The sequence below is a fragment of the Schistocerca americana genome, chromosome 11 (assembly GCF_021461395.2).
Source record: "Schistocerca americana isolate TAMUIC-IGC-003095 chromosome 11, iqSchAmer2.1, whole genome shotgun sequence".
Lineage (NCBI taxonomy): Eukaryota > Metazoa > Arthropoda > Insecta > Orthoptera > Acrididae > Schistocerca > Schistocerca americana.
In genome coordinates this window covers 21,281,243-21,353,331 of record NC_060129.1, presented here as the reverse complement: position 1 = coordinate 21,353,331, position 72,089 = coordinate 21,281,243, and the positions used below count along the sequence as shown (strand labels likewise).

The following is a 72,089-nucleotide window of genomic DNA, read 5'->3' as shown; positions in this document are numbered from 1 at the left end:
TGAGTGGCTTTCATTAGAGCAAATATTAGCAATCTACTCTGTCAATTATATTGCTTGTAATTAGTGACAGCAAAAATTATTTAATAATCCTTGTGATTTTGCAGACACAGTTCTGGTTGCTGTACGTATCTATCCATATCAAGGCTGTTGAGAGAGACTCGTGAAGATTCAAGACAGCTCTTAGAAGATTTTGCAGTTTAAAAGTGACATAATTGTGAAATAAGTGTGCAGATGAGTGATTAAACTGTGTTTTATTGAAGTTGTGCGATTTTAAAGGAATAATAAATGTTAAATACAATGAGTGAATAATGAAAATCTCATAAGCCGTCCTATACCCGTAATTTTCCGCCACTTATTTACTGGTAAACACTAGTTGGAGAATGACATTCCCCCCCCCCCCTTCTCCACAATCTTGGTACGACACTGGCCCGTAACATATCCTAAAGTCTACAATATGCATTTTGAGGCTGTTGATATGAAAGTGGGAAGTACATCTACATCTACATTTACATCTACATTTATACTCCGCAAGCCACCCAACGGTGTGTGGCGGAGGGCACTTTACGTGCCACTGTCATTACCTCCCTTTCCTGTCCCCGTCGCGTATGGTTCGCGGGAAGAACGACTGTCTGAAAGCCTCCGTTCGCGCTCTAATCTCTCTAATTTTACATTCGTGATCTCCTCGGGAGGTATAAGTAGGGGGAAGCAATATATTCGATACCTCATCCGGAAACGCACCCTCTCGGAACCTGGCGAGCAAGCTACACCGCGATGCAGAGCGCCTCTCTTGCAGAGTCTGCCACTTGAGTTTATTAAACATCTCCGTAACGCTATCACGGTTACCAAATAAGCCTGTGACGAAACGCGCCGCTCTTCTCAATCTCCTCCGTCAGACCGATCTGGTACGGATCCCACACTGATGAGCAATACTCAAGTATAGGTCGAACGAGTGTTTTGTAAGCCACCTCCTTTGTTGATGGCCTACATTTCCTAAGCACTCTCCCAATGAATCTCAACCTGGTACCCGCCTTACCAACAATTAATTTTGTATGATCATTCCACTTCAAATCGTTCCGCACACATACTCCCAGATATTTTACAGAAGTAACTGCTACCAGTGTTTGTTCCGCTATCATATAATCATACAATAAAGGATCCTTCTTTCTATGTATTCGCAATACATTACATTTGTCTATGTTAAGGGTCAGTTGCCACTCCCTGCACCAAGTGCCTATCCGCTGCAGATCTTCCTGCATTTCGCTACAATTTTCTAATGCTGCAACTTCTCTGTATACTACAGCATCCTCTGCGAAAAGCCGCATGGAATTTCCGACACTATCTACTAGGTCATTTATATATATTGTGAAAAGCAGTGGTCCCATAACACTCCCCTGTGGCACGCCAGAGGTTACCTTAACGTCTGTAGACGTCTCTCCATTGATAACAACATGCTGTGTTCTGTTTGCTAAAAACTCTTCAATCCAGCCACACAGCTGGTCTGATATTCCGTAGGCTCTTACTTTGTTTATCAGGCGACAGTGCGGAACTGTATCGAACGCCTTCCAGAAGTCAAGAAAAATAGCATCTACCTGGGAGCCTGTATCTAATATTTTCTGGGTCTCATGAACAAATAAAGCGAGTTGGGTCTCACACGATCGCTGTTTCCGGAATCCATGTTGATTCCTACATAGTAGATTCTGGGTTTCCAAAAACGACATGATACTCGAGCAAAAAACATGTTCTAAAATTCTACAAGAGATCGACGTCAGAGATATAGGGCTATAGTTTTGCGCATCTGCTCGACGACCCTTCTTGAAGACTGGGACTATCTGTGCTCTTTTCCAATCATTTGGAACCTTCTGTTCCTCTAGAGACTTGCGGTACACGGCTGTTAGAAGGGGGGCAAGTTCTTTCGCGTACTCTGTGTAGAATCGAATTGGTATCTCGTCAGGTCCAGTGGACTTTCCTCTATTGAGTGATTCCAGTTGTTTTTCTATTGCTTGGACACTTATTTCGATGTCAGCCATTTTTTCGTTTGTGCGAGGATTTAGAGAAGGAACTGCAGTGCGGTCTTCCTCTGTGAAACAGCTTTGGAAAAAGGTGTTTAGTATTTCAGCTTTACGCGTGTCATCCTCTGTTTCAATGCCATCATCATCCCGTAGTGTCTGGATATGCTGTTTCGAGCCACTTACTGATTTAACGTAAGACCAGAACTTCCTAGGATTTTCTGTCAAGTCGGTACATAGAATTTTACTTTCGAATTCACTGAACGCTTCACGCATAGCCCTCCTTACGCTAACTTTGACATCGTTTAGCTTCTGTTTGTCTGAGAGGTTTTTGCTGCGTTTAAACTTGGAGTGGAGCTCTCTTTGCTTTCGCAGTAGTTTCCTAACTTTGTTGTTGTACCACGGTGGGTTTTTCCCGTCCCTCACAGTTTTACTCGGCACGTACCTGTCTAAAACGCATTTTACGATTGCCTTGAACTTTTTCCATAAACACTCAACATTGTCAGTGTCGGAACAGAAATTTTCGTTTTGATCTGTTAGGTAGTCTGAAATCTGCCTTCTATTACTCTTGCTAAGCAGATAAACCTTCCTCCCTTTTTATTATACTCCTATTAACTTCCATATTCAGGGATGCTGCAACGGCTTTATGATCACTGATTCCCTGTTCTGTACATACAGAGTATAAAAGTTCGGGTCTGTTTGTTATCAGTAGGTCCAAGATGTTATCTCCACGAGTCGGTTCTCTGTTTAATTGCTCGAGGTAATTTTCGGATAGTGCACTCATTATAATGTCACTCGATGCTCTGTCCCTACCACCCGTCCTAAACATCTGAGTGTCCCAGTCTATATCTGGTAAATTGAAATCTCCACCTAAGACTATAACATGCTGAGAAAATTTATGTGAAATTTATTCCAAATTTTCTCTCAGTTGTTCTGCCACTAATGCTGCTGAGTCGGGAGGTCGGTAAAAGGAGCCAATTATTAACCTAGTTCGGTTGTTGAGTGTAACCTCCACCCATAATAATTCACAGGAACTATCCACTTCTACTTCACTACAGGATAAACTACTACTAACAGCGACGAACACTCCACCACCGGTTGCATGCAATCTATCCTTTCTAAACACCGTCTGTACCTTTGTAAAAATTTCGGCAGAATTTATCTCTGGCTTAAGCCAGCTTTCTGTACCTATAACGATTTCAGCTTCGGTGCTTTCTATCAGCGCTTGAAGTTCTGGTACTTTACCAACGTAGCTTCGACAGTTGACAATTACAATACCGATTGCTGCTTGGTCCCCGCATGTCCTGACTTTGCTCCGCACCCGTTGAGACTGTTGCCCTTTCTGTACTTGCCCAAGGCCATCTAACCTAAAAAACCGCCCAGCCCACGCCACACAACCCCTGCTACCCGTGTAGCCGCTTGTTGCGTGTAGTGGACTCCTGACCTTTCCAGCGGAACCCGAAACCCCACCACCCTATGGCGCAAGTCGAGGAATCTGCAGCCCACACGGTCGCAGAACCGTCTCAGCCTCTCAGACCCTCCACTCGGCTCTGTACCAAAGGTCCGCAGTCAGTCCTGTCGACGATGCTGCAGATGGTGAGCTCTGCTTTCATCCCGCTAGCGAGACTGGCAGTCTTCACCAAATCAGATAGCCGCTGGAAGCCAGAGAGGATTTCCTCCGATCCATAGCGACACACATCATTGGTGCCGACATGAGCGACCACCTGCAGATGGGTGCACCCTATACCCTTCATGGCATCCGGAAGGACCCTTTCCACATCTGGAATGACTCCCCCTGGTATGAACACGGAGTGCACATTGGTTTTCTACCCCTCTCTTGCTGCCATTTCCCTAAGGGGCCCCATTACGCGCCTGACGTTGGAGCTCCCAACTACCAGTAAGCCCACCCTCTGCGACTGCAACCTCTGGAACAGGACAAGCAGCCATGTCAGGCCGAAGATCAGTATCAGCCTGAGACAGAGCCTGAAACCGGTTCGTCAGACAAACTGGAGAGGCCTTCCGTTCAGCCCTCCGGAATGTCTTTCGCCCCCTGCCACACCTTGAGACGACCTCCCACTCTACCACAGGTGAGGGATCAGCCTCAATGCGGGCAGTATCCCGGACAACCACAGTCTTAGTCCGATCAGGGGATGCATGGGACGAGCTGGCCGTCCCCGACAAACCGCCATTCGGACACCCACAGTGATGCCCATTGGCAACAGCCTCAAGCTGTGTGACCGAAGCCAACACTGCCTGAAGCTGGGAGCGAAGGGATGCCAACTCAGCCTGCATCCAAACACAGCAGTTGCAGTCCCTATACATGCTGAAAACTGTTGTGCAAAGAACGTCTGAACTAATCTACAGAGAGCGCAAACAAATCGACACAAAATTTAAACGGTTATTAAAATACAAGATTGCCTAGTAAATGCAGTAATGCTGCTACTTGCGCACTGCTGACACTGCTCGGCGGCGGAAGGAGACTACGCGAATTTACACTATTCAGGTACTAAAACGCGATGCTACACTCTCAAATACTATAATCTTCTTCTTCAGTAGCTCTACAGCCCTTGGTGAGCCTTGGCTTCTTCAACAATCTTCCTCCACACTTCTCGGTTATTTGCTGCTCTTTTCCACCCCTGGACTCCCATATTGGTGATATCCATTATTACCTCATCGATCCATCTTCTTCTAGGTCTCCCTTTTCGCCTAACTGAATGGATCATACCTTTCATCATTTTCTTTGGAATTCTATCCTCTGCCATTCTCTCCAAGTGTCCTAGCCATCGTATTCGCTGTGATTTCACAAATTTTACTATGTCCCTGCCTTGTATTAACTCTTGTAATTCGGCATTGTAGCGTATTCTCCAGCCTTCTTCTTCCCTTATTGGCCCATAGATTTTGCGTAGTATTTTCCGCTCAATGCTTCTTAGAGCATTTTTATCGTGTTCTGTCAACGTCCATACCTCTGAGCCGTATGTGATAACTGGGCGGACTAGGGAATTATATATTAGCAGTTTAGTTTTTCTTGTAACAAGGCTATTTTTGAAAAACTGCATATTTGCAAAGTAAGCTCTGTTTCCTGCTTGTATTCTTTCTCTTACAGCCTTTCCAATACTGTTATTTGTTATTAGGGCTCCCAAGTAATTAAAAGAGGACACTCCATTGAAGCATTTCCCATTGATGTTTAGGTTTTTAGGGGTTCTTCTGGCCTCAGATTGTGACATTACCATATATTTTGTTTTGTTTTCATTTACTATGAGGCCAATTTTTAGGGCTTCTGTTTCCATTGCCCGGTATGTTTCTAGGAGTGTATTGGTATTTCTTCCTACTAAAGCAATGTCATCAGCGTATGCACATATCTGGCTAGTTTTCATAATTATGGTGCCTCTTTTGTTGATTTTATTTACTGCACTATGCAGGGCTATGTTGAATAGGACAGTGGAGAGACTATCCCCTTGCTTCACACCTTTATTAAAGTCAAAGCTATCACTTGTTCTGCTAACGACCTTTACTTTTGCTCTTGTCTCTGTCATTGTCATTCTGATTAGTCTTATTAATTTAGCACATATTCCAACTTCTTTCAGTACTCTGTATAGTTCTTGCCGATTTATGCTATCAAAGGCTTGTTTGAAATCGATGAATAAGAAATGCAGATCTATATCATATTCATAGAACTTTTCCATCATTTGCCTTATCACAAATATTTGATCAGTTGTTCCTCTGCCTGGTCGAAAGCCACACTGATATTCCCCTAGTATGCCTTCTGCACACTTCTGTATCCTTTCGTTTAATATACTTGTGAAGATCTTATAAGCTGTACTTAGGAGTGTTACACCTCTATAGTTTTCACATGCTGTTCTGTCCCCTTTCTTATAAATGGGGACTATTATTCCAATTTTCCAATTATCTGGCATAGTTTCTGTTTCCCATATATCTGATATTAGTGTGTGCAGTTCCTTTATTACAGCCTCACCACCAGTTTTTATTAATTCAGCAATTATACTGTCTTCCCCAGGGGCTCGATTGTTTTTTGACTTGTGCACAGCCTGGGAGACCTCTTGCAGTGTTGGCTTTCTTGCCTCATTGGTTTCACTGTCTACTTCCAGCTCCACTCTTCCCTCCTGTGCAGAGGTCTCTTCATCTTCTAGGCTGCTGCTTAGTGTATCTTTGAAATACTCTGACCATCTTCCCACTATCTGTTCTTCCTCCCTTATCATTTTCCCATCTTTACTGGAGCAGGCCGTTGTTTTTGGTTGGAATCTATTCTTCATTTTGCCTATGGCATGATAGAACTTTCTTATTTCACTCTGTTCCTTTAGTTCTTCTAGTTCTTGAAATTTCTTCTTATTCCATTCTCTTTTCTTTCTCTTGCACAGTCTGTTAGCTCTTCTCCTTAATTCTCTATATTGTTCCACATTATTTCTGGTTTCTCTCTGTAGCACTTTTGTTCTTGCCCTGTTCTTTTCCTCTATTGCTGACCTGCAGTCTTCATCAAACCACTCCTGGGTTCTTCTGTTCCTTCTTATGCCTATTATTTCCTCTGCAGCATCCTTAATGGCTTTTTCAAACCTGTTCCACCTTTCATCTACTCCTACTGTGGTCTCTTCATTGCTCAACTTTCTGCTTAGTGTTACTTGGTATTTTTTTACTTCATCAGGGATGTTCAGTTTGTCTGTATTCCATTTCATCATCTTCCCCATTCTGTTGCCCTTTATTAGTGACAGTTTCTCTCTCAAGACTGATTTTATCAAAAAGTGGTCTGAATCACAGTTTGGTCCTCTGCAGCTCCATACATCCGTAACTGACGTGGAGTGGCGTGCAATCACTAAAATATGGTCAATCTGATTGACTACTCCATTGGCTGCAGACTTCCAAGTACCGAGATGGATCCTTTTATGTGGAAAGCAGGTACTTTTAATAATCATATTATTCCTTGCTGCGAATTGGCATAGTAAGTCTCCATTCTCATTGTTTTCTTCATGTAGTGAATATTTTCCAGAAACTCCATACGGATGTTCATTCCTCCCTATTTTTGCATTAAAATCTCCTATTACTAGCATCAGGTCATATTTAGGTACTACACAGCATACTTTTTCCAAGTCTTCGTAGAACTGTTCTTTAATTATATCCTCTTTTTCCTCTGTTGGTGCATGTGCATTAACTATTGATATATTCCTAAATTTACCTTTTAGTCTGAGTCTGCACATCCTTTCATTTATAGGTTCAAATTCTAGAAGGCTTTTCCTAACTTCCCTAGTTATTATAAACCCTGTTCCAAGTTGGCCTGTTCTTTCTTCTGGTCCACTATATACCAATGAGTACTCAGGTTTATCTATCTGCCCATTCCCCTGCCATCTTATTTCCTGTAGCCCTACAATATCATATTTGAATTTTAAAATTTCATTGGCTATTTCTTTCATTTTTCCAGGCTGAAGCATTGTCCTCACATTCCACGATGCTACTGTTAGATCCTTTATCCGTTTCCTTTGCCGGGGTCGTGATACATGTTTTCCATCCAGTTTCCGAGGCTTCTGTTGAATTTCCATAATATTCTTTTTTTACAGTATGGGGTTATTAGCCCCATGCCCAACCCCCAACCTGGGGGACCAGGATTTGTATGAGGTTTACTCCTCTAGGGAAGCTGGCTTCACTACGCCTCTAGAGCCCTCCCTGCCCTATGTTGTGGGACACACTTTGTCTGGCTCCTCTGTCGAGACCAGTCCGGCTTGGGAGACCCTGCCAGTAGCTATGCTACCACCGGTATAGCTCTCGACTTCACCGAAGCACGCAAACCCTCCCGCCCGGCACTGAAGGTGCCTACTATAAGGCGGTGTCCCCTGGGAGGGTCAAATACTATAATACGCCTGTAATTTATGAATTAAACAAAGCAAGTACCAAAAACACGCAAAGAAATTAAGATTTAAACTATGTAACAACTGAGTGAGCTAGGAGTATACGACTTGCTTCTGCAGCTGCTTATCCAACGGCGGCAGGGAGCACATCTTCCAGTTAAATCAGGAATAGCTTAAGTGCATTACTTGAAAGTAACACAGGAAAAGCTTACTTATGTAGGTGGTAGTAGTTACGGCAAAAAGTTCTTGTGTGTGAAGTTGCCATGTAGAACATCAGGTGTAAAACTGTTATCCCGAATTTTGAACTGTGTCGGAACAAAAGTGAGGCATTCATATGACTCAATAATACTGTTTTCATTTCACTACACTTATACAGATGTCTGAGTTCTGCTATGTTAACATTGCAAAGTGCTGTAGGCATGTGGAGTATTAAGCAAAACTGTCATATCGGAAGCAGAATCAAACACATTTGTTACATTACTTGATATTTTCAGGAGAAAAAGGCAATGTTGCTTCTTATTAATATAATACATTCAGAGTCACAGCTGTGTTTGACCAACCATAACTGGTGCTGAATGTGCATGTCGTCATATGATATGAAGGGCTTACTTCAATAGTGGTACAAGTCCATTACCTCCACTTTTCTGTCTATAATGCTTCTGAAATTAATGATCCAAACAAACATAAATAAAGGTTCATCTCTAGCAAGAAGCCATATGCTTGAATATTTCTGGTATCTCAACTGCACATTTTTCAGTTGCTCATTTAACTTTACGACTCTGTATCTCAAAATGAAATGGAAATGCCGTGTGGCTAGGGCCTCCCGTCGGGTAGACCGTTCGCCTGGTGGAAGTCTTCCGAGTTGACGCCACTTCGGCGACTTGCGTGTCGATGGGGATGAAATGATGTAACACCCAGTCATCACGAGGCAGAGAAAATCTCTGACCCCACCGGGAATCGAACCCGGGACCCCGTGCGCGGGAAGCGAGAACGCTACTGCAAGAGCACGAGCTGCGGACATCTCAAAATGAACAAAAATGGACTTGTACCACTATTGAAATAAGCCCTTCATATGCACACACAGCACATCGATCTCGAGAGGCACAAGGCTCTCATAACGAAGTACGTACGTCGGTCAACAGATGGCACTAGGAGAAGAATGTTAACTGCGCTTCTTAGTTGCTACTTGTGACTCTCAGTTGCGACTTGTCACGGAAATCGCAGTTGGACTCGATAGCGTGTCGCAGAGATGAGTGTAGTACGTACGTTGGCCAACAGATGGCACTATTAACTGCGCGTTTTAGTTGCTACTTGCGACTCTCAGTTGCGACTTGTCACGGAAATCGCAGTTGGACTCGATAGTGTCTCGCAGAGATGAGCGTATTACGAACGTTGGCCAACAGATGGCACTGTTATCTGCGCTTTTTAGCTGCTACTTGCGACTTCTAGCCGCGACTTGTCACTGAAATCGCAGAAAGCAGTACAGAATTCGGCCAACAAATGGCTCACGGCGTTGAATGTGAAATGCTACTTGCGACTGCTAACTGCGACTGAAATCGAAGTTAGATTTTGTAAAGTTGTTATTGTGATATCTGTGACCTCTCAATCACTGTGATTTCTAACAGATACGCCATTTCCTGCCCACCACTAGCCGGAGCAGTCCGAGCAGCGGTGGGCGGGGGAAGGTACTGCTCGCAGGCGAGTCAACTGCGCATGCGCATCAGCCCGCTGGCGACTTCCGAGATGAACCTGACGTAAGCAGCTGTGACGTCACGCTCACAGAAAGGAGTGTATTGTTACGAAGTATCACGTCGTCTTCGCTCTAACGCCTTTGACGTATTTTTAGCTGTATTTTCTTGTTGTAAATGGCGCATTTCCTTTGCAACTAAAGATTTATTTTTTCCTCTCGTTTTTGTTTCATTGCTGCAGTATTATTTTCCAGTAGCGGGATACAGTAGCATTCTTTGCCAGAAAATCAGTTCCTGGCAGCCAAAATTACAAAAATTTATCTGAAAACTAAAACAATGAAAAATTCCCGGGTTCTTCCCAGATTTCCGATTGTCCTGGGTCGTATACAGCCTGTAATTTTTCAACACCCGTTCTTTGTACAAATATTTACTCCTTCTCTTCCGAACGCTTTTTTACGCGCAAGACCCCCATTTGGTACGAAATCTCCGTACATGTTTCTGAATGTAGCCACGACTGCGAAGAAAGCAATAAACACACCGTAACTTCCCACCCGAGACTACTACACTTAACTATTTCCTGTACGATGTTAATGAGCCGACGCACTGCAATCCCTCCTGATTGTTCTTCGTGCGTCTCTCGCTGATATGGCCACTTGGGCAGTTCTTGCAGCAGAAAGGATAGCTATTTATATGCAAGCAGGCGATCTGTGTGTCTAATTTGGTGGTGAGAGTAGCTAAACCATTTGCAATATATTCCAAGACACCATCAGAGTACATTTATTAAAGAATGCAGTAAAACAGTCAGCATTTAAATAGGCGAAACGGTTCACCACATGAAGTTACAAAAATCGGGACGTGTGTGTGTGTGTGTGTGTGTGTGTGTGTGTGTGTGTGTGTGTGTGTGTCGGAGGAGTTTAAAGTTTGGCATGTGCCGAGATGAAATCTTTATCAGAGCCAAAAGGCGACACTGCAGTTGCGAAAATAACTTTTACAGTCAACGGCGAATATATACATATATTATTGAAAACAGGTTCCCGTTTATGCTGAAACACTAATTTCTCTTGTTACCCAAACATGTTTCGGCACCCCTGTGCCATCCAGAGTGAGATCTGGTTATTGTAAGCTGTAGACAGTGAACGTATTTTATGTTTTAATTGATCTAACACAGTGAGGCATAAAGAAAGTTTTTGTTCACTTTTCTCCTTACCGAAATTTTCACATTACACAGTTCTGCACGACTATCTGTATGGTGTCCTGCAATGATTGCTTGGCATCTGCAAACCAAACGCTGGAAATGTGAAATTTATCAGCAAGTTAACACATCTCTTGATTATTAAACGACTTGATTTTGGCGTATAAAAATATTTTGCTTACATATTTGTTATTAGTCAGGTTTTGTTGCGACATTCTTCTTTTGCGTTCTGAGGGCACTACACACACACACACACACACACACACACACACATTGTTGTATTTGCTAACACCATTGGCGTTCATTTGTTGTCGAGAGTATTTGGCGACGAATTTGACTTTTGTTTACACTATCTCTCTCTCTCTCTCTCTCTCTCTCTCTCTCTCTCTCTCTCCCTCCCTCTCCCTGTGTGTGTTCCTTTTATCTCTACTAATTTGCTGGTTTAATTTCTTGATCATATGAGACTTGCCACTATTTTCCTCAGGTATATGTTATTGTGTGTAGCTGCTTTGTGTGATGGTGTTTGCTTACGGATGTTCTGTTCAGTCTGTACAGTCAGAATCTGAAGCTTGTGCGCCACCGGGTGACTCGACAGTTTGTGAACGGCGATGCTTCGTGGCTGTCGGTTTCCCGAATATTGTGAAGCCATGTGTGGCGTTTCTCTTTCGGACGGCGAGATTCAGAAAATTTTGTGTGTTTTCTGATTCCGATCATAGCCTGGTGTGAATGTGTGGGTGTAAGTTGTTTGTTTCGCCGTGTAGCGGTTACACACGTGACCGCCTGCTGCGCCACAGGTAGGCCCTGGCGGCCGATGCTGACTGAGGGGAAGTTCCAGGTCCGTCTCGCAGCCGAGTACTGGAAGCTGGCGGGCGCGACTCTCTCTCGCGGCCCCACGGCTGGCTCACGAGCCTCACTCCAGCCACTCACCATCACGCCGCGTGGCGAATCCGTAGCCGGCGCATGCGCGGGGAACGCCTTCTCGCTCGCCACCGCCGCTTTATTCTGCACTGTTCCCTTAGCTGCAGCGTCACATTGAAACCTGAAACCTGGAAAAATAAGTTGGTGTCGATAGGGAAAGGAACCTCACACACTCAATCCAGCCAGATCATTTTCGACATCAACATTTTAGGAGTCTTTCACATCGCTTGACACTTTATACAAACCTCTTCTGTGCACACTGGACATGTATCTCTTCCCTCTGTGTAGCCACCAGCGATTCGCTTCAGTGTAGCACTGTTGTCACAGGAAACATCTTTTGAAAGTTAGTTGTCGTAGTGCGTTTTGTTTTTGACATCCCCACTACTCGTTCCGTCGCAGACTCAGGTGACAAAAGTTACGAAATAATGACACGCTCATATACAGATGGCGACAGTGTGGCAAACTGTATAATTTATATCGACAGTCACGTCTACATTTGAATTAACGTAACAGCAAGTCTCTCATTAGAATCTCACCAGCAGTTGGAAGCAGTTACTCGATTTGTGGGCTAAAGAGAGAATTTTATTTATTTTACTTTTCGTCATAGCGTGACCTCTACGAATCTGCCTGATGTGTGACTCATTCCGTGTGCAGTGTTGCCAAGTATGTGGTGTAACTCTTGCTACCAATGTGCGGTTGCAATTAAAGGCGGCAAGTATTTGCGAACTGCAGATACGCAGGTACACTCGGCGTGAGATCGGAACTGATGACACATTCTGACTGAACGACTTGTGTGCCAGTAATTTGAGTATGGTGCAGTTTATGCTGGTGTAACATAGCACCACTTGCTGCCAGCATGTAGTTTCCAGTAATGGGGTAATGCAGTGGACTGGTTCGAACAACTAACGTTAACGCAGCTGCATGATGTGGTAGACAACCAACAATATTGCGCCATTCGTGTCTTTAAAAGAGTTTGATTGGTGAAGTTTTGAAATGCAGGCGGTCATGATAGATGTCGGCTGTATTCTTGTAAGTTGCTTGCATATGTTGTACACCATGAGGAAGACAAGTGGTGTTTGTTAATACTGGAGTGTTTGAGTTGTTGTTTTGAGCTTTTGCAAAAACTGATCGTGTAGTATTTTACAGACTAAATCGTCAAAAGAAGGGCTCCTCACGTTAGTTTACAGGTATCTCTCGTCGTTGCAGTTGTCACAGTGTTACCAGAGTTGTCATACACAGCACAAAATGGTGTGTACAAATAAATGAACAGAGGATTCATTTTTGTGTTCTTTATTTGAAAGACCAACAGATATGATGTAACTGATTGTGCTTCCTGAATGCCGTACGTCAGCCTTGTCTCAGCATATCCACCAGCTCCTGCTTTCTGTTCTGCCTGGCGAGGTCCAGGGGGGTCCTGCCGTTGCCATCCTGGGCCCCCCTGTCCGCCCCCGCCAGCAGGAGCTCAGCCGCCGCCTCTGAGTGGCCCCACAGTGCCGCCCAGTGCAGCGGCGTCCGCCCCCACAGAGCCCTGGTGTTGGGGTCAGCAGAGGCGCCGACCAGCAGCCGCACCACACCAGCGTGGCCATTGTATGCAGCCCAGTGCAGGGGCGTCCACTGCTCACAGCTGTCCCTGGCGTCGACCTCCGCGCCGGCGCCGACGAGGCAGCTGGCCGCCGCCACGTGACCCCCGCGTGCTGCCACGTGCAGGGCGGTCCGCTTGATGCTAGACTCCCTCGCCCCCACGCCCGCCCCCGCCGCCAGCAACTCGCGCAGCTGCTCCGCCGCGCCCTGCCTGGCCGCCTGTATCAGCCTCCTCCCTCTCTCCTGTTGAGAGAGGCTCCTGCAAAAAACATCGACACTCTCTCACTCTACTACACACACACAAACACACACACACACACACACACACACACACACACACACACACACACACACCGAATGAAAGAAATCGTCACAGACGCCAAACTGCGAGCAGCCCTCAATACACTTCCGCCCAGCCACGAGTTACAAATCTAGAAATCTTCCCTCTAGGATACAGATCAACCAGCGTATGACAGACACATACCAGTATCCCATTATCGAAATCTGCTGCCGCTTCCCGTTAAAAATTGGTGCACTGCATCTCATTACCAGCTGTTTTAACTTTTTCTCCTAATTCACTCTGAGGAGTCACCTCCTGTGACCTCAGCATCCTGTTGGTAACCAATCTTTGAGCTTAAGAGAAACACACGTCTAACAGTTACTTGTGTGTGGAGCAATCCCTTCAGAGACTCGAGAAGAAAACACAGGCAAGTAATCAGATGTGTAAGTACAGAAATACAACTTCCTCGTCTGTTAACAAAACGTAGGTCGCCACACGGACAATATTAGTGAAAGCGAGAGCGGTGAATATTGGATCCATTGCTGGGTTTATGTATACTGTATACCAATGTTGTCTTCATCAAAATATTTTCCACTATACGTGAATACATTTATTCCAGTGTTTGTTCCGCTGTGTCAAACAATTCTGCAAGTTTTGTTATGATACCCTGTAGTTCTCTCAGCGGTGCACTTCAAATCTCATCTGTGTATGAAAAAGACAGCCCTTTACGGTTGGTCGTAATTTTTAGGAACAAAATTTCACATCGGGTGATCGTACAGCCAAGGGCGTCACCACAGTATCGTTTGTAGCCAAACACTCACGAACACGCAACGAATTCTAAGCAGATGCGTTATCGCAGTGCAGAAATCATCAACTGTTCCGCCACAAATCTATAGTCCGCGAGACGAGTGACTGGTAGTGACAGTTCCGGCGGGCAGACGGCGCTGTTGCCGAACGTGGCTCACAGCACGCGGCGCCCTGTCTGCTACACGCATTCTTTAGCAGCAGAAATAAAAGCGAGACAAAATACAAGTCGTATTGGTACGCGTGAATTTATTTAAATTTGATGCTTGAAATATATTAACTCGAAAACTGATAAGAGCTATTTAGTACAAGTATCTAAGATGCTGAAACATAATAAAGTTATTTGTTAAACTTCACAACTGAAATGAAAACTATTTTCGCAAGTTGTTGAACATTAGCAGTTTTGGTTTCCATTGTTAAGTATTAGCATTATTAATTTGTTCTACTACAAGTTACAAAATAATTGGTCAGTGTATTAAGAGCTATAACCTGAAGGAAGTACTCACAATATGATGATCTGGTTGTAGATCGATAGCAAACTCCCTCCTTACATTCCTGAGTACGTTGTAGTTACTGTAATGGAAAAACACCACTCACATCACTGTCAGAATCCGATTTGACATTGTCTTCCTCAGCACTACTCCAACTATCACTGCTCTCTCCCAGATGTATAATTAAATTTTCGATGCATTCTTCCACAACCCCTTCGGTTTTGGCCGCCTCTCTGATGGCACTTGCAGTGCTGTTTACAATTTTAGCCCACGTCTCGTTTGTCACTTTATTGATAGCTGCTGGAAGGAGAGTTTCCACTTCAGAGATCGTGAATTTTTTATTGTTAGCAGCAATGTAATTTTTTATCTGCGCCCACACTCCTTCAATTGCATTGAAGTGACAGTGGTATGGAGAAAGCCGAACGATTTCATGCCTGTGCCTTTTAGCAATCTCGTCAATTACATATGTTGGAAATTGGGGTTTCTTTTGTGCCACAATTTCGAGCAGTTTCGCCTTCCTTAAATCGTCTCTGAAATGTACTTTTCGCCGGTTCAACCACTGAATGATATCGTCTTTTTTTTGTTGCCAAGGTTGGTGCCTTATCGTTAACAACGGAATGATAAGGCGCATTGTCCATAACAATCACTGATGGACTTGTCAGATTCGTCATAAGCGATGTCTCGAACCACTCTTGAAATACTACACTGTTCATTTCTTCATGGTAATCTCCTGTCTTTTTTGACCGAAACATTTTCAAGCAGTTTGGCACAAAACCTTTCGATGTTCCTGCATGTAAGACAATAATACGCCCTCCTTTGCCAACAGGCACTGCCATTATCCCCTCGGGCGTTCCATCATTCCAGCCTCTACGTAAAGAATGGCTGGCATTGACCCAAGTTTCATCTAACCACTTTCGAATTCCACACCCATGATCCTACGCAGAAATCTGCACCGCCATGCAACTACATCTGTCCTTTCCATTAATATTTTGAGTCCGTTAAACAGTGAATAGCTGAAGCCTATGTCTTTCAACACTGTACGCAATGAAAATTTGCTCCCTTTAAAAAGATCGTCTTTCTGAAGCGACACCAGTAATTTAGATAGAGTGGGATGTTCCCTTCTCTTATAATAGCTGTATATATGACGACGAATAGCGTCTTTCTGAAAATCGTCCAAAGCTGTCACCTGCTTATTTCTCTGTCGCTTCTTTCCTGGTGTGTGCAGCTTTGTTGTGCCACTCTCGTCACAATCTACACTATACTGTTCTTTCCCTATCTTTACAACAGTGTTCTTACTTATTTTCAATGCTGCTGCAGTTCTCTTCACAACCTGAACAACAGGAATTAAGGGCCCACCTTTGTCCTTTTCTTTCTCAAAGTAATGCCTCACAGAGCACACGAATTCACGGGCCTGGGTGTGTAGCACACTTTTCTTCCTCCGTTTCACTTCTTGTGTTGGGCTGGTGCTACCCGCCGCACTAGACATTGTTTACAACGAAACATAAACAAAGAAACACTAGAAACAACAAAAACGAAATAAACTGCGAATTCAACTTCAGACAAACGACGAACGACCGCACCGCCTGCACGCGAGAGACACTGGTGAGTTTCATGAGCGAGCGCGACTGGGTTTCAGGGCGGCAACGTGGCCCTTGCTACCCGCTCAGTCTCTGGCTGCCTGCCTGCGGTCGCTAGGCAACGGAAAGACGCTACCGAGCTGTCAGTACCAAAGACTCGTCTCCCAGACTATAGAGGTTTTTCTTTTTTCGGATTGCGTCATGCCGCTGGCGTTGAGCTTGTAGGTTTTACTGCTTGCTGACCGTTTCACTGTGTGACAGGAATTTGTGCTGCACCAAACCGTTGACATCGAAGAAATATTTACACCAGTCGTAAACACTTCCCGTATTGATAGTAGATTCGCGAAAAGCAAAATGTAATGTCTCTAAAGGTTGATGAATTTGACTCCGTTCGCACAGCCAAATTTAATACAAACGCGATAATCCGATTTTACATTAAACAAATAATCGCCAATTCTACTAACACACCAATAACTTTTCCAAGATGTGACAACAGACAAAATATCCCATTTTCCTGATGTACACATACTTTTCCCGCACGTTTACCATCACAACGACAAAAAAGTCGTGCGAATCTCAGTTATAAAAAAAGCAAAATGGCGAGTTCGCCGTTACTTTTGAGCACTACTCGTGTAGCAAGAATTGTTGCGTTTAAGCGGACTGCATCAAAGGAAAGGCTTAAATTCTCCAGTACAGCTGCACTATGTGTTGTTTAAAAACCGTATCGGACGGAATGTATGCGCCAATTGTGGATGAAGTTGCAGACGAACACGCATTCAGACAAACAGGAATCCGCTTTTATATTTCTGAGAGATACGGGAACGCTGACATTTGATTCCTGTTCCCGCGTTAGTCCAATTTACTCCATAATGTCGTGTTTTTGTGGACAGGGCAGTCGCTGAGCTGGGAGTGAGCGGCGCCAGGCTGTGTGGCCAGACTGGGTCGCCGGGACAGCACTGTGGAGCGGAGAGGGCGCACGACTTGACGGACACACTGTACCGCGTCCAGGGCAGAGGGCGGCCAGGGCAGGCGACCCTCACAAGCGACGCCCCCTACCGCCTGTCGGCGACTGTCGAACACATTTCAGTATGTGCTCCAAGTATTTAAATAAAGTGTATTCCGTCTACGTACAATTGCGACTAGTTTCTAATTTCGACTTGAGACCAGGTGTTTCACCGTCAGGAAGCAAACGCGTGCCTTCAAAGAGAGACCAGGTCGAATGTTAGACTGAGCCGACAGCCGTGTCTGCACACGCAGGCGGCTGCGGCGTGGCGCACGCGAGCTGCAGGAAGGGCCTAGCGTCGGCCGAGCTGCCCCCTGTACTCGGCTGACTCGCCTGCAAGGGCTGCCGCCGTCTTCTCTAATGGCCGCACGGCCGCAATTGACAGACTTCGGCTGCGGAACGGCAGTCGGCGCTACATCAGGGTATTTTTAATAATGTGGCATCCAATAGATCGATATTTACTAAAATGTTGATACCGACTCTCGACATCTTGAAAAAAATGTGTGTCGGTGGACAAAATATCCAGACACTCCTGCGTATAAAAATAGCAGCTGCACATTATAAATATACTGCTGGTTGTAGAGTTGTAGAACTATCGACTTATCATTACATGTTCTGTACATCAACAACCTAACAGGGCGTGTACATGGACAAGGAAAAAAATTCACGCATTTTTCCTCGGCTTCTCGGTTAAAAATAGACTTTCTCCCGGGTCAAAATACACTTTTTCCGTGTTAAGCGACAATATACTCTTCCTCCCCACTGTAAAACTCATCACTTCTTTGATTGTTGTACCGACGTAGAATTCCCAGCACTTTAGGAAACTAAATTCAGCGCGGAAAGAAAAAAAAACGTTTTGCAAGACCTTTGATGTCGTGCATATGTTCCTATTATGGAGGTATACATTCGGATTCCCTCAAACACCGCATGTTACTTTCCGATGCATTGAAATCGAGATTGCGAAGAGCTTTTGTAAGCCAGCCATAGCTCATGTCACGTGATCTCGGCAGGTATTGACAGCACAGGACACGCGATATAGTCAGCCAATAGCAACATCACTCTTAAGTAGCGCCAAGACACAAATAATAAAAGCTCATGGTTTAAATTAATAAACACATACAATATTGGTCTCAAAGATTAATAAGCTGAAAGAGAAGCTAAGGCTGCACATACAATATTGATGATCTGTGCGCGTTTTACACTTTAATACACGTCACACTAACGTGATTGTAAAACTTTTAGTAACGACCCAAATGTCTCATCTTCTGGACTCTAAATTCCTCTAAATAGCTCGTCACCGAAGAGTTGATTTTTAAATGAGAGTCAAACGCTCTGTGATTCAATAAATTCATTGTACGTTCTCGCACATAGTTCATCTTGCGTAAAAGGAAATTTACGCTGTACGTTTTTGAAACCACCATTCTCAATATTTTCCCGCGACCTGTTAGAAATATGAGGTTCGTTTCAGCAGCTGACAGAGAGCGCCAGGTGGAAGGAGTCAGCGCGCTTGCGCAGCTACGATGACGCAGGAGGCCCTCATGTTCCTACGTGTGGAACTAAGGATCTTACATTATGTCACGAAAGAAACAAGACATCACATCTTAAGTGTGCCTTTCAGCATTTCATAGTCCTCGTAATTCGGCACATTGTTGTATCTATCTGCTGAAAGAATCTTACACTCGCATACGAGCTCTAGGTATGTTTTATATCAATTTATTGTATTTACGTGCTAGCATTTGTAATTTTGTACAAATGTCGTCCTTAGTAGCCAAGTCTTATAACCCACTGGCGAGATTATAGGATTAGATGAACAGAATGCTCTCTGGTTCGAGGCCAACAATGTATGTGATGTATGTTATGTTCTCGAGTATGCAAATTCTAGACACGCCTTGAAAGATAATGTTAGAGAAAAAGATACCTCACAGTAAAAAAAAATTGTAGTGTAGCTGTAAGCGGCAAATTTTGTCAATGAAACCGGACTACATGTTAGTGCTAAACTCAACAATGCCTCTCACTGTTAAATTTAGTGATTGGGTGTTTGACGAAGTCTTGCTTTCCATTAGGGCGGGCGCCCAAGGGAGGACTTTTGTCGTGCAACTGTCTCGCCTTTTGCACAGAGTCTGTACAATCATATGTAAGAGCGCGCACACACACAGCGACTCCCCAGAGACAACTTTTCAGTTGCTCCGGCCGCCGACAGAAGGGCGAACCAACAAATTGGTATTCAGCATCGACCCATGCCATCAATACCACAGGAGAGATTTTTTTATAATTAAAAAAAATCTGAGCCAGAACTTTGAAGTTGTATTATTCGAATACGTTTTCCACCTGTATCTTGTTGCAGAAATGGTTTTTTTATAGAACTGTTCAGCCAACAACTCTTCCTCACATTTCTCTGGCATAACCACACATAGCAAAACATTTCATATTTCAGTGGATGTTGCTTTCACTATTTTGCAGACTGTGCTAGCACAAATAAAGTACTTGTATGGAAGATCATTTAAACTTGATCCAGTCGCTGCATACCTGAAAAGTTATGTAACTGAATAATAGTTTTCATTTATATTTCACGAAAATAAATTAACATCTACAACAATGTCAAACATTTCAATTTATTGTCTGTTTCCTAGGAACACTGGTACAACAAAGACGGAAAAATCGAAGGACATGCTCTGCAAGAGAATTGTGTGAGCAAAAATTTGCCAAGTCGGGACAAGCAGCCACGGTAAGTGTGAAAGTACAAATCAACTTGTTTCTTCTACCAACCGTAGAACTACGTGATGCAAGTGGAAATGCTGACACAGTAATAAGCAATGAGGAACCTGAGGAAACAGAACCTTCAAAGACCACGAACCTTCAAAGGCCACCCATTGTTCTATCTCCACATACCTTCTACAATCCAAAGAAGTTAGGAAGAAACTTTACTCGATATACTTCGAGAGAAGAAAGAAACTGCTTCATCAATGGAAGACCCTGCAACACAATTTGCATTGTCTCTTGTAGCTACGCTGAAACCAATACCCACACACCAAATGATTGATGCACAAATTGAGGTTCTTCAGGTAATGAGACTTTTACAGATCACGTGTGTACCAAATGACACATGTGACGGTTTCAGTCGTGGCGTTCGGTGTTCTAGCTTCTTCACCCCTGCATGTGTGTTTACTGGAACATCTACGTCTGACAATTAACCTACTGCCGGAAACAGCTCCTAAACCATCCTTACTACTCCTCATGATTGAGACAGTGTAAACTCATACCCGACAAATTTTTCTGGGCCTCCACATGGATCAGAAACTATGTACGATGTCACTACATGCAACAGTGTTTATACCTGCATTCATTTTCTGCCATTTCCATCAGTTGCTTTGGACATCTTTTATACAAAATGTAATGATTCCTGTTACTAACTGGATTGCTGGAATTAATAAATATCAAGCTAAATAAAAATGTGTAATTTCATGCAACCTACCGTAACGTAACACTGAGCCTCTCTTCGGGTGGAATCACCTGTCGCATTTGTATTTCGGTAGGAGGCGCGCATTTGTATTTCGGTAGGCGATGGCAGGCCCCAGAACTGCGACTAGCTCGTCACGTGACGTTACACTCGTGCGGAACTGAAGGATTTCTCTGGGTAACATCTTAGCTGTTGAAATATTAAAGTGACTTTCCCTTCATTTAGTCTTTCAGACTTAAGTTGGCGAATCCAGTAATTCCTTTCCCGTTTTGTCCTTTGTCGAATGATAACAGCACAAACCACTGCAGTCTCAAAACAATCCCTGTCAGGAAACAGTTGCTCATCTCGTGCGAGCTCTCGAAAGCAGAAGCAACAATAAAGCAACAAAGACGAAATGGTTGCGTGACAGTAAGTCTTCCGTGTACGTCTGCCCTTAGAAAACACGGTTTGGTGAAGAGCACGTTCAAAATTTACATCAATTACTACCTCATCTTGTCCCTAAAAATGAAAATTTGAAACATGTTCCTACTCTCGAAATTATTTGACGATTACTGCGATTACACTTACCGTGTCATCAGAGTGTAGAGAAGAAATTTGCAAAAGCATCACAGTCAGACACCCAAATAGAGAAGAAATGCCGAGGCTCGAGTACAATCCAAATTCGATAAATCTGAACCAAAGAATGAAGGAAAACTTGAGCACCGACTACCACGTGAACTATTTCAATATCGATGATGATGACTACACCCGAGACGAACTGGTTAACGATATCAAATATCTCCGTGAGGCTAAGTTGTTAGCATAATTTTTTTAATGGGTCCAGATCTGTTAAAATTGTTGAAAAAATTTCAGAACCTTCGGTGCCACCTGAAGGAAACCCTGGAGGGATTTTTTCTCATCTTCCACCTTCCAGCGTTTTCTCTCTCTCTCTCTCTCTCTCGATAATCCGCGACATGATGGGAGCTGCTCCTTCTTGCATCTGTCGCCCGTCTTTAACTGAGGCGGCAGAACACAGGAACAGTGGCGACTCGCTAGCCTGAGGCAGACCAGGGAGCGAGGTCAAGCATTTGCAACTTGTACATACGGTTGGTGCGGCAATGAAGCACTTTCTGAAAGCACCTACAGTCACCTTATTTCTCGCACGAAATGTAAGGTTTTTGCCAGATAGGTGCAGCTCGTCTGAAGAGACCAAACGCAAACTTCAGTTCTCTCTAATTTTCAGCTGGCATGACCGTCCCATCTGTATTTCCGTAACGAGTAAAGCAAAACACGTACTGCAGTAATCTACACGGCGGAAACCTCGGCGACATCTGTTGACGGAAGAGAGCAGCTGCTGACAACGCCGCCACATCCTGCTTCTCTTAGTGTGCCACAGATTACAATAGGGAATGCTTCGCAGCGGTTCGTGCGCACAAACAGTGTTACGAAAACTGAATTAGCAGAAACACGGATTAAAAAAATATATATTGTGTAAGAAAATTCTCAACAATACTATTAAACATGGAAGGAGCAACACTTGGTAACCATTTGGTAGAGTATTACAGTGGTTTTAGAAAGTGCAGATTTTGCTCAGAACACATTTTCAACCTACAGTCCGTAATTCATCACAGATTTACAAAGTCCAAAGATATAGTTGTAACATTTCTATATTTTAAAAATGCATTTGACTCGGTTGATAGGGAAACACTTGATAAAGTGAACAGAGAATTTTTTTTTTTTTTTTTTTTTTTTTTTTGTTTGGATTTGGGGCGCAAAACTGCTATGGTCATTAGCGCCCGGTCCGTGACTTAGGAAACAAAAAAAAGCCGGAAATGGAAACCAGCAGCAATGGGAACGAAAGTCATAAAATTTGAGAAACTAAAAGCAGAAGGAAGGCTTAAAAATCCACTACAGAAAGGGGTTGGTTGTCCCCAAAAAAAGCTTCAAATGACTGACGTCATTTCACTGGCGCTAATAAACTGGAGAACGCGGTCGGCTGAGCGCGTGTCGTCTGCTAAAATCGACGATATATCAGGCGTTAGCTGTAGACGGGAGCGTAACGGATTAAAATAGGGGCATTCAATTAAAAGGTGTCTTACCGTCCACAGCTGAGAGCAGTGGGGACAGAGTGGGGGAGGATCGCTGCTTAAAAGATGTCGATGGCTAAAAAGACAGTGCCCTATCCGAAGTCTAGTTAAAATTATCTCCTCCCGACGACGCGTTCGGCAGGAAGAGGTCCAAGCACAAGGAAGAGCTTTCACGTCCCGCAATTTATTATGGGGAAGTGTCGACCAATGCGCGTGCCATAAATGAACAACTCTGCGACATAAAACGCTCCGTAGATCGGTGAAGGGAATCGACTGAATAGCTGGCCGAGGAAGAGAGACTGCAGCCTTGGCCACTATATCGGCCGCCTCATTCCCACAGATACCAGCGTGTCCCGGGAGCCAGAGGAACGCCACCGAGACGCCCCCCCAGGTGGAGCAAGCGCAGACAGTCCTGAATCCGGTGGACCAGAGGGTGCACAGGGTAAAGAGCTTGGAGACTGAGGAGAGAGCTGAGAGAATCTGAGCAGATTACGTACTGTATTCGCTGATGGCGGCGGATGTAGTGGACAGCCTGGAGAACAGCGTAAAGCTCCGCAGTATAAACCGAACACTGGTCGGGAAGCCGAAAGTGATTTGGGGTGTCGCCAACAATATAGGCACTCCCTACATCTAACGATGTTTTCGAGCCGTCGGTGTAAATAAATGTGGCGTCCGTCATTTGTGCACATAGAGCAGCAAATACCCGACGATAAACAAGTGAAGGGGTACCATCCTTGGGAAATCGACAAAGGTCTCTGAGCAGGCAGATCCGGTGACGGAGCCATGGTGGTGCTGTACCCCAAGTTGTCAAGAAGTTTTTAGGAAAGCGGAAGGAAAGAATGGAGCAGTTGACGGAAGTGGACTCCCGGTGGTAGTATGGAGGAGGGGCGGCCTGCATACCCTACATCAAAGGAGGCGTCGAAAAAAATGTCATGGGCTGGATTAGCAGGCATAGAAGACAGATGGCTAGCATAACGACTCAGAAGGACTGCTCGCCGATTGGACAGCAGAGGTTCAGCAGTCTCAGCATAAAGGCTTTCCACAGGGCTGGTGTAAAAGGCTCCAGACACTAAACGTAATCCACGGTGGTGGATAGAGTCGAGACGCCGAAGAATAGACGGCCGAGCAGAGGAGTAGACTATGCTTCCATAGTCCAATTTCGAGTGCAGTAAGGCGCGATAGAGGCGGAGAAGGACCACTCGGTCCGCTCACCAGGAAGTAACATTCAGGACACGGAGGGTGTTGAGGGATCGCAGACAGCGAGCCGAAAGATAGGAAACGTGGGAGGACCAGCACAGTTTTCTGTCAAACATAAGACCCAAGAATTTAGCGACATCTGAAAACGGAAGGTTGACAGGTCCTAGATGTAAGGAGGGTGGAAGAAACTCCTTTCGTCGCCAAAAATTAACACAAACGGTCTTACTGGGAGAAAAACGGAAGCCGGTTTCGATGCTCCAAGAGTGGAAGAGATCGAGACATCCTTGAAGACGTTCAAGAAGGCTTGTCCGTTGAGAGCTGTAGTAGATCGCAAAATCGTCCACAAAGAGGGAGCCCGAGACATCAGGAAGGAGACAATCCATAATTGGATTTATGGCGATGGCAAACAGTACAACACTCAGCACGGAGCCCTGGGGTACCCCGTTTCCTTGGGAGAAGGTACGGGAGAGAGTAGTGTTCACCCGCACCCTAAATGTGCGCCCTGCCATAAATTCGCGAAGAGAAAGGGGCAGCCGGCCTCGAAAGCCCCAAGACAACAGTGTGCGGAGTATGCCTGTCCTCCCAACAGGTATCGTATGCTCTCTCCAGATCAAAAAATATTGCTACCGTTTGGCGTTTCCGGAGAAAATTGTTCATGATGTAAGTGGAGAGAGCAACAAGATGGTCAACTGCAGAACGATGCTTTCGGAATCCGCATTGGGCAGGTGTTAAAAGACTGCGGGATTAGAGCCACCAAGCTAAACGGTAATTCACCATACGCTCCAAAACCTTACAGACACTACTCGAGAGAGAAATGGGGCGATAGCTAGAGGGGAGATGTTTGTCCTTTCCAGGTTTCGGAACGGGAACGACGATAGCTTCCCGCCATCGTCTGGGAAAAGTACTGTCCGTCCAACTTCGATTATAAAGGTGAAGGAGGTAACGCAGACTGGTTGGTTGGTGTGGTCTTCAGTCCTGAGACTGGTTTGATGCAGCTCTCCATGATACTCTATCCTGTGCAAGCTTCTTCATCTCCCAGTACCTACTGCAACCTACATCCTTCTGAATCTGCTTAGTGTATTCATCTCTTGGTTTCCCGCTACGATTTTTACCCTCCACGCTGCCCTCCAATACTAAATTGGTGATCCCTTGATGCCTCAGAACATGTCCAACCAACCGATCCCTTCTTCTGGTCAAGTTGTGCCACAAACTCCTCTTCTCCCCAATCCTATTCAGTACCTCCTCATTAGTTATGTGATCTACCCATCTAATCTTCAGCATTCTTCTGTAGCACCACATTTCGAAAGCTTCTATTCTCTTCTTGTCCAAACTATTTACCGTCCATGTTTCACTTCCATACATGGCTACACTCCATACAAATACTTTCAGAAAAGACTTCCTGACACTTAAATCTATACTCGATGTTAACAAATTTCTCTTCTTCAGAAACGCTTTCCTTGCCATTGCCAGTCTACATTTTATATCCTCTCTACCTCGACCATCATCAGTTATTTTGCTCCCCAAATAGCAAGACTCCTTTACTACTTTAAGTGTCTCATTTCCTAATCTAATACCCTCAACATCACCCGACTTAATTCGACTACATTCCATTATCCTCGTTTTGCTTTTGTTGATGTTCATCTTATATCCTCCCTTCAAGACACCATCCATTCCGTTTAACTGCTCTTCCAAGTCCTTTGCTGTGTCTGACAGAAGTACGTCATCGGCGAACCTCAAAGTTTTTATTTCTTCTCCATGGATTTTAATACCTACTCCGAATTTTTCTTTTGTTTCCTTTACTGCTTGCTCAATATACAGATTGAATAACATCGGGGAGAGTCTACAACCCTGTCTTACTCCCTTCCTAACCACTGCTTCCCTTTCATGTCCCTCGGCTCTTATAACTGCCATCTGGTTTCTGTACAAATTGTAAATAGCCTTTCGCTCCCTGTATTTTACCCCTGCCACCTTTAGAATTTGAAAGAGAGTATTCCAGTCAACATTGTCAAAAGCTTTCTCTAAGTCTACAAATGCTAGAAACGTAGGTTTGCCTTTCCTTAATCTTTCTTCTAAGATAAGTCGTAAGGTCAGTATTGCCTCACGTGTTCCAACATTTCTACGGAATCCAAACTGATCTTCCCCGAGGTCGGCTTCTACTAGTTTTTCCATTCGTCTGTAAAGAATTCGTGTTAGTATTTTGCAGCTGTGGCTTATTAAACTGATAGTTCGGTAATTTTCACGTTTGTCAACACCTGCTTACTTTGGGATTGGAATTATTATATTCTTCTTGAAGTCTGAGGGTATTTCGCCTGTTTCATACATCGCAGACTATGGGTTGATAAATGCAGCAACATTTGGACATGGATACCATCCGGTCCTCGGGCAGAGGAGCGAGAAGAAGAGAGGGCATGTTGGAGTTCCTGCATGGAGAAAACAGTATTGTAGCTTTCGTGATATTGAGAGGAGAAAGCAAGATGTCGCACTTCCGCTGCACGTTTCTTCGGGAGAAACGCTGGTGGGTAATTTGAAGAGCTCTAAATCTCAGCAAAGTGCTGACCCAATGAGTTAGAAATTGCGACGGGGTCCACTAAGGTATCATGCGCGACAATGAGCCCAGAGACCGGGAAGAAACTAGGCGCGTCTGAGAACCGTCGAAGCCGACTCCAAACTTCCGAGGAGGAATCTTTTTTTTTTTTTTTTTTTTTTTTTTTTTTTTTTGTGGTTTTAGGGCGCACAACTTCAATGGTCATTAGCGCCCTGACTACTCTAAGAATGCACCGCGAGGCACAAGTTGACCACAACAACTAAAAGGGAAAACATGATAAAAGACAGACTGACAGGCATAGGATTAAAAAACAGCATCATCAAATGTCCTTAGCGAGGTTTGTCAAATTGATAAAACGAAGAACACGAGCAGCTGCTCGTGGGTCATCCGCTAAAATGGCATCGAAAGTATTTGGCAGGTTAAGATCGAGGCGCAGTGTGTTAAGATCTGGACAGGACATTAAAATGTGTCTAACCGTCAGCAAGTGCCCACATGGGCAGAACGGCGCCGGCGCAGCCGTCAGCAGATGGCGATGGCTGAACCGGCAGTGTCCAATTCTTAACCGGGCTAAAACGACCTCCTCCCGCCGAGAAGGGCGTGAGGAGGACGTCCAAGCCACGGGAAGAGGTTTTAAGGCCCGAAGCTTGTTGTCGGTAAGTGCAGCCCAATCGGCATGCCACAGAGATAAGATGCGCCGACAAATCACCCTGCTAAAATCGGACGAAGGGACGCAACAAGAAGCTGTCCGAGACTGGAGGACCGCAGCCTTGGCCGCGGCATCTGCAGCTTCGTTTCCAGGGATACCGACATGGCCAGGAACCCACATAAAGCTAACTGGAGAACCGACGTCCACCAGCTGCTGAAGAGAGCGTTGGATCCGGTGTACGAAAGGGTGAACCGGGTACGGATCACTGAGGCTCTGGATGGCGCTCAGGGAATCTGAGCAGATGACATAAGCAGAATGTCGGTGGCGGCAGATGTAAAGAACAGCCTGGTAGAGGGCAAAGAGCTCAGCTGTGAAGACCGAACAATGGCCATGGAGCCGGTATTTGAAACTTTGTGCCTCGACAATAAAGGAACACCCGACCCCGTCATTGGTCCTAGAGCCATCTGTATAAATGAAAGTCATGTCGATGAACTTCGAACGAAGTTCCAAAAAACGGGAGTGGTAGACTGAACCGGGGGTGACCTCTTTTGGGAGCGAGCTGAGGTCAAGGTGAACGCGGACCTGAGCCTGGAGCCAAGGTGGCGTGCGGCTCTCGCCCACTCTAAAGGTTGCAGGGAGTGAAAAATTAAGGTGTTGAAGGAGGCGACGAAAGCGAACTCCAGGGGGTAGCAGGGCAGAGACAGACAACCCCTATTGACGGTCAAGAGAGTCGTCAAAAAAAGAACGATAAGACGGATGGTCGGGCATTGACAGTAGCCGACAGGCATACCGACAAAGCAGTATATCGCGCCGGTAGGTGAGTGGCAATTCGCCAGCGTCAGCATGAAGACTCTCTACGGGACTGGTATAAAATGCTCCGATCGCAAGTCGTAAACCCCGATGTTGTATGGAGTTGAGGCGGCGTAAGATGGATGGCCGTGCAGAGGAGTATACGAAGCTCCCATAATCCAGCTTGGAGCGGACGATCGACCAATATAGACGAAGTAGTACGGTTCGATCCGCTCCCCACGACAGACCACTGAGAACACGGAGGATATTTAAAGAACGGGTACAACGGGCGGCCAAATATGACACATGTGGAGACCAGCTAAGTTTCCTGTCAAATGTAAGGCCTAAAAATTTGGTTGTCTCCACGATTGGGAGAGCAACGGGACCGAGTCGTAAGGACGGTGGGAGAAACTCTTTGTAGCGCCAGAAGTTAATACAGACCGTCTTCTCGGCTGAAAAACGGAAGCCATTGGCGACACTCCAGGAGTAAAGACGGTCAAGACAACGCTGCAGACAGCGCTCCAGGACACGTGTACACTGCGCGCTGCAATAGATGGTAAAATCGTCCACGAAAAGGGAGCCTGATACATCAGCTGGGAGGCAATCCGTTATTGGATTGATCGCGATGGCGAAGAGAGCGACGCTCAAAACTGAGCCCTGTGGCACCCCATTCTCCTGGCGAAAGGTGTCGGACAGGACAGAACTCACACGTACCCTGAACTGTCGATCCATTAAAAAGGAACGAATAAAAAGAGGGAGGCGACCGCGAAGGCCACATGTATGCATGGTGCGGAGAATGCCCGCCCTCCAACAGGTGTCGTAAGCCTTCTCCAAATCAAAGAACACAGCCGCGGTCGGGCGCTTCCGCAAGAAGTTATTCATAATGAAGGTCGACAAGGTAACCAGATGGTCAACAGCAGAGCGGCGCCTACGAAATCCACATTGTACATTGGTAAGTAGGCGTAGAGACTCGAGCAGCCAAACCAATCGAGAGTTAACCATTCGCTCCATCACTTTACAGACACAGCTGGTAAGCGAGATAGATCGATAACTGGAAGGCAAGTGCTTGTCCTTCCCCGGCTTAGGAATCGGGACAACAATAGACTCGCGCCAGCATGCGGGAACATGTCCCTCAATCCAGATGCGATTGTATGTACGAAGAAGAAAACCTTTACCCGCAGGAGAAAGGTTCTTCAGCATCTGAATATGAATAGAATCTGGCCCTGGAGCGGAGGACCGTGATCGGCCAAGTGCGTTTTCGAGTTCCCGCATGGTGAATGGGGCATTATAACTTTCACAATTCGAGGAGCGGAAGTTAGGTGGCCTAGCCTCCTCTGCCTGTTTGCGGGGGAGGAAGGCAGGGTGGTAATGAGCGGACCTCGAAACCTCTGCGAAAAAGCGGCCGAAGGCATTGGAGATAGCCTCAGGGGTCACAAGGACGTCATTCGCGACCTTCAAGCCAGAAACTGGTGAGTGGACCTTAGTGCCAGATAGCCGGCGCAGGCTACCCCAGACAACAGAAGAAGGAGTAAAACTGTTGAAGGTGCTTGTGAAAGCAGCCCAGCTGGCTTTCTTGCTTTCTTTGATAATACGACGACACTGAGCACGTAATCGTTTATAATTGACACAATTCGCCACTGTAGGGTGGCGTTTAAATGTGCGCAAAGCACGTCGACGAGCACGTAAAGCGTCTCTACATGCTGCGGTCCACCAGGGGACCGGTACGCGACGTGGAGAAGGAGGGTGAGGGATGGAATATTCAGCAGCAGCGAGAATGACTTCCATGAGGTGTGCGACCTGACGATCGCAGCTTGTAAAGGTTTGATCCTGAAAGGTCGCCCTGGAAGAGAAGAGCCCCCAGTCTGCCTTGGAGATGGTCCAATTAGAGAAGCACGGAGAGGGGGTATGCTGCAGGAGATGGATAACACACGGGAAGTGGTCGCTCGAATATGTATCAGAAAGTGCATACCACTCAAACCGGCGTGCAAGTTGGGGAGTACATATAGAGAGGTCTAAATGGGAATAGGTGTGAGATGTGTCCGAAAGAAAAGTAGGGGCGCCAGTATTGAGGCAGACAAGATCGAGCTGGTTGAAAAGGTCTGCTAACAAGGAGCCCCTCGGGCAGGATGCTGGAGAGCCCCAAAGGGGATGGTGGGCATTGAAGTCTCCAGTTAACAAAAATGGTGCAGGTAGCTGCGCAATAAGTTGCATCACGTCTGCCCTGGTAACGGCAGATGACGATGGAGTGTAAACGGTACAAGAGGAAAACGTAAAAGTGGGGAGAGTAATGCGGATGGCAACTGCCTGCAGGCCGGTGTGCAACGTGATGGGATCGTAGTAAATATCATCCCGGACCAGCAACATAACCCCTCCATGAGCTGGGATACCTACCACAGGGGGTAGGTCAAAACGCACAGAGGTGTAGTGTGCCAAGGCAATTTGATCGCATGGGCGTAGCTTCGTTTCCTGGAGGGCTACGACGAGCGGACGGTGCAAGCGGAGCAGCAACTTCAAGTCCTCTCGGTTGGAGCGAATGCTGCGAATATTCCAGTGAATAAGTGCCATCGTAAGAAAAGGAAGATGAGAGAAGTGGTCACCTCGAAGGCCGCTTAGGGCCTGGCTTCGAGCGAGCACTGCCGCCGCTATCAGTAGGCGGACAGTCATCGTCCATTGGGTCTATAGGGTCATCGGCCATCTCGGGAGGATGGCCGGGAGGGGGAGCTTCCTCCGCCAGTGAACGGCCAGATGTACGGCTACCAGCGGTGCGGCCAGGCGAAACGGATGACGGCCTGGGGCGGCAACCGCTGGGTGGCGCAGGAGAAGAAATGCGCCGTGGCGGAGAAGGAGAACTGTGCTTCCTATGCGCCTTTTTGGAAGGACGGGTAGTGGAAGTACCGGTCGAAGGCTGGGAGGTCGAGGTACGGAGGAAGTCTGCACGGGATGGTTCCTTCTTGAAGGCCCGTGCATCTGACTTCGATGTCTTCGTCTTAGCAGAAGCTGAGGAAGGTGCTCGTGTCTGTGGGGTGATGGGAGGAAGTGGAGACGTCGACCGCGCGATCTTAGCACTGGCCGAACGGACGACCGTGGTGCTGAAGGTCAGATCGCATGTCTGGGTTGCTACCTCCCGGGTAGTCCGAGGAGAGGCGAGGACAGTACTGTATTTCCCCGCTGGGAGCAGCGTGGGCTTCCTACTAGCCAATAGCTTGCGAGCAGCCGAGGTGGACACTTTCTCTTTGACTCGAATTTCTTGGATACAGCGTTCTTCCTTATAGACAGGACAGTCGCGGGAGGATGCGGCATGGTCACCCTGACAGTTCACACAACGAGGAGACGGAGGTGGACAGTCACCCTCATGGGCATCCCTGCCACAAGTGACACATTTAGCCGCATTGGAACAAGACTGTCGAGTGTGGTTGAAACGCTGACACTGGTAGCAGCGCGTAGGTGTCGGGACATAGGGGCGAACAGAAATAACCTCGTAGCCCGCCTTCATGCGCGATGGCAGCTTAACACTATCGAAGGTCAAGAAAATTGTCCGGGTCGGTACAATGTCATTGTTGACCTTTTTCATGACCCTATGGACAGCCGTCACGCCCTGCTCAGCGAGGAATGATTGAAGCTCCTCGTCAGTCAATCCGTCGAGGGAGCTAGTATAGACTACACCACGAGACGAATTCAAAGTTCGGTGGGCCTCCACCCGGACAGGGAACGTGTACAGGAGGGTGGCCCGAAGCAGTTTTTGTGCCTGAAAGGCACTCTCAGTTTCTAGTAATAAGGTGCCGTTACGCAACCTGGTACAAGATTTGACAGATCCGGCTATGGCATCTACGCCCTTCTGAATAACGAAAGGGTTGACAGAGGAAAAATCCTTTCCGTCCTCAGATCGAGAAACTACGAGGAACTGTGGGACAGGCGGTAGTACTTTTGTCACTGTTGGCTGGTCACGTTTCCGTTTTTGGGTCGAAGTCGAAAGAGATGGAGTAGAATCCATTGCGGAGGAATCCCCCATGATTGCCAGCGTCTCCGATGGCGCGCTCCTTCCTTGTGGGGACCCTCTCAGAGGGCACTCCCGCCTTAGGTGAATGTTTACACCTCAGGTCACACCTCCCGAGAAACAGACGGAGGGACCAAGAGGAGGAAGTGAAGGTGTTAAATGAGCTAATAAAGAATTTCCAGCTTGCCTTCTTGCTATTGCGGATGACGCGACGGCATCGCGCACGGAGCTGCTTATAGCGGATACAGTTGGCCAAAGTAGGATGGTGACGGAAAATGCGAAGAGCACGTCGCCGCTCACGTATTGCGTCACGGCATGCCTCGTTCCACCAAGGAACTGGGGGGCGCCGGGGCAATTCGGAGGTGCGTGGTATTGAACGTTCCGCAGCTGTAAGAATAACGTCGGTAATATGTGTGACCTCATCGTCGACGCTGGGAAAGCGACGGTCATCGAATGTCGCTAGAGACGAAAAAAGTGTCCAATCGGCTTGGGCAAACTTCCAGCGTCGCAGGCGCATATATGGCAGTTGAGGCTGCAGTCTAAGGACACATGGAAAGTGGTCACTCGAGTTTGTATCATCAAGGGCGAACCACTCGAAGCGCCGAGCTAGCGGAACAGTACCGACCGCAAGGTCCAAATGAGATAAATTTGTCGTGGAGGCAGACAAAAATGTGGGGACCCCAGTGTTGAGGCAAACTAGATCCGCTTGGTGGAAGACGTCTAGCAATAGGGAGCCACGTGGACAAGGATGTGGAGATCCCCAAAGCGGGTGGTGGGCATTGAAGTCCCCAACCAGCAAATAGGGGGGTGGAAGCTGATCAAGAAGATGAAGGAGATCAGCTCGTGCCATTGGTGTGGACGATGGAATGTATACAGTACAAAGAGAGAACGTGTATCCAGAAAGGGAAAGACGGACGGCGACAGCTTGGAAGGAACTGTTTAAGGGGTTTGGGTGATAATGGAGAGTATCATGGAGAAGAATCATGAGTCCTCCATGGGCTGGAGTGCCTTCAACAGAGGGGAGGTCATATCGGACGGACTGAAAAAGAGGGAGAACAAAGCGGTCATGGGGACGCAGCTTTGTTTCCTGAAGACAGAAGATGACCGGCGAGTAGGATCGTAAGAGGATCGACAATTCATCCCGATTGGCTCGAATGTCGCGGATATTCCAGTGGATAATGGACATAGGGTGAACAGAAAATGGAGGAATGTGACCAAATTTGCTGTCAACTCAACGACTGCTCAGAGCTTGCGACCGACAGCATGGAATGGCATTCAGCTGAAGGCAGAAGATCCTGATCCATAGGTTGGTCAGGAGCAGCTCCTGCCACCAGCGATCGGCCGGTTGACTGGCCACCAGCAGTGCGCCTCGGCGACACAGAAGACGGCCGAGGGCGATTTCCGCCAGGTGGTGCTGTAGATGGGACACGCCTTGGCGGAGAAGGAGAGGAACTGGGTTTCTTTGTAAAAACTCTTCACGAGTATGCTCTTTTTTAGAAGAATTGTTGTCTGACTTTTGGGCTCGAGATTTAGCAGAACCCGACGAAGGGTGAGCCATAGAGTGGGCAGGCGAAAGTGGTGAGGTTGAACGGGCGATCTTTGCGCTGGCCGATCTGACGACCGTGGCACTAAAGGTGAGGTCGCATGTCTGCGTGGCCGCCTCCTTTGTTGGCTGAGGAGAAGTAAAGACAGTGCTGTATTTTCCTGTCTGAGGCACGGTGGGCTGTCGACTGGCGAATAATTTTCGAGCAGCAAAGGTCGACACCTTTTCCTTCACTCGTATTTCCTGGATGAGCTTTTTGTCCTTAAAAACGGGGCAATCTCGAGAGGAAGCAGCGTGGTCACCCATACAGTTGATGCAGCGAGGGGATGGAGGTGGACAAGCACCCTCATGGGCATCCTTACCACACGTAACACATTTGGCCGGATTGGCACAGGACTGGCTGGTGTGATTGAAGCGCTGACGCGTAGGGTTTGGGACGTAAGGGCGAACGGAAATTATCTCATAGCCTGCTTTGATTTTCGATGGGAGTTGAACTTTGTCAAATGTCAAGAAGACAGTGCGGGTTGGAATGATGTTCGTGTCAACCCTTTTCATAACTCTATGAACAGCCGTTACGCCCTGGTCAGACAGGTAGTGCTGAATTTCTTCGTCAGACAATCCATCGAGGGAGCGTGTATAAACGACTCCACGCGAGGAATTTAAGGTACGGTGCGATTCCACACGGACAGAGAAGGTGTGGAGCAGAGAAGTACGCAGCAATTTTTGTGCCTGGAGGGCACTGACTGTTTCTAACAACAGGGTGCCATTCCGTAATCTGGAACAAGACTTTACAGGACCTGCAATTGCGTCGACACCTTTCTAAATAATGAAAGGGTTGACCGTGGAGAAGTCGTGACCTTCGTCAGACCAAGAAACAACAACGAACTGTGGCAACGATGGAAGAACTGTCTGTGGCTGAGACTCAGTGAACTTACGTTTGTGAGCAGACATAGTGGAAGGTGAGGAAACCATTGCGGAAGAATCCCCCATGATTACCGGCGTCTCCGATGGCGCGCTTCTCCCTTGTGGGGGCCCTCTCTGAGGGCACTCCCGCCTTAGATGATTGTTCACACCTCAGGTCACACCTCCCGACAAACGGACGGAGGGACCAATCGGCACTTTCGGAAGGTATCAGCTCGGGTAATCACCCCTCCCTGGGCCTGGCCGTTACCAGGGGGTACGTACGTTCCTACCTGTCTACCCGGGGCGGGGAATTACGCGTTACCCCGTCACCGGCTACGCATGGAAGTGCGTGGGTCGGCTTTCAGACACGCACAGGGAGGAAAAAAGACAAAGGGAAAGGAAAGAAGAGGGGTCTCAAACGCCGCAGCGGAGAAAAGGGCAAAGAGAAGAGGGAAGGAAAAGAGAAGGACAGAGGAAGGACGAAGACTTGCAAGTGTAGAAAGCAAGGAAATTGGAACAGTTTCGAGTGTCTGTCTCCGGACGTAGGCACAAACCATACTCCCAGAGGGGGAGAAAGGGAAGGAAAGAGCCAGAGGTGAGGGGGGGGCGAAGATGAGGGGGGTGGGGAAGGATGCGGAAAGGGAAGGTATGCAGCCCGGAAGGGAAGGAGGGCCACATTAGCTAGGGGTCCCGTGCTCGCTATGCACGTGTCCACAAAAGAGTTGTGGACCCCCTGGGGGGATCAGAGAATTTTGCATCAAACCTAAATTAGCAAACCTTACTCGTTCAAACGCTCGCAAACACCACATCAAAAGTAAAGTTTCGGGATGATATATCGAAGGCATTCGACATAAAAACAAGTGGAAGGCAAGGTAATGGCTTGTTTCCACTCCTCTTAACTGTGCACTTGAGAAAATAGTAAGAGTGTGCAAACAAAAACTGAAAGAGCAGAAGCTATCACCAGTCAGACTGGGAACTAAAAACAAAGGTACTGAAATTCACTGTTTAGCATTTGCGAATGATTTTGCCATTCTCTCTGAAAATCTAACAAATGCTGGAATACAAATCAGTCTTACAAGAAATATCCAACAAAGTAGGTTGAATATCTTAGAAAAATAAAATTTATGACAAATATAAAAAATGCTCTCGAATCCCTAGCAACAGATATTGGCCAGATAAAGATGGTAAATAAATTTAAATATTTGCGAGTAATTATTCAAGAAAATGGCTTAGAAAAATTTGTTTTAGAAGGGAGTACATAAAATGGAGAGCACTTGTGAAATAACAAGGAATATCTGCAACAAAAGGTGCCTCTCTAAACATTTGAAGATGCAGCACTACATCACAGTAGAAAAACCAGAGTTTCTTTATGGAAATTAATGTTTAGTACTGAACTACGAATTATACAAAACTGAAGTCCTAGAAAGAAATTCGAAAAATAGTTGGGCACCAAAAAATACAGAAGCAATGAAGAAGTTTATCGTACCATTGAAAACATAAATGGAACACTACAAAAGAGGCAATTTTTTGGACACTTACACAGAATGAACAGCAACAGGTTTAACCAAACAGGTTTTTAGATATCTTTGGGACAAGAAGTCAACAATAGCCTGGACTCAAGAAGTTAGGAAAGATATTGAAAGAAACAACATGAGTGAGAAAGATGAAAGAGAAAGATTTTCAAGAGGGAAGCGTAAAAAATTGAAGGATTCCAAGGCAAGAGGGAGAAAAAGACAGTGTAAAAATGGCCCCAGGACAGAAAAAGGATATGTAGTGAAATGATGAAAGAATACTAAAGGAAAAAGAAAAACAACAAAGAGGAGGCACTGAAATTGGTGCGTGGTCCTTCGATGAGACAAATGAAAAAAAAAAATTGAAGGTTAAAGAAAATAAAACTTAAGGAATTAAGAGCCCTTGCGTAAGACCTCAGAATCAAAGGTTTGTACAAAATGAGAAATTATGGAAATTAATGTTTAGTACTGAACTACGAATTATACAAACTGAAGAAAGCAGCATTTGTTGAAGCTATAGAATGAGTTTACCCAGCAGCAAATGATAGTGGTTTGTTTAACTATGGAGACTTGTTTCCGAAAGCTACTCGTGAACAGGGGGGAAAAAAAATAATATATATATATATATATATATATATATATATATATATATATATATATATAGCAAGGGAAAGTAGGGTCAAAGGTTACTCTGTAGTACATACAAAGAAAGGCCTACTGGACTTGGTGAACTCAGAAAAGGAACGTTTGGAAATAATTTGGCACATTCAATTCTCTAGAGAGGTTTTTGAAGAAAAATAACAGCGCGGCTCCACAAAAACAGGAAAAGTAGGCCAAATGTTTCTGCTCAAAAAAGAACTGTTCACTTCAGTATTGTTAAAGAAATAACGTTTGGTGGACAGCTACGAAAGATATGGAAAGAAACAACATGAGTGAGAAAGACTCAAAGAAAGGTAATCCCGTGTAACAAATGAAAGCTGTCAGAAAGGCTATACACGCAGCTATAAATGCAGTAAGAACATTGCCCGATTGCAAGTAAGGCGACAAAATGAAAATAGTTGCTGAAAATGATTTTAATCATGCAATTTCATCGAAAAGGAATTTAAAAGTCAATGCTTCACAGCTATTGATCAGATTGAAATAATAATAACATCCAATGATCCAATGAAAATGTAAACACAAACAACACCAAATTTTACTTTGAGGTCTACGAAATAGGTCGAGGTAAAGGTTCAAAGGGAAACAAAAATAGTAAATATTACTAAAGATATAATTGGCACGAGAAGTATAAACAAAATAACCAACAACAATAGCCTGTGCGGTCCTCGAGCAATGATCACTAGAAACACACTTGTGCGAGGAACTGACAGATAATGACATTCTCTAGACTAGGAAAGGGAGAGCTCCGCAGGAAGAATTAGCGAAAGAGTTGTGAGCGAGACTCGAAGAACTGTGAAGAAGATTTCAGTCTGGACGATATCGACGATGCAGCAGCTTTTCTTGAATGTTCAGATTAAAGTTTTTTCCGCTGTTAATTTTAACAGGGTTATCCATTCCTCTGGCGGCGAAAAGGGGGCAACACTATTTGTGCTTAAATAATGACCACCACAGTGGCATCAAAAATATGAAGAGTCTTTTAGGCAGAATGTCTATTGCAAGACGTGTGACGAATCCTGCAATCACAAGGACAAATACTTCTGCGAAAAAGATAAAGGAAATGTGTGCAACTTGCGTTTAAGACCAAAGCATGAAGGTAAACAGCCAAGGATTTAATGCAGAAAGTGCAAGACACACAGTAGAGTCTCGATAGTTTGAGGTAAACGGGACCGGAACCACCTCGAACTGTCAAAAGCTCGGGCGAACGAAATTTAAATGGGAAAAAGAAATATTATGATATTCTAAGTAATACAACTCAAATTTGAATTTTATTAAAATAAAAGTATTTACACACGCATTTGCATTGGCAGAATAACAATAATTATTTATTTAGCCAAGTAATAGTTTTCTTTTTTTTTTTTTTTTTTTTTTTTTTTTGTGGTTTTAGGGCGCACAACTTCAATGGTCATTAGCGCCCTGACTACTCTAAGAATGCACCGCGAGGCACAAGTTGACCACAACAACTAAAAGGGAAAACATGATAAAAGACAGACTGACAGGCATAGGATTAAAAAACAGCATCATCAAATGTCCTTAGCGAGGTTTGTCAAATTGATAAAACGAAGAACACGAGCAGCTGCTCGTGGGTCATCCGCTAAAATGGCATCGAAAGTATTTGGCAGGTTAAGATCGAGGCGCAGTGTGTTAAGATCTGGACAGGACATTAAAATGTGTCTAACCGTCAGCAAGTACCCACATGGGCAGAACGGCGCCGGCGCAGCCGTCAGCAGATGGCGATGGCTGAACCGGCAGTGTCCAATTCTTAACCGGGCTAAAACGACCTCCTCCCGCCGAGAAGGGCGTGAGGAGGACGTCCAAGCCACGGGAAGAGGTTTTAAGGCCCGAAGCTTGTTGTCGGTAAGTGCAGCCCAATCGGCATGCCACAGAGAGAAGTTGCGCCGACGAATCACCCTGCTAAAATCGGACGAAGGGACGCAACAAGAAGCTGTCCGAGGCTGGAGGACCGCAGCCTTGGCCGCGGCATCTGCAGCTTCGTTTCCAGGGATACCGACATGGCCAGGAACCCACATAAAGCTAACTGGAGAACCGACGTCCACCAGCTGCTGAAGAGAGCGTTGGATCCGGTGTACGAAAGGGTGAACCGGGTACGGATCACTGAGGCTCTGGATGGCGCTCAGGGAATCTGAGCAGATGACATAAGCAGAATGTCGGTGGCGGCAGATGTAAAGAACAGCCTGGTAGAGGGCAAAGAGCTCAGCTGTGAAGACCGAACAATGGCCATGGAGCCGGTATTTGAAACTTTGTGCCTCGACAATAAAGGAACACCCGACCCCGTCATTGGTCCTAGAGCCATCTGTATAAATGAAAGTCATGTCGATGAACTTCGAACGAAGTTCCAAAAAACGGGAGTGGTAGACTGAACCGGGGGTGACCTCTTTTGGGAGCGAGCTGAGGTCAAGGTGAACGCGGACCTGAGCCTGGAGCCAAGGTGGCGTGCGGCTCTCGCCCACTCTAAAGGTTGCAGGGAGTGAAAAATTAAGGTGTTGAAGGAGGCGACGAAAGCGAACTCCAGGGGGTAGCAGGGCAGAGACAGACAACCCGTATTGACGGTCAAGAGAGTCGTCAAAAAAAGAACGATAAGACGGATGGTCGGGCATTGACAGTAGCCGACAGGCATACCGACAAAGCAGTATATCGCGCCGGTAGGTGAGTGGCAATTCGCCAGCGTCAGCATGAAGACTCTCTACGGGACTGGTATAAAATGCTCCGATCGCAAGTCGTAAACCCCGATGTTGTATGGAGTTGAGGCGGCGTAAGATGGATGGCCGTGCAGAGGAGTATACGAAGCTCCCATAATCCAGCTTGGAGCGGACGATCGACCAATATAGACGAAGTAGTACGGTTCGATCCGCTCCCCACGACAGACCACTGAGAACACGGAGGATATTTAAAGAACGGGTACAACGGGCGGCCAAATATGACACATGTGGAGACCAGCTAAGTTTCCTGTCAAATGTAAGGCCTAAAAATTTGGTTGTCTCCACGATTGGGAGAGCAACGGGACCGAGTCGTAAGGACGGTGGGAGAAACTCTTTGTAGCGCCAGAAGTTAATACAGACCGTCTTCTCGGCTGAAAAACGGAAGCCATTGGCGACACTCCAGGAGTAAAGACGGTCAAGACAACGCTGCAGACAGCGCTCCAGGACACGTGTACACTGCGCGCTGCAATAGATGGTAAAATCGTCCACGAAAAGGGAGCCTGATACATCAGCTGGGAGGCAATCCGTTATTGGATTGATCGCGATGGCGAAGAGAGCGACGCTCAAAACTGAGCCCTGTGGCACCCCATTCTCCTGGCGAAAGGTGTCGGACAGGACAGAACTCACACGTACCCTGAACTGTCGATCCATTAAAAAGGAACGAATAAAAAGAGGGAGGCGACCGCGAAGGCCACATGTATGCATGGTGCGGAGAATGCCCGCCCTCCAACAGGTGTCGTAAGCCTTCTCCAAATCAAAGAACACAGCCGCGGTCGGGCGCTTCCGCAAGAAGTTATTCATAATGAAGGTCGACAAGGTAACCAGATGGTCAACAGCAGAGCGGCGCCTACGAAATCCACATTGTACATTGGTAAGTAGGCGTAGAGACTCGAGCAGCCAAACCAATCGAGAGTTAACCATTCGCTCCATCACTTTACAGACACAGCTGGTAAGCGAGATAGGTCGATAACTGGAAGGCAAGTGCTTGTCCTTCCCCGGCTTAGGAATCGGGACAACAATAGACTCGCGCCAGCATGCGGGAACATGTCCCTCAATCCAGATGCGATTGTATGTACGAAGAAGAAAACCTTTACCCGCAGGAGAAAGGTTCTTCAGCATCTGAATATGAATAGAATCTGGCCCTGGAGCGGAGGACCGTGATCGGCCAAGTGCGTTTTCGAGTTCCCGCATGGTGAATGGGGCATTATAACTTTCACAATTCGAGGAGCGGAAGTTAGGTGGCCTAGCCTCCTCTGCCTGTTTGCGGGGGAGGAAGGCAGGGTGGTAATGAGCGGAGCTCGAAACCTCTGCGAAAAAGCGGCCGAAGGCATTGGAAACAGCCTCAGGGGTCACAAGGACGTCATTCGCGACCTTCAAGCCAGAAACTGGTGAGTGGACCTTAGTGCCAGATAGCCGGCGCAGGCTACCCCAGACAACAGAAGAAGGAGTAAAACTGTTGAAGGTGCTTGTGAAAGCAGCCCAGCTGGCTTTCTTGCTTTCTTTGATAATACGACGACACTGAGCACGTAATCGTTTATAATTGACACAATTCGCCACTGTAGGGTGGCGTTTAAATGTGCGTAAAGCACGTCGACGAGCACGTAAAGCGTCTCTACATGCTGCGGTCCACCAGGGGACCGGTACGCGACGTGGAGAAGAAGGAGGGTGAGGGATGGAATATTCAGCAGCAGCGAGAATGACTTCCGTGAGGTGTGCGACCTGACGATCGCAGCTTGTAAAGGTTTGATCCTGAAAGGTCGCCCTGGAAGAGAAGAGCCCCCAGTCTGCCTTGGAGATGGTCCAATTAGAGAAGCACGGAGAGGGGGTATGCTGCAGGAGATGGATAACACACGGGAAGTGGTCGCTCGAATATGTATCAGACAGTGCATACCACTCAAACCGGCGTGCAAGTTGGGGAGTACATATAGAGAGGTCTAAATGGGAATAGGTGTGAGATGTGTCCGAAAGAAAAGTAGGGGCGCCAGTATTGAGGCAGACAAGATCGAGCTGGTTGAAAAGGTCTGCTAACAAGGAGCCCCTCGGGCAGGATGCTGGAGAGCCCCAAAGGGGATGGTGGGCATTGAAGTCTCCAGTTAACAAAAATGGTGCAGGTAGCTGCGCAATAAGTTGCATCACGTCTGCCCTGGTAACGGCAGATGACGATGGAGTGTAAACGGTACAAAAGGAAAACGTAAAAGTGGGAAGAGTAATGCGGATGGCAACTGCCTGCAGGCCGGTGTGCAACGTGATGGGATCGTAGTAAATATCATCCCGGACCAGCAACATAACCCCTCCATGAGCTGGGATACCTACCACAGGGGGTAGGTCAAAACGCACAGAGGTGTAGTGTGCCAAGGCAATTTGATCGCATGGGCGTAGCTTCGTTTCCTGGAGGGCTACGACGAGCGGACGGTGCAAGCGGAGCAGCAACTTCAAGTCCTCTCGGTTGGAGCGAATGCTGCGAATATTCCAGTGAATAAGTGCCATTGTAAGAAAAGGAAGATGAGAGAAGTGGTCACCTCGAAGGCCGCTTAGGGCCTGGCTTCGAGCGAGCACTGCCGCCGCTATCAGTAGGCGGACAGTCATCGTCCATTGGGTCTATAGGGTCATCGGCCATCTCGGGAGGATGGCCGGGAGGGGGAGCTTCCTCCGCCAGTGAACGGCCAGATGTACGGCTACCAGCGGTGCGGCCAGGCGAAACGGATGATGGCCTGGGGCGGCAACCGCTGGGTGGCGCAGGAGAAGAAATGCGCCGTGGCGGAGAAGGAGAACTGTGCTTCCTATGCGCCTTTTTGGAAGGACGTGTAGTGGAAGTACCTGTCGAAGGCTGGGAGGTCGAGGTACGGAGGAAGTCTGCACGGGATGGTTCCTTCTTGAAGGCCCGTGCATCTGACTTCGATGTCTTCGTCTTAGCAGAAGCTGAGGAAGGTGCTCGTGTCTGTGGGGTGATGGGAGGAAGAGGAGACGTCGACCGCGCGATCTTAGCACTGGCCGAACGGACGACCGTGGTGCTGAAGGTCAGATCGCATGTCTGGGTTGCTACCTCCCGGGTAGTCCGAGGAGAGGCGAGGACAGTACTGTATTTCCCCGCTGGGAGCAGCGTGGGCTTCCTACTAGCCAATAGCTTGCGAGCAGCCGAGGTGGACACTTTCTCTTTGACTCGAATTTCTTGGATACAGCGTTCTTCCTTATAGACAGGACAGTGGCGGGAGGATGCGGCATGGTCACCCTGACAGTTCACACAGCGAGGAGACGGAGGTGGACAGTCACCCTCATGGGCATCCCTGCCACAAGTGACACATTTAGCCGCATTGGAACAAGACTGTCGAGTGTGGTTGAAACGCTGACACTGGTAGCAGCGCGTAGGTGTCGGGACATAGGGGCGAACAGAAATAACCTCGTAGCCCGCCTTCATGCGCGATGGCAGCTTAACACTATCGAAGGTCAAGAAAATTGTCCGGGTCGGTACAAGGTAATTGTTGACCTTTTTCATGACCCTATGGACAGCCGTCACGCCCTGCTCAGCGAGGAATGATTGAAGCTCCTCGTCAGTCAATCCGTCGAGGGAGCTAGTATAGACTACACCACGAGACGAATTCAAAGTTCGGTGGGCCTCCACCCGGACAGGGAACGTGTACAGGAGGGTGGCCCGAAGCAGTTTTTGTGCCTGAAAGGCACTCTCAGTTTCTAGTAATAAGGTGCCGTTACGCAACGTGGTACAAGATTTGACAGATCCGGCTATGGCATCTACGCCCTTCTGAATAACGAAAGGGTTGACAGAAGAAAAATCCTTTCCGTCCTCAGATCGAGAAACTATGAGGAACTGTGGGACAGGTGGTAGTACTTTTGTCACTGTTGGCCGGTCACGTTTCCGTTTTTGGGTCGAAGTCGAAAGAGATGGAGTAGAATCCATTGCGGAGGAATCCCCCATGATTGCCAGCGTCTCCGATGGCGCGCTCCTTCCTTGTGGGGACCCTCTCAGAGGGCACTCCCGCCTTAGGTGAATGTTTACACCTCAGGTCACACCTCCCGAGAAACAGACGGAGGGACCAATCGGCATGGTCAGAAGGTATCAGCTCAGGCAATCACCCCTCCCCGGGCCTGGCCTTTACCAGGGGGTACGCGCGTGCCTTACATGTCTACCCAGGGCGGGGAATTACGCGTTACCCCGTCACCGGCTACGCGTGCGAACGCGTGGGTCGGCCTTCAGGCACGCACAGGGAGGAAGGAAGAAGAGGAAAAAGAAGAGAGAGAGGGAGAAAGAGGACAGACTGTCTCAAACGCCGAGGCGGAGACCAGAGAAGGCAAGGAGAAGAAGGAAATGAGAAGGCAAGGAGAAGAAGGAAATGAGAAGGCAAGGAGAAAAAGGCAATGAGAAGGCAAGGAGAAAAAGGCAATGAGAAGGCAAGGAGAAAAAGGCAATGAGAAGGCAAGGAGAAAAAGGCAATGAGAAGGCAAGGAGAAAAAGGCAATGAGAAGGCAAGGAGAAGTCAAGGGAAAGAGTAAGGAAGACAGTGAGGTGGAGAAGAGCAAAGAAAGGAACCAACAAAAGGAAGGAAGAAACGAGAAGTGAAAAACCAAAAAGACCACGATTATAGGTCGTGGAACCGTCCGTCTCCGGACGCAGGCGCTAACGACCCCCGTGAGGGGGATGGACTCCTTTTAGTCGCCTCTTACGACCGGCAGGAATACCGCGGGCCTATTCTAATCCCCGGACCCGCAGGGGGGCCAAGTAATAGTGAGGTGTCTGCGACGTTTGCTCGCGGCAGTGTGACGCCACCGGTGTCGCCTCAGGCTGCTGTTCCACGGAGCATATGGCGGCCTCGAGGGCAGCGCAGCCATCGGTGTGACTCACCACCTGTGCAGCCGCTGCCTCGTCACCCTCGCACTGCCGTCGAATGTTAGCCGTGTCAATTACAAAAGAGTCTGTCACTTCCAACTGTTGGTCCGGATTAAACAACTCGCCTCCTTCCACCTTTTCTGCCTCTTCACAGCCTGGCAATCTTCTGATTAAATTACACAGTGGCTGATCGTCGTCCTCCGGTGAATTTTCAGTTTCTGTGTCCGGCATACTTTCCTATAGAATTTTCCTCCACGGCTTAGAAATTGTTTCTGACTATTTCGCTCTAAGACTTGCTAATCCAGTACACGACGTCCTTCAAAGTCACTTTCTTCGAAGCTCCTACAATACTTTCGTTGTCTTCGGAATGCAGCACTGACTGTAGCAATCGCCGTCGATACTTTTTTTTTAGACATTCCAGAACGCCCTGATCCGTGGGCTGAATGAGACAGGAGACGTTTGGTGGGAGAAACAAGGCGCGGATACCGTCGCACTGCAGTTCTCCTGCACTCTGACATGAGGACGCAGTATCCGTGAGCGAAATTGCTTTGCATGGCAGTCCCCTTCCTTTTAAAAAATTCTTGCAGTCAGGTACAGATGAGTTAAAAAACCAGTTCTTGAAGATTTCCTGGTTCATCCAGGCATTATTCTCATGTGTATACACAACTGGAAGAGCTGAGATGGATACATTCTTGAATGCTCTTGGCTTGCCAAACTTCCCATTCACAACTAGTATTAGTTTGTGGTTTCCAGTTGCATTTGAAGCTGCCATAACTGTGAGCCGCTCTTTGCTATTTTTGTGCCCAGGAGCACTTTTTTCTTCACAAGAAGCAAGTGTTCTCGCTGGTAACATTTTAAAATTTAGCCCAGTTTCGTCACAGTTATATATTTGTTCATTAGACAAATTTTCGACACTTATGATTTTTTAAATTCTACAATAACAGAACACACAGTCAACAAACAAAACGACACACAGCACTGTACAGTACAGGTGCTGGGAACTACAGCAGCGTATGAACTGCCCAGTTTTGATCGGTAGCAGCCGGCAGCAGTCGGGGTATTTCGTGCCATACTGACGACAGATGTTCGTGCAACATGGCAGCGAGCTAACTGTCGGTGTTGACTGAATTGTTGTCTGCTTCGTCACTGAGCTGTACTCTCTCATTATTTATCATGTCAGTGAAAAAAAGAAAGTAGATCATGGCAACCTCTATTTTTTTTCTTTTTTATTAAAGAGGCTCGGATTATTGGAAACTCGCACTATCAAGCCTCTACTGTATTGTTTCGGTAAAGAATGCATGGGTAATCACAAGTGAGCGTGTGAAAAGATTTTAGAGTGCGAAAAGTGTAAAAAAATAACACAGAAGCAGCCTCGGCAGACAACTGGCTTCTCTGATTGCCAAAATTGCGGCGATGAGCGTGTGAAGGTAAGTGAAAACAAATGCTACATGCAAAGGAGAAAAAGATGTGGTGGTTACTGCAATAATAAATATACTTGCAATGGGAGTGGCACTAAAAAATTTAAAAATGCACTTACAAAGAAAGGTACTACTTTTCCGATTTCAAAGCAGAACAAGACACAGGCATACACACGCCAAACTTTGTGGCTGTGCAAGACTTCAAAGGAAACACATACGAATTTAGAAACAATAAATTTTGCGAATGGTTGCTGTCACACAGTAACAGGGGCTATACGTGTATAGCACACAATACAAAGACTTATGATTCGTACTTTATTTTACAGTATTGTGTCAATAACGGAATTAAGATCAAAACCATTTACCAAGGAACGAAGATTGTAGTGCTAGAAATACCTTCCCTAAGGCCTCAAGACAACAACAAGGCTCGGAATAACTGACAGCATAAACCTTACCGTATTCAGTCGAATCTAATCCAAGCCGCACTCGAAGAATGAGACTAAATCAATGAAAAAAAAAAATTTCCGAATCTAAGCTGCACCTGAAATTTGGGGTTCTAAATTCAAGGGGAGAGAAAAGTTTTTGACCACCCTAACGTGAGACACAATTGAAGCCGAATAGATGAAGATACAGCTACAGTAGTGTGGTCCGAGTCGTAGGCTTAACAGTTAAGCTTTACCAAGTAGCCATTGCTACGTCAATTAATCAAAGCGACACTCACAGCCACATTATTTTGTCGCCAACCGGTTTCAACCTGAGATGGGGTCATCTTCAGGGCAATTTACACTGTAAAGCTATAATATCAGTAAGTAATCATGTACAAGCAATCGCTGCTATCTCCACGCAACTATGTTCTCTAAACATTCATTGCTGTGTGTCAGGCATTATACAGATACCCTTCCTTTTTCACATATTTCGTCTGATTTGAACGGATTGCTTATTTTGCTTTGATCTGATGAGTGCTGTTCTCTTTGTTATAGGTGTTTAAGTCACTCTAAGCTGGAAATGCATTTTTGTACTGTGTCATGCATTGTTTGTCGCATACTGATAATGAGTGTTTACAACCAGTCGCCGCTTGAGGCATGGCTTGCTTTTGTGCGAGCTTCCGTGGCTTACAATAAAAAAGAAAAAGAGAAATTGTCTCACACAGGAAACAATGGCAAGAGACTGCTATTTGTTGTTACTTACACTGCTGCTTTGTTTGGTAAATACCAACAAGAACGAAATAATAGACAGCGTATGAGAGAAGATGTTGTGAACTGGAGTTTAGCGAAAAATTTTCTCCGTTTGAAAATCTTGGCAGACGCCTCTTTAGTGCATTGCATTCTGCACAGAAATCAAAGTCATCTTAGATTTAAAAATCTAGTCAGTTGCTGAGATTCATTTCTGACTATCACTATTCAGCATAAGAATAATACGAATATAAACATGACATGATATGTATATTCTTCCGCATTTGCTGTTGTCTCACTCTAGCTTCGTAGTTTATTAGGCAGACAGAATTTCAGTGAGACAGCAGCAAACACAAAGGAATACATGGCATAATGTTCACATTCTTCTACCTTTTCTTTTAATTTATTTACGAACGCAGAGGTTTTGGCACCAGTATTTATCTTTGTGCCTGCAAAGCATGCCTGAGTAGCGCTACATATATTTGACGGCAGAAGTTAGTTGTGGCGGTACCTACCAATATTTTTCAGAAGTTCCGCTTACTTTGCACTCGATTCTAGGCCGCAGGCGGTTTTCTGAATTACAAAAACCGGAAGTACGGCTTAGATTCCAGTAAATATGGTATCCTAGGAAATCTCGCGAGGTTTTCCAAGACATTCAGTCTGAAAGAGCTGAAAAAAAGGTTACTTTCCACACTTCTTCAATAAGCAAATCAAAATTACGTAGGGCGACTTCCAGCAAACAAGTACTATGGTGTTGACATTGTGATATGTAAGGCTAGAAAAGCATTCTTAGAATGGCACGCTCAGGAAGTGGGTGAAAATTATGGGTTTGACTTCCAGAAGGAATTTTCAGAGTATTTCCATTCTGACGACATATTGCGCCGCAGCTGCCTTGAATTTAGGAGATATTTCCTGGATATTAGAAACATTGATCCTTTCCAGTACATAATTTTTAGTGTTTCTATGACTATTTACAGGTCAGAATACATTGAACCCAATTGCTGTAGTCAAACATCAAAAGAAGGAAATGTTCAGCGAAGAGTAAATTGTGTGGTTAAATTCGTTTCCTAATGTACGAAATGCATTGAGCTGTGGAGAAGTTACAAAAGGTGGCGGAAATGTTGACAGCTAGTACGCAAACACAAAAACAGTTTACCAGTATCACAATTGCTTCTGGCACAGCTGTCTAGTGTGTTATTCGCCCGATACTATCGACAACGGTCAACAATGAAACCATGTATCTCTTAGAACTCACACAAGAGTTAGGGTACACAAGTTGTAACTGTGTCGAAATATGGAGCTTTAAGTGGAATAATTCTAAAGAGAACGTAAATGTCATAGAACCCCTGAATCCTAGAGATGTCTTTTTTGGAGCAAGAACAAACGCTGCTAAATTCAAGGTTTCAGGCAAGAAGCTGCGATATATAGACACGGGCAGGCTATATCCGACAGCGATGTTTTACGACGATTATATGTTGGTCATCCCGTACAGATACTGAGGCCACAAAAATATGACGACGAATGATTTCGTTTTGTTAAATGCAAAGTGCTTGTGCTTCACGGCTTGTACCACTCTGTGCTTCCAGTTGCTCTATGTTCGAAAAGTGTAGAAGAAAAGCCTGATAGTAGTTGCAACCATAGTGACTATGAGTGAGCATTCGTACGAACTTTATGACAACTATAGAGCTCAACAAAGCCATCAAGAAGGCTGCACAATACAGGAAATTTACGAGGTGTGGCACTTTGAATGGGAAAGTAATTGACTGTTCACAAACTACGTTAAAACCTTCATGAAGGTCAAACTAGTCCTTGGGATGGTAATGAGAAGTCTAAAGAAGAATACGGTCGAATTATCGAGGGAAAGCAAGACATCACGCATGACATTAACAATACTGAACCGAACGCTGGCAAGCGGGCTGTGGCCAAAATGTGCAATTCCCTCAGCAGAAAATTCGGCCAGAGACAGAATGTGTCAAACAGAATTTATAGACAACACTGAGCAATTGTACGAGCTCTTACTCGAAATAAAAGAGAGAGAACTAATGTCATACCGATCAACGAAGAAATAACACAGGTCTGCAAAAAAATATTTTTTTGGAAGTTGCTTGAAATTTGATAACTGACTTATGTACTTTTTAACGCCAATTTCAAAAATGCAATCCAATTTTTTTCTGTAACATCAGGTTTTCCCAGAAAAAGGAGTATTTTTAAGTATAGTAACAATAAAATTTTATTTTATTTATAAATAAGTTCTAAACTACATTTCCCGCACGCTTACACTTCTCTTTAATCTCACAAGTCATTATAATAACGCTTTCGCTTTCTGTCAAAGCTCCTCTTATTGCTTCTCCAGCTGTGGGCTCGTTGAGGATCACCACTTATCACCCAGTAGTAGTCCGCTATCATGTTGACATTCAATCTTCCTTGATATATTCTTTCCATTTCTTGGATGTCTTGATGGAATCTTTCGCCCTGCTCTTCACTTACATCACTAAGGTTTGCAGGGAAGTAGTCAAGACGCGAGTGGAGGAAATGAACTTTAATGCTCACGTTACAGCCCAGATTCTTAAAGTTGTAGAGCATGTCTGCGACAATTGTCTTTTAGTTTGGATCTCTCGTGTTTCCTAGGAAATCTGTAACACCTAATTTAAAAGATGTCCATGCTGTCTTTTCTTATGTTTCCATTTTGTCCACAAACTTGGGATCTGTCATTAGTTTCCTAATGTCTGGTCGGACAGAGATTCCTTCCTTTAGCTTTGCCTCTGATGAACCAGGAAACTGTCCACAAAGCTATCTGAAGCATTCCCCTTCTTTTGGCAATGTCTTAAATTGTTTCATCAGTCCCAACTTAATGTGAAGTGGTGGAAGTAACACCTTTTTGGGATCCACAAGGCTTTTCCTATCAGCGTTCTTAACCCTTACCTGTAAGGTTTTTCTGAAGGGCCAACCTTTTTTGATGTAGTGTTGCTTTCTATCTCTCCCATTCACAGAAAAAGCAAGGGAACTTTGTAGAGCCCTTTGTTGACCAAACGGCATTGAAATCGCTTTTAAATCCACACGTAATGTCCGTTTGTGGTCTGAATAGCAGTGTTTGCTTGAAGCCAGTTCAAGGCCTGCGCAACATTGTTTTAAGTAAACCGAGTGCCCAACTGGTATAGAAGCATACTTATTGCTGTTGTGTGGAAGTACTGCTTTAAAGCTTTTTTGTTTTGAAGAATCAATAAAAAGTTTCCACTCATCAGGAGCATATTCTATTTTGAAACATGCCATAAGTCCAGGGGGAACATCACTGCAAAACACCATGTCACCTTCTCGAGGGAAGAAAGATACAAACTCTTTTTCCCTCGATCGATACGAAGAAAAGGATCTACCTGGTGCCAATATATGTTTATCTTTCAATCTAGATCCTAAAACCTCTGCCGATTCTTTAGAAAGGCCTAGGTCTAAATCGTTCAGTTCAGTTTGTGAGAATGGAACGGGATCAGTTGTGCCAGAATCGTAGCGATCTCTGTCTTCTTGCACTGCAAGAACAAAAATAGCAGTCATCACTACGATATTTGGGCTCCTCAAAACCATTGGTATTCCAAAATGTACGGACTGCTTTTTACGTTGAAACCACTGCCTCAGTTCTTCAACACACACTGAACAAACTTTGTGTGGGGTCCAAGGCTTATCTTGATCACCTAACTTTATACAAAAATAGGCGAACTATACCTTTTCAGCAAAATCGGAAATGTTTCTTTGTTGCTTTTTAACGGTATAGTTACCACAAATGTAGCACAAGCGACCACAAATGTAGCACAAGCGATGTGGCGAATTTATATATCCTCTGGTAGCCATTGTCCATAGAACAACTTCACAGCACAAGGAAACAGTCACTAACTTAAAGCACCAGCAACAACATCACAGAGTGAAGAGGTACTGTGAACTGGAGGACAACAGCAGAAGCTCACTGCTCGGTGATGGCGGGGGAAGGGGCATCGCGGCAGACAGGCACTGACATGAAAATACTGCTGGTTTCGCCTGATTACTCTTATTTTGCGTACATCTAGTATAAAAACGGCTAAATAACAGTTTACGGAGACCCTAAAAACCAAAATTCAAACTCACTAGAGTGCTGAAATATCGAAAAAAGCTAAAACTAGAGAAGACGTTTGTGAAATAACTGTACGTGATGGAATTTTTTCACCAATTTCCCTGAAATCGATGTTGAAAACACTATGAAAACCACTTGATAAATTTGGAACGATTTTTATGTCGCAGACCTGTGTAATCCAAGTTATATATCAGTACTATGTCTAAGATTGTACCAACCTATTTGTGTCCACTTTCACCACTTCCAACACTAGAATGAGGCCGTACGATATGCTCGATAGATTAGGTGATAAAATTGTGTCCTACAACACCGACACTTGTTTATCTTGACGATGGTACGAATACTGTAGAAACAGGTTGCACACTTTGTGAATTGACTGACGAGTTTGGTAAAGATGATTACGGTATTGAATGGATAGGAACAGGACCAAAAAGTTGTGCATACAAAACGTACAGAGGTAAACAGACTACCAAAATTACAAGGCTTCACTCTTAACTACCGTAGTGCTGAAGGTTTTGAATATGGAAACAATGGCCGAGCTGGTACATGGTTCACAAGACAAAGTCATAACCAATGATATAATACCCATACACAAGAAAACAAAGAACTTTGTAAGTACAGCTATAGGTAAGGAATTTAACTGTAACTACGATAAGCTTATGGCTTTAGAAGAGATTACAGAATAATCGATACACTTACCTGGGGGTTATCAATTAATAATGAAATAAAATCCGCTTGTATAAATAGAATACAGCTATGCTTTCTGCGAGATTACAGAATGCATTGATAATACTGATTGTTGGTACAGATTGTTGCTGGATGATAAAATAGAGATAACTGAAGAGACACCTATCAACCAGTAAATAATTGAGGTGACTTAAGCACATCACAACTGTCGAGTGTTGTTTCAGATAGTCGTTGCAAAAATGCGCTCGCAAGAAAGTGGTAGCTAAACAGAGACCACGAAAAAGTGCCTGCCGAGTGACGACTCGAACGCTCCTTGGAAATGTCAAGAAAGTGGCCACAAAAGAGTGGATGCGAAAAGTAGTTGCAGAAAGGTGGCTGTCGTCTTTTCGTCTAAAAAATGTGGGTTCGTGCCATACCGCTGCCCTTACTTAAAATCGCCACAATTTCGCAAAAAAGTGACTGCTAAAAAGTGGCTGCCATCTTTTGCGCAAAAAGATGTGAGTTTAAAGAGAGGACCACACTTTTATACAAAATGTTTTAAAATTTGCAGTGGGAAGATGTGGAAATTTTTTATGCGGAAACTATGTAAATATTTTTACGTGTAAAACATGTGAAAATGATGAAAATAGTCTTGTCGATACAGTTTTCTCAAGCCGAACGGCGAATTTTTAAAAAGGAAATTGGAAATATGTAACAGTATATTTAAGTGGAAATTTTATAAGACAAAAATATTTTTTACAAAATATATGTGGAAACGTTTTTCCACAAAAAACCTTTGTGGAAATATTTTTCCAGAAGAAACCTTCGTGGAAATATTTTTCCGGAAGAAACCTTCGTGGAAATATTTTTCCCGAAGAAACCTTCGTGGAAATATTTTTCCAGAAGAAACCTTCGTGGAAATATTTTTTCAGAAAAAAACACGTCTAAATATTTTCAAGTCAAAAACACGTCTAAATATTTTCAAGTCAAAAACACGTCTAAATATTTTCAAGTCAAAAGCACGTCTAAATATTTTCAAGTCAAAAGCACGTCTAAATATTTTCAAGTCAAAAACACGTCTAAATATTTTCAAGTCAAAAACACGTCTAAATATTTTCAAGTCAAAAACACGTCTAAATATTTTCAAGTCAAAAACACGTCTAAATATTTTCAAGTCAAAAACACGTCTAAATATTTTCAAGTCAAAAACACGTCTAAATATTTTCAAGTCAAAAACACGTCTAAATATTTTCAAGTCAAAAACACGTCTAAATATTTTCAAGTCAAAAACACGTCTAAATATTTTCAAGTCAAAAACACGTCTAAATATTTTCAAGTCAAAAACACGTCTAAATATTTTCAAGTCAAAAACACGTCTAAATATTTTCAAGTCAAAAACATGTCGAAATATTTTCAAGTCAAAAACATGTGGTGTCCCATATCAAAGCCTATACTACTGGCATAGTTTGAAACAGTGCTATAAAACTGAAAAAAATCAGGTAACGAAATTTCAAATACTCACACCCTGTCCTCACAGCTTTACTTCCGCCATTACCTCGTCTCCTACCTTCCAAATTCTGCACACTCCTCTTCAGAGTGAAAATCTCACTCTCGTAATATCAATGCCTTAACACAGCAGTACACAACCATGTCGAATGTTAATCTAGTCGGTAAATTTGTTGGAAATCTATTTGTTGTGCTGCGACAAGCTGGAGGTGCTCTGCCCCCTACGATTGTTTCTCGTGTGCGCCATCTTGCAAGGGCAGTAGGTAGTAGTTACCTCAAAGCAAACGAGAGCAGGAAAATAGGCATAAGAGAACTACAAATGCAGTATGAGCACTGCTTCTGACCAATGACTGGTTAAAGCAAGTTTCTTTTGATCGTTCCTGGTCTGCGTATAAAAATGATAGTCCCTCAGAGTAAACTATCCCTCCTGAAAGGAGTGCAATATTGTAATTTGTATCACTGGAAGATTTTGCCTCTAGATGTTTTGTTTGTTCTGTGCCTATAAAACGTATTATCGCATTATCTGAACGTGCACCTCGAAGGAAGACCAGTTTCACGGTTTAAGGTCCACGACAGTGTTCACCTTCGATCTCGATGGTGTGAACCTTTGTGACCACCGGGACACGCTGTTTTTCATTTGGTGCTTGTTGTTCAAGTTAATTATCTGTCCTGAACATTTCTCTAATGTCGACGATGTCTATTTTGTTATGTGTAATACGTGTGTCTCATAGGAGGTTTATCTCTGTACATCATGGACACTCACTTTCTGTAGCCCTCATGAAGATTGTGAAACATTAGCAGCTAATATTTTTCCCCATCACAACTGTTAATACTATCTGATGAGCCTCACTGAAGACTGAATTTGTGATCTCGCTCTCAAGAGGTTCCCTGTGAGAACTTCCATACAGTTGTATACTCATTGACGTGACATGTAGGTTTCAGTGAATAACAGTGCACTGACAGTGGCTACTAGCCCACTTCCTTCGGAACTAATTTCTAAGATATGTAAACACCATCAAGAGCAGCAGTTACATTAAACACACCTATTAAATGAAGAAATAGTGTTTCCTGACAACTGTAAGTTCAGCTTTATCGGAAATTTCAAAAATGCTTAAATTAGATCTTTTTAGTGTAACATTTGGTTGATGCGGCACTGAGTGTACAAGTCGGCAGCACTCACCGCAGGCGAGAGACGGCCGCATCTGGTGGCGGCGGAGTGTGGCGGGCAGCCGCGGCAGGAGAGCGTCCGGGGTCGCCGAGTGGCCGCGTGGCGGTGCTGGGACTGCTGGAGCCACGGCCCGCGCTGCAAACAGGGGGCGACTGTTCAGAGTGGGGCGCGAACCACAGCCCGAACATAGGGGACAGCGACTGTGCTGCACTGACAGGGCAACTGCCGAGCAGAACTTTGGAAGCAGTTGAAGTCAGCCAGCTGTGACTTGCTTGTGAGTTTATTTGGAACCTAATGTATGGAAGCTGAATATCAGTAACAGGGGGGAGAGGGGATAGGGACATAGGGGAAACAATCGGTCAAGTTCTGTTAACTTACGAGGGTCGTTCATTTAGTAATGCCCCACTTTTTTCCCCATAATGGGGGGAGAGGAGGGGGGACATAGGGGAAACAATCTGTCAAGTTCTGTTAACTTACGAGGATCGTTCATTAAGTAATGCCCCACTTTTTTTCCCCATAATGTATTTATTGTTAAGAGTCAGAATTTGGTGACATACATCGACACGTCTTGCTCGTGTCCACTGAAAGACTGACACACTCGTCCTCTTCAAAGTCTGTTCTCCGTAGAAAATCTTTAAGCAGCCCAGAGAGATGGAACTCCGAGGGTGCCAGGTCCGGACTGTAGCGTGGATGAGGCAACGCGTTCCCGGGCTCTCGGACTTGTGTGTGGGCGTGCATTATCATATTAGAGCAAGATTTCTGCTGGATTCTTGTCCGATTGAACACATCGGTAACGGTTCTCGTGTTCGAGTCTTCTCATATGGCCCTGAATTGATGGTTGACCCTCTTGGCATCACATCCACAGAAATGACGCGATCACAATCCCAGAAGACTGTCACCGTGACTTTTCTGGCAGAGGGGTTTGTCTCTAATGTCTTGTTTTGTCACTAATAAGGTCGACGCCACTGCATGGACTGCCTTTTTGTTTCTGCCACAAAGTGGTGCTCCCAGCTTTCGTCCCCCGTAATAATCCGTTAGAGAAAGGCGTCTCCATCGGTCTCGAAACGCTCTAATAGTTCAGATGAAATGGCCCTTCTTTGAATCGTGTAGCCCGCAGTGAGCGTTAATCGAATCCATCGCGAGCACCTCTATCTGAATAGCCGAGAGTCCTGATCTTTGCAGACGCACTTCCAATGCTGACCGACAACTGTAGAGCCAACTGTCAAGGTTTGATGCACCAGTCGGCACGAATAATGGCATCTGCACGATTCAGCATGTCTGGAGCAGCTGCTGTGGCAGGACGTCCCAAGTGTGGCTGATCGTGGAGCTTGTTTCTGCATTTCCTGAGCGTGCAACTTTCACCACCCGTTGCCCAACTGTGCTATCAACTGCAGCATTGCCACGCACTGCACACAAACGTTTATGGATGTTCACCACGGTTTCTTTTCTTGCGCACAAAAACTCAATAACAGCATGCTGCTTGTAATGGATCTCATATGCAGACGCCATTTTGACGCTGTACTACTGCTCTGCCATCTGCCAGAATGGTTCGAAACTGCAATGGCACACAAAAAACATCAAATGGGAGGCACCAACAAGGACATCTGTCTATGTATATTAATGGCATTTTTAAAAATTTTTAGGCATTGCTTATTGAACGACCCTCGTACAATGAAAAACACATGAAGCTTGTCACAGATACACAGGAGTTGTTTGATAAACTGCCATTTAGATTAACAGTGGATAACTAACATGCAGTATTTTTTGACGCCTGAGGGAATGAAGGAGATGATGGCCAGGAATTACAACAGCTACACTGTAAAACTTACAAAAGAGTTGTTTCAAAATTTGCTTCTGACTAAAGCAGACAGAACCATATATGCATGTAATGTCTCTTGATAGCAGAGGTGATGTACTTCTTCCTCAAACATCAATTTTCATGTTAAATTAAGCTGGACAAAACAGACATAGGATTCCAGTACAGGCTACCACTAGAAGAAAAAATGGATTACACAGGCTAGGCAATATTGTTTCACGAACAATGTTTATAAATTGTTGAGTTACCAGTAGTGTAACACATTCAAGAAACTCCAAAAAGAAAAGGAAGTCCTAATATGAAGCATATGAATCTGAGAGGCAGAGGGTAACAAATAATACTTGGATCTAATCGTCACACCAATACTGACAGTGTGGAACATGCTGGAGACTCAAATAGACAGATAGGAAATATAATCTGCCGCATCCTAGTGCGAGGAAACTAATGTGATTCACTGGAGTGGTCTCCAGTAATGTCGGAGAGAATTGCAGCCCTGGCAGAAGGGTAGACATTTGACACCTGCCCCTCCAGCATCAAGTACAGTGAGGTAACTAGAGCACACCATACCTGGAACAGAGACGAGATTGTGATTGTCAGGCCCAGCATTGTGTGTGACCACGGTACTGTGCTGACTGAATTACTGTCTCCGCTCACATCTTCTGTACTGGATATCTGACTGGATGGTTATTGGTTGATTAGGGTTGAAGGGATCAAACAGCAAGGTCATCAGTCCCTTGTTACAAATGTGGTCCATTCAGACAGTTTGACATCTCATAAAAGTCAGAACGATAAAAGGGAAAAGGCTAAAAAATGTAAAAGAGCAGTCATGTCATCAATGGTAAAAACAAAATGAGTGCAGTCAGCAAGAGAGCGACCCCATGGCTATGCTAGAGGCAGGAAATATCCCACGTCTGAAGCAGCAGGGGCAAGACTACCTGCTATTTGAAAGCATTCAACCGCTAGAATGTAGAAGTGCATATGGCAAAAGGAGACTAACAAATTCTAAAAAGTGATAAAAACAGAGTAAAAGGGGGAATAAAAGAGGATCTTGGCCAAGGAGGGGAGTCGGGAATCTCCAAACACAGCTTACAGTGGGAGATACCCCAACCCTCACTGTCATGCCCCAACACCAAAGTGAGATTGAAAACCTTAAAATTGAGAATAAAAACCACTTTCCCAGTGGAAACTGAGAACCAGTTCAACTATCCAGAAATCCTCATCCAAGGTTAAAGGTAAAGCATGGGGAAATCTGTACTTAGTACAAAAGAAGGGGGCATTGCACCAAAATGTGGGTTACGGGCTCCACAACCACAAAGTGAGGGTGGCTCATTACGCAAAAGAAAACTGTGGGTCAGCCTGGTATGGCCGATGCAGAGACAACACAGTGTGGTCGAGTCCTTTTGAGAGAGGCGGAAGGAAGAACGCCACGGGCCAGGTGTCACCTTAATCGCACGAAGTTTATTAGACATGGAGGTAGCCACCCAAGAGTTGGCCCATGATTGTGCGAAGTTGGATTTGATGTGAAACCGTAAATCCACTGCAGGAGTTACAGAAAACTGGGGGGGAGTGACTGCTCCCCCAGCCAAACAATCAGCAAGGTCATTACCTGGGATACCCACATCACCACGGACCCAAAGGAAGTCAACGGAACAAGCAGCACAGTGAAGATCAGCGAGACGGTCATGGATGGCCGAGACCAAGGGATGGCGGGATAAACTCTGGTCAACAGCCACAAGGCCACTCATTGAGACCGTAAATAACAAAATGCGGTTGTGCTGGGACTGTTTAATAAAGGTAAGGGCCTGGGAAATTGCCATCAATTTCACAGTAAACACCCCACATGTAGGTGGCAGCAGATGATTTTCCGTGCAAACAGAGGACATGAAATCATATCCCACACGGTCAACAAATTTAGAGCCATCGGTGTAAAAAACAACATCCCGAAACTCCCATAAAATTTAGCGGAAAAACCAACAGAACACCATGGGGGGGGGATGGACTCTTTTGGACCTCAGCGGAGATCCATCCGAATTTGGGGCAGAAGAAATAACCAAGAGGGGGTGGTGGGAAGGGAGCATGGAAAACAGGACACAGAAGGAAGCTGAAAATCACGGTGAAGAGACGCAAGGGGGATCCCAACCGGTAAACCTGCCAGAGGGCGCGAATCAGATGGGTGACATCCATGGGCTGGGAACAGGATAGAAAAGGAAGGATGAGTGGGAGAGGAACAGACAGCGATTGCATAAGAAACCAGAAGCTGGGACCACCAAACAGAAAGGGGGGGGGATCCCAGCTTCAACCAGGAGACTATCAACAAGGCTAGTAGGGAAGGCAACACTGGCCACACGGATACTGCAATGGTGACCGGATCCTGCAGGTGCAGTGTGGAAGGAGCAGCCAAACCATAAACTTGACAACATAGTCCAAGCGAGACAGCCCAACTTGACGACATAGTCCAAGCGAGACAGCCCAACTTGACGACATAGTCCAAGCGAGACAGCCCAACTTGACGACATAGTCCAAGCGAGACAGCCCAACTTGACGACATAGTCCAAGCGAGACAGCACTAAAGCACGATAAAGGCGGATAAGGATGGAGCTGTCTGCACCCCAAGAGTTGTGGGCAAGGAAGTGAAGGACTGAGTTTACGGAAACATTCTTCAGAAGTCTGATATGAGGCAGCCAAGTGAGCTAGTTGTCAAAAAGATGACCTGGGAAACGAAACTGTGTGACCACAGGTAATCGTTGTGCATCGAGATAGAGCTCTGGATCAGGGTGGATCGTACTACGGCGACAGAAGTGTACCACCCGTAATTTTAAAGGAGAGAATTGAAACCCGTGTGAGAGGGTCCATGCAGAGGCATGCCGTATAGCTCCTTGGAACTGCTGCTCTGCAGAGGCCATTGAAGAGGAACAAACCCAAATGCAGAAATCATCCACATACAGAGCAAGGGCGACCTAAGGACTGACAGAAGCCACAAGTCCATTGATAGCAATGAGGAAAAGAAGTACACTCAATACAGAACCCTGTGAGATGCCAGTCTCCTGGGTCCATGGAGAATTAAGAACAGTACCAACCCGAACCCTGAACGATCGGTAGAACAGGAACTGGCGGATAAAAATCGGGGGGTGGACCCCACTGATTAAGTGTAAGGAAGACGTAATGGCATCAAGCCGTGTCATAAGCCTTGCAAAGGTCAAAAAATACTGCAACCAAATGGCGGTGCTGGGAAAAAGACTGTCGAACTGGGGATTCCAAGCTTAATAAGTAAATGATCGATCGGAGACCGTCCCTCTCAGAAGCCACACTGGTAACATGACAATAGATTCCGAGATTCGAGGACCCAATTGAGCCGACGGGCTACCATCAGTTCAAATAACTTGCAAACAACATTTGTCAGAATAATTGGCCGATAGCTTACGACAAACAAAACCATGATGCTATCCCTCCACTGAGAAGGAAAGTCACCCTGGAGCCAAATACGGTTAAAAACTGGACAAGATGTTGCCGTTGTGGAGCACTGAGATGTTGAAGCAGTTGGTTATGAATTGAGTCTGAGCCAGGAGCTGTATCATGAGAAGAAGAAAATGTGAAAAGAGATTCCCATTCATAAAAGGTTCATTGTAAGATTCTGACTGACAACGGGTAAAATGTAAGGTGGAAGCTTCGGACCACTGTTTCTGGTGCAGGAAAGATGCTGGTTAGGAGGTTGATGATGATGATGCTGTTGCAAAATGGGTCGACAGATGTTCCACGAGAATCAGCGGGTCCGTACGAAGACCATCTGGGACCACCTGTGAGGGTGGACTGCCAGTGGCAACCTTGGAGAGAGGGAAGTGTAGCCCATACCCGTGACGTAGGGACAGTAGGAGCGAGGGAAGAAACAAAGCATTCCCAACATATCCGTTTGCTCTGTTTGATTAAGTAACGAGCTTTAGCACGAAGGCGTTTGAAGGTAATAAGGTTGGCAATGTAAGGGTGCCTCTTAAGGTATTGCAAAGCTCGACGCCAATCACGAATGGCAATGGCAATGGCAATGGCCGTACTTCACCACGGGACTTGCTGGCGGTGAAATGGTCCAAATGAGCGAGGTACAGCAAAACTAGCAGCGCAAACAATCACGTCACTCTTCATGTAGGACATCATCAATACAACCTGACAAAGAGGGAGAAAACACAACCTGTGCAGTGTATAGACGCCAATCGGCACGTTGGAAAGACCAATGAGGTAGCCTGCCCATCTGGGAGCGGGAAGGGAGTGAAAGAATCAATGGGAAATGCTCACAATCACAAAGGTCGTCATGTGGCGACCAGTGTAATGAAGGGAAGAGGGAGGGAGAAGAAAGAGAAAGATCAATGGCAAAAAGGTACCATGACTGGCACTGAAATGAATAGGGGAGCCATCATTAAGAAGGCACAAGTCGTGGTCTGCAAGAAACTGGTCTATGAGAAGACCTCGTCTAGATGGAAATGCACTGCCCCAAAGGGATGGTGAGCATTAAAATCCCCTAGAAGGAGGAAGGGAGGAACAAGTTGCAGAAGAAGGGCTGTTATGCCAGCAGGTGTAGGTGTTGTCAGGGGGGATAAAGATTGCAAACCGTCCAGGTGGACTTTAACAGCAACCGCTTCCAATGTAGTTTGAAGAGGAATCCACGTGCTAGCAACGTCTGTACGGACCAACGTACAAACGCCACCAGTTGCCCGCACAGGGCCAACCCAATTTCGACAGAAAACACGGAACCCAGAGAGGGTTTGTGAGTGATCATCAGTAAAATTATATTCCTGTAGAACCAAACAAGCTCCAGAGTAAGACGAAATAACGGATTTCAACTCCAGTAAGTGATTGTAATACCCATTACAATTCCATTGGATAACCATAGAACAATGATTCAAGCTAAAGCCAGTCACCAACTGTCACCGACAAGGAGGGGGTGACATCCATGAACAACAAGTCAGAATCGGGTTGCGAAGCCAAGGATGGGACCTCTGGAGACACCAGAGGCTCCTTGTCCCGGGACTTATGTTTCTTCTTCTTTTCTGTTTGAGATCGAGGAGAGCTGAGTGGCATAAAGGAGCCAGCTGCAGCAAGATCGGGAACAGAAAGAGATCGGGCAACCTGGGGGCCCCACAAACCGTGGTTCTCGCAGTCATCGCGTGGCAGCATTGGTTGCGTGGCAGCATAATTTTGGCCTGGAAGGGATATCCCAGGAGGGGCGCCCTTGAGCAGCAGACACCGAAGACGTGGGACACTTCTCTGGCTGGAGAGGGGGGAACAGTGCACAGAGGTGTGGGAGCCACAAGGGAGGGGGGGAGGAGAGGGATTCAGGACTGGGGTAACGACGGGTGAGGAAGGGGTGAAAATGGAACTAAAGCAGAACTAGCGTCATGGACACTGGTTGAAGACATGCTTACTTCTTACGAGCCTCAGTGTCGGTTAAACGATCAAATGATTGCCATGACAGTACACACAGGAGGCGGAACACACGAACTCCCCTCATGGAGCGGACATTCAGTCACCACAGAGAGGGGCCTGCGAACAAAACACAAGTACTTAAAACACCTCGTAGGAGGTGGTATGTACGGCTTCACGCCAAATCAATAAAGAATAATCTTTATGCCACATCAATAACCAATAATCTTTACTTTCTCAGGGAGGGTATCCCCTTCAAAGGCCAGGACAAAGGCACCAGTATCAATGCGATTGTCCTTCGGACCCTTCTGAACATGCCGAACAAAGTGAACACCCCGCCCCGTTGTTCAAGATTGTTCCGAAGTTCCTCATCAGTTTGAAGGATGAAGTCCCTGTGAAAAATCACACCTTGTACCATATTTAGAGACTGGTGTGGAGGGGGGGGGGTAATGGACACAGGAATTGTGCCAAGATGGTTACAGGCACGAAGAGCTGCAGACTGGGCATCTGAAGCGGTTTTGATCAGCAACAAACCCGACCGCACCTTGCTCAGGGAGTCCACTTCCCCAAACTTATCTTCAATGTGTTCCACAAAAATAAAGGTTTGGCATTGCTGAAAGTATCCCCGTCAGTCCTGGTGCAAACCAGATAGCGGGGAAAAGGTTTCACCCCTAGCCGATGGGCCTGACGCTCCTCCAAGGGTGTAGCCGCGGGAGGGAAGGCCGAAGGGGCAGGAGAAGCAGCACTAAAAGAATCAGTTCCACGGGGAGAGACAGCCGCAAAAGAATGGCCTGAGTTCTGGATCTGTATGCAGTGCCCTCCCTGATATCACCCACTCCAATCAGGGGCTCTCCTCACGTGCGCCACCCAGCCACAGCGAGGGCCGTCTGGCACAGCAGCCATTGCCGGGAGATCGAATGCACCAGGATGACAAGCTACCACTGCTAGCCTTACCTGAGGTGGTCACAGCACAGATATCAGAAGTGTGATCCCTGTGTGTTCAGGGGGCTCAACCAAAAGGGTACTAGCGACCCCACCACACGGGCTGGCTACCGAGCAGGCTATGCACCCTATCATCAGACGACGACGTGAAAGAACAGGCTGAATGAACTAGGAGGGCAAACGTCGGAGACACTAGGTAAGGTGCTCTTACCCAAATGGCTCACACGACGCAATAGAAATTTAGTAATGGAGGCCAATCCCCAGAGGGGGACCAGGGAATGCCAAAAGGATGAGGTGATTATGCAACAAAGCCAAATTACAAAACCAACATGACCAGGAGGATAGCGGGACCAACATAAGCAAGGACACCAAGAGAGGGAAAGGAGAGGGCAAAGGAGCAAGGAGAGGAAAGGAGGGTAAGGGCAAGGAAATGCAGCCCAGGAAAGAAGAAAGGCTGCACTAGCTTGGCACCCCATGCTCACCATGCAAGTACTCATGAAAGAATCCTGAGACCCCCAGTCAACATCTTTGTCAAAAGTGGGTGGTGGAGCAGACAGGTTCAGGACACTCTTGCCATTGGGTTTGGAAGCTTCCACTTAAGGCAGATGAATCAACAATGATAAAAGGCATGAGGATGCAGAAGACAATGGAAACCACTGCATTAGACACATGAAGTGCATCAACAGGAGATGTGGCCGATAACTGACAAAAGTATCATGACGATCTTGGCACCTAGTGCCTATTTGGATACCTGGGGAGACTGCCATAACCACGAGAAAAAGATTGAATGACCAACAAAATGATGACATTATATGAGTCAAGACGTGGAATGTAATGAGTTTGAATGCAATAGGAAAGCCAGACAATAACAAAAGGGAAATGCTATAGCTCGATCTGGATGTGGTGGTGGTCACTGAAGTGAAATGGAAAGAAGGCAAGGACTTCTGGCCAGAAGAGAATGGGGTAATATCAACAGCAGCAGAAAATGGCGGAACAGGAGTAGGATTCATTATGAGTAGGAAGCTAGGGCAGACAGCGAGCTACTGTGAACAAGTCGGTGACAGGGTTCTTCTCAACAGAATCGACAGGAAACCAACACCAGCACAAGCAACGAGAGTTCAGGTATACATGCCGACATCACAAGGTGACAATGAAGATGTAGAAAAACTATATGATGATACTCAACACTTAATCCAGTACGTAAAGGGAGATAAATATCTAATAGTCGGGGGGGACAAAAAAGCAGTTGTAGGGGAAAGAGTAAAAGAAATGGTTACAGGAGAAGACGGACCTGGTACTAGGAATGAGAGAGAAGAAAGACTAGTTGAGATGTACAATAAACTTCAGCTAGCAATAGCAAATACTCTCTTTGAGACTCACAAGAGGTGGTGGTACACTTGGGAAACGATGCGAGATATGTGAAGATTTCAGTTACATACCATCATCTTCAGGCAGAGATTCAGAAATCAGACACTGGACTGTAAGGTGCACACAGAAGCAGATACGGATGCAGATCACAATTTAGTAGTTTTGTTCAATGACTTGATGCCAAAATCTACATGAGTGGGCTCTACACATGCTTTATAAGAGAACTAATCAAATGTAGACAGACTCCGTAACCATTGAAATTATCCCCTCAATGATTTGTTTACTTAACATAACTGCTAACAAAAAGAGCTGAATATGGAGCTTTGATAAACCAGTCATGACAGGTCAATGACAGCATTGTGAGCTGTAAGGAGAGAGAGTCACAACACACACACACACACACACACATTATTGTTAAAGACAGAATAACGTCTTGCCCCGGGCTCACCTGGCTTCTGCTGGTGGCTCACGAAGCAGCCGACTGACTTCGACCATGTCTTTTGGGTACTCGAGCACAGCGTCTGCCCAGCCCTGTGTTGCCATTGCTTTGTAGTCGTGGGCCCTTATGAAGTGGACGATGGCTGCAGTTAGGCTGGGGCACGAGTGCCTCACCGCCAGCACAGCTGCAGCCGCCGCCGTCTCCACCTCCAGCTGTGCCGCCACCTGCTGTTCGCAGGCGGCCTTCAGCGCGGACAGGCCGTATTTGTCGGCTGCCATTAACAGCTCCCGGGCCGTGTCGGTCAGCTGGGGTGCCTGCAGGGTGTACATGTAAGACAGCAGCTGCCTCAGCACCGGGCCCTCCACGTCCGCGATTCTGACTTCACCACAGCTGGCCTCCAGCTTGTCGTGCTGGAACATGGCTCGGAACACGGGGCTCCTCTCTTCCAGGACCGCACGGTGCGCCGCCAGCCGCGTCTCTCCTGCCACCAGCGTCATGACCGCGCCCTCGCCCGCATCTAGCAGGGCGCCCAGGTCCACGGCCGCCATCCTCTGAACCTCAGCAGCTGACGACATGGCGGAAGGTCCTGAAACACGGCGCCACCGAGCCCACCTTACACAGCACCCTCCACACTTGTACGACGCACGTGCAGACCAGTACAGCAGCTGCAATTTTTTTTTTTTTTTTTTTTTTGTTTTAGGGCGCACAACTACAATGGTCATCAGCGCCCAGACTACATTAGGAATGCACAGCGAGGCACTAGGTTAAAACAGCAACTAAAATGGAAAACACGATAAAAGACAGATTGACAGGTATAGGATTAAAAAAACAGCAGAATCAAATCTCCTTAGACAGGTTTGTCAAGTGGATAAAACAAAGAACGCGAGCAGCTGCTCCTGGGTCATCCGCTAAAATGGCATCCAGAGTACACGGCAGGCCAAGATCAACGGGCAGTGTATTAAAATTCGGACAGGACGTTAAAATGTGGCATACCGTCAGCAATTCCCCACATGGGCAGAACGGCGCCGGCACAGCCATCAGCAAATGGCGATGGCTGAACCGGCAGTGTCCAATTCGTAACTGGGCCAAAACGACCTCCTCCCGCCGAGAAGGGCGTAAGTGCAGCCCAATCGGCATGCCACAGCGATAAAATGCGCTGACAAATGACCCTGCTACAATCCCATGAAGGGACACAACAAGAAGCTGTCCGAGGCTGGAGGACCGCAGCCTTGGCCACGGCATCTGCAGCTTCGTGCCCAGGGTTACCGACACGGCTAGGAACCCACATAAAGGTAACAAGAGAATCGTCGTCCAACAGCTGCTGAAGAGAGCGTTGGATCCGGTGCACAAAAGGGTGAACCGGATACAGATCACTGAGGCTCTGGATGGCGCTAAGGGAATCGGAGCAGATGACATAAGCAGAATGTCAGTGGCGGCAGATGTAAAGAACAGCCAGGTAGAGAGCAAATAGCTCAGCTGTGAAGACCGAACAATGGCCACGGAGCCGGTATTTGACACTGTGTGCCCCGACAATAAAAGAACACCCGACACCGTCATCGGTCTTAGAGCTATCTGCATAAATGAAGATCATATTAATTAACTTTGAACGAAGTTCGATAAAACGGGAGCAGTATACCAAAGTGGGGGTAACCTCCTTTGGGAGTGAACTGAGGTCAAGGTGAACGCGAACCTGAGCCTGGAGCCAAGGTGGCGTTTGGCTCTCGCCCACTCTAAAGGTTGCAGGGAGTGAAAAATCAAGGTGCTGAAGGAGCCGACGAAAGGAAACTCCAGGGGGCAGCAGGGCAGAGACATACAACACGTATTGACGGTCGAGAGAGTCGTCAAAAAAGGAACGATAAGATGGGTGGTCGGGCATTGACAATAGCCGACAGGCATACCGATAAAGCAGTATATCGCACTGGTAGGTTAGTGGCAATTCAATTCACCGGCTTCAGTATGAAGACTCTCGACGGGACTAGTATAGAACGCTCCCATCGCAAGACGTAAACCCCGGTGTTGTATATGGTGGTGGTGGTGGTGGTGGTGGTGGTGGTGGTGTGTTGGGGCTTATGGGCGCTCAATATCGAGGTCATCAGCGCCCTGACACACATTAAAAGGAACGAATGTGGACAGACCTAAGAAAACTAAAGCACACACTCAAACAAAGCAGGAAAAGAAAGAAAATGCTACCTAAGAAAGTAAAACCTACGGAAAGGGGAAACATGGCAACAAGAATGTCACAGGAAATTGTTATTGGCTGGCCACTTACATAAAATATGGGCGAGCTTGTCACACAGTGAGCAAATTAAAATCCTCTCCCTAAAATCTTTGTAAAAACATTTGACAGGGCACAGAACTTTAAAACTCTAACCACATTCGTCCGAGTGTTGCCTACAAGAGATGGCAGGTCCGCTGGCAAGTCAGCCGCGACCCGCTCGTCAGAAAATAAAACGCAATCCAATAAAACGTGGCGCACAGTGACCTGGACGCCGCAAGTACCACAAACTGGAGGGTCCTCTCGCCGGAGCAGGAAGCCGTGCGTCATAGGGCTGTGGCCTACTCGAAGCCGAGTGAGAAGAACCTCGTCCCGTCGATGGGGCTGAAAGGAAGTACACCACACACGCGTTGTGGGCTTGACTATACGGAGCTTATTGTCAGTCACTTCCAGCCACTCATCCTCCCACCGACGCATGACCCGTGAGCTCAACAGCGAGGTGAGTGCGTGCAAGGGGATAGCACACTGAGATACTTGTGGGGCGAGACACGCCTCCTTGGCTGCAAGATCTGCCCTTTCATTCCCAGCAATGCCAACATGCCCCGGAACCCAGCAGAAAGCTACAACCTTCCCCAGTCGCTGTAGTTGGAAGAGGGCATCCTGGATGGTCTGGACAATTTTGTCTGCCAGATAGAAACGTTGCAATGAGTGAAGGGCACTGAGTGAATCGGAACAGACAAGAAATTTAGGAGAGGAAGAATGTCTCATGTGCTCCAGTGCCCGCAGGATCGCAAACAATTCTGCATCAAAGACAGTAAAAGTCTGAGGCAGTCGGACCTTGAGGACACGATATGGAAAAACAACTGAGCAACCAACAGAATCCCCTTGTTTCGACCCATCCATAAAAACAGCTACATAGTCGTGGTGCTCAGATAAAATGGCAGAAAATGCTGCATTAAAAACGGTGGCAGGAGTGCAATCTCTCTTGTACTGCAATAAATCTAAAATCACTCCAGGCCTCTTCAGTAACCAGGGTGGCAGGCGGTTAAAACCTTGAATTTGGGGTTGTACAGACTCCACACCGAAGGACTCTAGTACACGTTGCACACAGATCCCAAACGGCAACGTAGCCCGGGGACGGCGGGAAAAAAGGCGGTCCAGAGGTGGATGGGCAACAAGATGGTGAGCAGGCGATCTGGGAGCTGCAAGAAACTTACAAGCCTGGCGCACCAGCAGGAGCTGCCACCGGATGGTAAGTGGCGGTTCGCCAGACTCAGCACAGAGGCTGGGTACGGGACTGGTCCGATAAGCACCCGTGGCCAGTCGGATCCCAGCATGGTGAACAGTGTCAAGGCTCCGCAAATAAGATGGCCTCGCTGACCCATATACTGTGCACCCGTAGTCCAGCCGTGAACGCATAAAACTGTAGGAGACGCGCCCTGTCCGCGCCCCAAGGCCTGTGGCTGAGGCACTTGAGGATGTTCAGTGCCTTCAGCGTTCTGGCTTTCAAGTCACGTAGGTGTGGCAGCCATGACAACCTGGAGTCAAAAATTAGGCCAAGAAACCGCACTGTCTCTAAAATGTAGGACAGTATCCCCCATATGCAAGGCAGGCAAAGTAAAAAGATGACGAGAACGATTAAAATGAACACAAACACACTTTTCGGCAGAAAACCGAAAACCCGTCTTTGCAGCCCACTCCTCTAACCGCCGCACTGTTAGCTGCAACTGACGGCTCACGGTTGCAACACTGGAGGAGGAACAGAAAACAGCAAAGTCTTCAAATAAGGAGCACTGTACTGAACTCCTCACCGTAGACGTTATACTGTTGATGGCTATGGCAAAGAGGGTAACACTTAAAACACTGCCCTGGGGGCACCGTTCTCTTGCTCAAAGCGATCAGACAGTGTGTTACCAACGCGGGTCCGAAAAAACCGCTGAGACAGGAAAGACCGGATGAAAATCGGGAGGCGGCCACGAAATCCCCATTGATGCATTTGTGCAAGAATACAGTGTCTCCAAGTAGTATCATACGCCTTACTGATATCAAAGAAGATACCGATACAGTGATGCTGACAGAGAAAAGCCTGCTGAATAGCCGCCTCTAGGAGGGTCAGGTTGTCGACCGTGGACCGAAATTTTCGGAATCCACACTGAAAGCGCTAAGGAGCTGTCAGGTCTCTAGCAGCCAGTCCAGACGACGGTTAACCATCCGTTCCAGGGTCTTTCCGACACAGCTTGTCAAGGCGATACTACGATAACTACCGGGACATGTGCGGTCCTTTCCTGGTTTGAGGAGAGGGATGAGAATTGCCTCCCTCCACGAGGTGGGGAACACCAGTCTGCCATACGAGATTAAAACATTCGAGGAGGATTTCCTTTGGCGCCGCTGGCAGATGTCGAAGCATGGAGTACCGGATGCGGTCGTAACCTGGTGCAGTGTCAGAAGTCTCAGTAAGTGCCGATTCAAGTTCCCACATGGAGAAAGGGCAATTTTAGGCCTCAGAACTGTTCAACCGAAAGTCCAAGATCGCTGTTTCGACAGTCGCACGGTAGCGACGAAACGCTGGATCCTGATCTGCAGTGGCAGTACTTTGTGCAAAATGCTCTGCCAGCGTCTGAGCAATGGCTCTGGGTGTCGTTTGGAGGCATCCCTGGTTCAGGACAGCAGCTATTGGTAAACGGCTGTGTTTACCGGAAATCCTCCGGATGGCTTCCCATACTCTTGTGGAACAAGTGGAACGGTTGACGAGTCCAGGAACTCCTGCCATGACCTTTTCTTGCTCCCTGTAATGACACGGCGTGCCCTGGCTCTCGTGATTCGAAAGGCGGTAAGATTGACCGCTGTTGGGCGGCATTTAAATCGGTGAAGAGCCGCACGCCTGACCCGGATGGCTGAACGGCACTCTTCTGTCCACCAAGGCACAAGGCGCCGCTTAAGAGTGCCAGAAGACTGTGGTATGGACAGGTCAGCAGCATGATGGACCACAAGCGTGATGTGATCCACCCATTCCTGTACGTTATTGTGGCGGTCAAAGACAGCCAACCGAGTGAACAGTGGCCAGTTAGCCCTGCCAATCATCCACGATGGTGGCCGCTGCTCCAGTGATACACTATCCAGGAAATGAATGCGGATAGGGAAGTGATCGCTGGAATGAAGGTCGTCAATGACCTCCCAGTGAACAGAGTCGGTGAGGGTTGGAGAGCAGAAAGATAGGTCAATGGCTGAGAATGACCCTGTAGCAGTAGAGAAATGAGTCAGAGTACTTGTGTTGAGGATGCACAACACTTGAGATGTTAGGAGGCTCTCCAAAATTCGACCTCGAGCGCAAAGAGAGCCCCACAGGGCATGATGGGCATTGAAGTCTCCCAGGAGGAGAAATGGGCGGGGGAGTTGGTCGATAAGATCTGTGAGAGCGTCTAAGGTCATTGCATCCAGAGGGGGTAAATAAAGGGAGCAAACGGTAAGCCTCCGAGGTGAATGAATTTCAACTGCAACTGCTTGCAGGTCAGTATCCAGGGGGAGAGCAGTGGAGTGGTGGTCATTATTGACAAACACAGCGACTCCGCCTTTGGCCCTTTCTCCAGTCAGGTCATCTTTGCGATATGATGTATAGCCCCTTGGTACAGGGGCATCAGATGGTTTTAAATGCGTTTCCTGTAAACACAAGCACAGGGGACGTTGCCGTGCTAGGAGGTTCAGTTCCTCCACATGTGCCCGGAATCCATCCATGTTCCACTGTATAATGGGAGCCATCTATAAGGGTGGGAGTACCTTCATTCTCACTTTCTGTTGGGGAGCAGAGCCCACAACAGGTGGAGGCTCAGTTTTGGGGCGAGATGATTGCCCCAGTCTGACATCAACCTACATCGCCTCAGAAGAGGAGTCGAGAGAGACGTCAGAGAGAATGACATCCACATCAGGAGACTGTATAACTGCAGTCTCCTTTAGTGGGCGAGTCTTCGTCTTTGGCTTCGATGTTCTGGACTGAGGTGGCATTGGAGCCAAAACCTCAGAAGCAGTAGGGGGTGTAGCAGCACTGGGCAGTGCACAAGACTGGCCCCGGGAAGGGGCAGGAAGTTCCATGATGTCAGCTACCACGGCCTGGTCAGAAGGCCGGGGGGGAGCAGCAGGCTTCACAGGAACGGCAGCAGCAAACGTACATTGACAAGCGCAGGTGCTAGTGCTGACAGTAGCAACCTCCGTTTGTGTAGCGGCATCAGTTTTCAAGACTGGTTGTTTGAGAACGGAAGAAAAGGAAGCAGCGAACGTGGGCGGCTGCATGGACTTTTAGATTTTCTTCGCCTCACCATATGGGATGCGTTTTGTAGTTTTTAGTTCCTGGATCTTCCGTTCCTCAAGGAAAACTCTGCATACCCTACTCCACACAGGGTGATCCCCAGAGCAGTTGACACACTTGGGAGGAGAGGAACAACCAACTCCCTCATGGGCGGATTTACCACAATTCCTGCAAGTGGCTTCCCCTCTACAGCCGAGAGTAGTGTGTCCAAAGTGTTGGCATTTAAAACACCGCATGGGGTTGGGGTAATAAGGCCGTACACTGAGACGTAGGAAACCTGCCTTCACATGCTCTGGCAATTTGGTGGTGTTAAATGTAAGGATAAATGAGTCAGTCTTTATGAGAGCACCATCCACCCGTTTCATAATGTGTTGCACGTCGACAATTCCTTCCCGGGACCATTCAGCCTTCAGTTCGTCTTGGGGAATGTCAACGATATCTCTGCAAGTCACAACACCCTTGCTGTAGTTCAAGGTGATGTGAAATTCTGTCTCTATCGCAAACTCCCCAAGAAATTGTGCCTTCTGAAGGTTCTGGACTTGCTGGAAGCTAGATGTTTCAACCAACAAGGTGCCATTTCGCAAGCGCTTTACAGATTTTAATGTGCCAGCAATACCTTCTAAGCCCTTCTGTATATAAAATGGAGAAACTTTTTCAAAACTCCCATCTTTAAATTATGAAAAACACATTCTGCGAAGCAGCATGCGTTCTGTTACTACTACCTGAATCAGGAGGACTGGCTACACGAGCCCTCTTGTTGGATTGGGTGTTACAACCCACCAGCGGTCCACCCTTTCCGCTGGCAGGAGAAGAATAAAAGTTCGAGGGTTCCATCTCGGTCCCACGAGCAGCTAGGGAACTAGAAGTCCACCTAGACAGAGCCCCGCGTGCCTAGGTAAGCCTTATACAAGTGGGGCGCGGCAGGTGCCCCAGAGGTTGCCCGCTTGCGACTGTTCCACCCCAACAGCCATGCATCTTATAGGCGCGCAGCACACCGTAAGATTGAGGGGTTTTTTAGAGGTTTACCTTCCTCGCAATCCAGGCGGTCAAGCTAAGATTACCATTCCCCGCAGCACACAACATTCCACCGCCGCGCCATGCGGTGGTTGCTGAATCATGTCCGGGGGTTACGGTGACAGGAGACTGGCGGCGCTGACCAGTCCCCAGCTCAGGACCCCGGGGTCGCCAAGTCCGTACTCAGCAAATGAATGCTGAGCCCCTGGGGGGCCGGTGTTGTATAGAGTTGAGGCGGCGTAAGATGGATGGCCGTGCAGAGGAGTACACGAAGCTCCCATAATCCAGCTTTGAGCGGAC

General features: G+C 46.5%; 1 protein-coding gene across 1 annotated transcript; it reads right to left on the bottom strand.

Annotated features, from left to right (window-relative positions):
• Positions 1-13,003: 13,003 nt before the first annotated feature.
• Positions 13,004-64,835, bottom strand: LOC124553959 (poly [ADP-ribose] polymerase tankyrase-1-like). The gene is made up of 3 exons (XM_047127973.1): positions 64,270-64,835; positions 54,299-54,421; positions 13,004-13,496 (listed from the first exon to the last, which is right to left on the bottom strand). The coding sequence occupies exons 1-3, from the start codon at positions 64,833-64,835 to the stop codon at positions 13,004-13,006; spliced, it is 1,182 nt and encodes a 393-aa protein (XP_046983929.1).
• Between the last annotated feature and the right edge of the window lie 7,254 nt (positions 64,836-72,089).

Bases quoted from the DNA above. Each gene is read 5' to 3' on its own strand.
- LOC124553959 (XM_047127973.1), bottom strand. From the start codon at position 64,835: ATGTCGTCAGCTGCTGAGGTTCAGAGGATGGCGGCCGTGGACCTGGGC. The intron at 54,422-64,269 runs GTGAGCCCGGGG...CCCTGTTTGCAG, and splicing joins GAGCCACCAGCAGAAGCCAG to CGCGGGCCGTGGCTCCAGCA. The intron at 13,497-54,298 runs GTGAGTGCTGCC...TGTTTTTTGCAG, and splicing joins GCGGCCGTCTCTCGCCTGCG to GAGCCTCTCTCAACAGGAGA.